Source organism: Castanea sativa, chromosome 6, assembly GCF_040712315.1.
Source record: "Castanea sativa cultivar Marrone di Chiusa Pesio chromosome 6, ASM4071231v1".
Classification (NCBI taxonomy): Eukaryota; Viridiplantae; Streptophyta; class Magnoliopsida; order Fagales; family Fagaceae; genus Castanea; species Castanea sativa.
Window position 1 is genome coordinate 12205978 of NC_134018.1, and position 72089 is coordinate 12278066.

Sequence of the window (72089 nt, forward strand, 5' to 3'; positions counted from 1 at the left end):
TCCCTTACATTAATCCATTTCTCTCTCCTTCCCCAGCCACACTTCCAAACCTTCACCAAAACCCTCTCCCCTCACCACTCTTCACAACAAACCACTCCTCCATCGCAACAGCAAAACCCAAGGTCACAAAACAATAAAAATTGCAAAAGTACAAAAACTTTTCCCTCAAATTTTCTTTGCAATTAAACAAAATCTCATGTTACCTCATTTTAGTTAATGTAGCTGTAAATTTCTTTCAATAAAATCGGGAATTCAAAAAATTTCATAATCCTTTTATATTTTTCAAAATTTTCTCACCAAGTATTGGAAAGATTTCAATTGAGCAATCAATATAATATATAGGAAAACCGCTTAACTTTTATCATTATTATTTAATATAGAACTTGACTCACACATGTATACCCAGTACTATCTCCTTCACGTATGAGTGATTGCCTCACTGTGAGCTTAGAGACCTCTCTGCAAGCCATGACTACCAAATCTTACTAGCTCTCTGATGTCTATGGGTTTTTTTCTTTACCAACATGTCATTTATGGGTCCAGTACCAACATGCACGTCCTTCACCAACATGTCATTTATTAGTATGCGAATCTTGAACGAGGAACAGATCTTACGTGTAAAGGGTCCAGTACCCATGCATGTCTCAAATATATCCTAGTCAGTCAAACTGCAGTGTAAAAAAGAGACTACATGAAGTGCATAAAGATGCTCAATTAATCTAACTGCCCTAAATTTTTATGTTTACATTAATCCTGTTTTTCAAACATAGCAGCTGTCAGCTGAACTCTGCTGACTGCTGAAGCCATTCCAGAATCTATAATCAATATTGTGCAACACGCACGAGAGTTATAGGTGTTAAAGTTCCATTTTACGTCATTCTCACACACCAGCAACACCTCAGTACCCTATCTACCAGTCTTAAAAAAAGTGGAAACTGTAATACTGCTAAAAAAAACAAAGCTCGAAACAAGCTGATCACCAACATAATCAAGCTGTGATATTCTTTCGATTTTTAGGTATCTTGTGTTTACTTAGAAGACCATGGATTTTGGTTATATGTTTGGAAGTGTGCTAGGCCTACATGCACTTGATTGTGCCAGGAGTTAGGGTTTGGCATCTGTACTAATTGATGTAGGATTTTATATGGAGTTAATTTGTATGTATAATCTAATTTTCGTAATTTAGAATTAAGAGTTTTATTTGTTTGGTTTTAAATGTTTCAAATACTACAACCATGCACTCTTGTATAATGACCACTCTACAAATATAAATTCTTGTAGAGTGGGTAAGTAAAAATCAGGGTTCAAGTTTCTAGAAGAGAACTTTATACATATCATTTTTAAAAATATATATATACTTAAATTATATTAAAGTATAATTTTTATCTCAAATTTATATTAAAAAAATGTTTTAAATACTTCATTAGTCAAATTAGAACCCCTTTACGCTATTCCAAATATTAGATCTAGTTTAGAAATATTTTTACTTGAAAAATAAGGATTCTTGAGCATTTTAAAATAATAAATATTTGTTCAATATATAAAACAAAAATACAAATTCTATTACTAATAATCAATTTAAGTTCTATCACCGTGAATTCCAAATTTCTTTCTTGTGAATTTAAGGTTATGTTTGATAACAGTTTTTGTTTTCTATTTTTAAAAACTTGTTTTTGGGGATATAAATAAAAAATAATTTTCTTGTATATTTGAAATCAAAAATATGTTTGGTTAGTTGAAATTAAAAAAAAAAAAATTTTGAAGAAAAAAATAGAAAATATTAAAATATTATGTTACTGGGATTTGAACTCTAATTCTAACTTATTAAATGATACAGATTCATTAAATTAAATACATATTTTCATTAAATTTTAAAATTAGAAACTGAAAATAGCATTTTGCATATTTTCAATTTCTTTCACAAATTCAGTTTTGAGAACAGTTTTTGTTTTCTGTTCACTTTGGGTTGCCAAACAAGTTTTTCGATCTCAAAAATAGAAAATTGTATTTGAAAATAAAAAATAAAGGAAAAAAACAATTACCAAACATACCCTAAGAAACCCCTTATAAATTTTGGAGTTTCCATTTAGCTAGAACAACATCTAACCTTACTGTGTTTCTATTCCCCCATCTAATATTATTATAGCTTGCTAGCATTCTTACTGTGTTTCCATTCCCCATCTATTATTATTATAGCTTGCTAGCGTTCTGATATGGTGAAAGACAATGACAAAGATAGTCAACTTATGACAACTATCATGGGGTGCAAGTCCTTAATTAGGATGGCTCGTGGATTCCACAAATTTCACAACATACTTATCAATTTGGATTTGAATGCCAAACATGCTCGTGAAAAAGGTGGGGATAATAATGCTAGAGATTGTGCTCATGGCTGGTCTATCAATCGACACATTTAATGAAATTACATGCTTTGATAATTAATGTCAAACCAATTTTTGAAGGAAGAATCAAAAATGTTGAATATGATGAAATCCTGTCACAAGTACAAATCAAAATTAAAGACAGAGATAATATTTTACAAGAGGCCATTGAAGAAGCTAAAGAGAAAAATATAGTTGATTAAGGAGAATAAGCTGGAAATTGTTAGAAATTTTGAGGAAGATTTTATTAAAGTTAAATATGAGGGTGAACTTATAATCCTCAAATCTCAAGATTCGATTGACATCGCATAAAGGTTCATTGATTTTCTGAGAGTAGAAAATTACAATTTTTTCTTCAATCCTTAATGGGTTAATTGTGCAAATCAACCGGAGAGTGAAAAGAATAAATTTTGGGTTATTCAAACTGGAAAAAATAGTTCCAAACAAGCTTTGAAGATTGTATTTGAAGTATCTTTTTATTTGGAGTTGAAGATATCGATTTCAAACCAAAACTCGAGGTCAAGTTTCATTTAAGTGAAAGGGTGTGACGTAAGACAAATTAAACATGGAGTTAATGTTTATCATTTGTTAATTTGGTATATTTAATGTAATTTTTGTAATTATAGGATTTAAGATTTTAGTAACTTGATTTGTTGTGTTTTTAAGGTTGTTTAGTCAAAATTAGAGTCCTATTATGATACTCTATAAACTAGAATATTTTTAGCAACATTTTTATTTGGAATTAAAATTATAGGTTGAATCTATAAAATGATAGATTTTTATTTTAGCAATATTTTTATTTTTATAAATTATAGAATCTATAAAATGAAAATAAGAAATCTATTAAGATGATAAATTTTCAATCAAATTATTTTAATTATTTTGTGGATTCTAGAGTTCTTTGTAGATTCAAGGAAAACCTTACAAATTTAAAAGTCTATATTTAGCTAGAACGATAGCCAGTCATATCATGCTTCCACTTTACATCACTAATGTTTGGATATTTTTCAATACTGAGAAAATACATCAGAAGCCCGAACCGCAATATATATTTCTCGAGTGTAAAACCCTAAAATTATGTAACAACATAGAAAACTTGATGAGTTTGGTATTCCTTAATGAACTTAAAGAACTTAAAGAACTTTTGAGAGTTAGTAATCCTTAATGAGTTTGGTAAAGTTCATCTTCCTCTCCTTTATGGATGCAAGAGCATGTTAAGCAAATATATTTTTATATGCTGTGTGTTTATTGGGTGGGTGTGTGTGGGTATGTTTTACTGTTTTTTTACTAGAATCCTTTGGTTAATATGCATAACACTTTCCAGTTTCAGCATCAATTTTTTGAGGCTTCTTCCATTAATCCAACTGGGAAAGACCGGTATTGGGAAGGTCATATGTCATTTTTAGGAGCCAGTAGTACAGCAACTTTTTATTTAAGTCTATATGAAAATTAAGGATAATTTTGAGCATATGCTTTATTTTTCGTTAGTATAGCATATTTAAATGTTAAGGTACAGGTTGGTATTAATAAAATTATAAAAAATAAAACTTTAATTAGGAGGAATACTTCATACTTGGGTAGGGTAGCCACTAGAAAATTCATTCTATATAGAGAACTATCCTCGCTTCATGATTAAGCAAATGAAATTCATGGGTAAACCCACATGCATATGCATTAATGATGTTATCACCTAACATTGAAATTTCGAGGGACGGTTTTGTCACGCTACCAAACTATCATCATCTTATAAATTAAGTCAAACTCATCATTTTCGTGCTTAACTAACTGGCGAATTTGAGAATTTGGTTTGAGGACTTGAAATACAAGTTGGTCAGTCTATATTCAACTTGAGGAGACTTTTGTGCATGTATATATAGAATTAAATGTGTGGGTTGGTATTTGATAAAGTCATGAAACCTCATGACCGGAGTTGGATATGTATATAGCCAGGTTCGACAAGATTGCATTTGAAAGTTTTCTAAAAGAGGAAAGTTCTTACTTAATTCACAAAGAAAATTAAGCTTCTCAAACCTTCATTAATTAATTCAGTGACACGCTACAATGACCATATCTAAAATTTACTGTACCACCTAACTTCAAAATTTAGGAAGTTAAAGCTTATCGCTTAATTTACTTAACTGGGATTCCATAATTAATGAAATGCTGGACTAACACAATCATCGTGATCTCATAAAGTCAAGCTCCAACTGCATGCTTAGCAAAGAGGTTCTACCAACTGTGATGAAAATTTCAATACTACTAATGCTAGCTTTGATTTGACGATTGAAACATTACTTTACTCGGTTGAAGTTCCAATTCGATTTGCCCATTTGTGTGTGTGTGTGTGTGGACTACTCAAGCATGTAATTTTCACGAATGATGAAACTACTAAATAGCGCTCACTTGGAGTGAAACAACACATATGCATGGCCTTGGGGTTCTTACCTTTTACGCGACTAGTTTTGTAAACCAATGTGCTAGGTTTTTTGCCAAGACCATTCACGCAGCTAGCTAGCTCACATTTTCAATCCCAAGTCCCTACATGTTACAAATAGTCGGCAATGCTCCCCCACATCAACAGCTTTTCGAGACAATTTGTATGTTTCAATGGGACAGTCTGCACATGGTAAAATGTCGATCACGCACAAATTAAGACATGGTAGACGACACATAGCAATCTGGATACACTTTGATTGATATAGAACGAACATATTTTCATGGCCCAATTTGAACTTTTGTGCCAACCTCTAGTGGCCACCAACACAAAGCAATCCAGCTAAAATCATTTAAAGAGTCCTTGACTCCTCATGACGTAAGATATATATTGTCCCTCTCAACACGCTGAACACATTCTTCAATAGGCTAGTCAAGGTTTAAACTTTTGGAAGAGGTTAAAATTCAGGGACAGACCTAGACCTAGACTTTAGATTTAGGGGGGCAAAAAATACGTTAAAAAAATTTCTGGTAACTAAATGAGATTATCTTATAAAATTAATGCTTCCATTACTTCGTTCCGTTATTTATTTAATTGATTTTCAAATCTTTCTTCAATTTCAAACCTTATAGCTCTACTGATTGAGAATTAAAAAAAAAAATATATATATATATATATATATATATATATATGTAAACAAAGAGAAGATATATAAGAAAAGCCCATACCTCAAACGTTTTCCAATAAAATAATAAAAATAAATAAAAAACCTCAAACATTTCAACTTTCAAGGTTAAACCAATTTAACTAGTTAACTATTAGAAGTATTTCCTTAAAATTTAATAGCCACACTCGTAGCCCACTAACTTAGCAAGTCAAATAGTTGTATTCCCTTAAAAATTAATAGCCACACACGTAGTCCTCTTAGTAACACACTCAATAGCTTATGGCCACACACAAAAAAGAGTTAAGAGTGAGCAGGAGTAGTCTAAGTACAAATCTTTCGTCTCTCTCAAATAAACATTCTAAACAAAGTAGAGTGAGTGACTTTCCAGATATTACTGGTAAATATTTTTGAGTTGCCTCCTCATTCCTCAAGAACAACACAAAACAAGATGCCAACGTGGTTTTTATTTTTATTTTATATATATATATATATATATATATATATATATATATATATATATATATATATATATCTCTTATAGTTCAAGGATTTGTTACTTGTTTTTGGGGAATTTGTTTGTTTGTCTGTGGAGAGGCCATTAACTAAAGTGGTGGACTTTATTTTTCATTTTAAAAAAAAATTATTTTGGTTGGGTTGTAGGGGCCAATTTGTAAATTGTTTGGAGAGGGGGGCCAAGAGTAATTATCTTGGACCTAAATGTTAAAAAAATTCAGAATATATATACTATTATGATTTTTTTTTTAAATCTAGGGGGGCCACTGCCCCCCCCCCCCCCCTAGTCAATGAATAGCTCCGTCCCTGGGTTAAATTAAGCCTAAATGTTGTGTATTTGAATGCATGAAAATGGTACATAAGAGATAATGAGGGATTTAAAACAATTTTCACAAAAATCACTCAAAAGTCAAAGGGTCCTTGATGTTGTCCCTCACATCATGTTAAACACATTCTTCACTAGACTCTTTGGGAGAGGTTAAATAAGCCAATCGAATTTCATGGATTTTGAATGCATGAAATTTGAAGAGAGAAGAAGGATTTGAAGTTTTTAAGTAAATAAATAAACTAAAATCACTCAAAAGTCAAAGAGTCCTTAATGTTGTCCCTCGCATCATGTTAAACACATTCTTCACTAGACTCTTTGGAGGAGGTTAAATAAGGCTGCTGAATTTTGTGGATTTTGAATACATGCGCATCCGAGGAATCGAACCCCGGTTAGTACCGTAGGAGGGTACTATGATACCACTACACCAGATGCGCACGTCGGTCGTTCTGTCTAAGTTTCTATTTCTCTACCACTATTGATTTTTTTGTTTTAAAGATAAATATAATATAAAAAATGCTTAAGCAAATTTTTTTTGTATACTAAAATTTTGGTCAATTATCTTAGAAGTAGTACTTTATGTTCCCTAATTTTTTTTTTTTAAAAATTATTGAATTAAATTGACCTTGAAAATGACTAATGTTTCTGTTTTATTGGTTAATGCACATATGTTAGAATTTAATTGAAAATCTAATATACTGCACCTAAGGTATCGTCTCAAAATTATATCTCACAAATTTTACTCAATAAAGTTTACAAACTAATGTAACAATTAATATGATTGATAGATTTCAATAATATAATAAATGAATTTCAATTTAGTTTTTCGTGATTAGTGATACATTAATTTGTAAAGTATATGTAATAAATTCATTGTATCCCTAGCATCAAAGATTCTACAAATTTAATTGACATAGAATGTTACCAATTGCCAACAAAGAATTTAAACATTTACTTAATAGGTGTTCAAAACCCACCAATCACACATATAACCACATCATGTAGTAAAATTTGTTAAGCCTTTAGCATTTTCCAATATAGGGTGTTGTTGGTTATAAGTTTTAGGATTAAAATTATTACATAGTTTACTACATGAAGTTTACAAACTAAACATGGCAATGAATATGATTTTCAAAAACCTAATATATAAATGAATTTTGAAATGTATATTTTGTTATTAATGACACATTAGCTTGTGAGCTCTATGTAGTGGGTAGTATCCTAACATCACTCTAAATTTTATTAGATGAGGCATACAAATTAAACTAGCATGTGACCAATCATAGAAAATTATTCAAACATTTTCTCCACAAAAAAAAAGTATTCAAACGTTCATTTTTTAGGTTGCTGAAGTTTGCCAATCACATGATTTACATTCATTACCACATCAATTTATGAACATGTAGTAAAATTTGTATCTAAATAACAAAAATGGAGAGTTTTAAACAAGAGGTGAGCTGGACCTGTGGGAATAAAAGGCCCAAGATGCGTTTTTGGGCTATGGGCTGTGTCCAAGGATGTTTACCTGTCCGAGGATAGATTGATAGTAATAAGGATGTCAAACTTAAAGGCCCACAAGCAAACTGTGGCGGAAGAAGTTAATGGAAGTAATCCTAGGAGTGGTATCTCCTCGACTAAGTAAGGTAAGGGTTAGATGGTATGTCATGTTGACTAGAATAGTCTTTTAGGAGGTCTTGTAGATGAAGATATGTCTCACAGGGCACAGAGAGTAGGAACAATTGGGAAATATCTTAGAGAAAGCTACTACCACCACATTGAATACTTTGTACCTAAGTCTCTAACCGCATTAATGAGGAAGTGATACTTGAACAGTGATTTTCAACCTTACAGTTATTACCTAAAAACTTAAGGAAGATGCTGATGGGACAACTATCCATGTTAGCAGTCTAGATCTACACGTGGAGAGCAAGAATGAAGGGGGTGAGGGAGTATAAGAAGGAAGGAGGTCTTGGAGAAGAGAGGATCGAAGAAGAAAAAGAGAAAACACTGTAGACTGATTATCTGTACTCATTCTTTAAGAGAGAAGAAATATAAGAACGCTTGAGTCTGAGGACAACTTTCTTTATACAAACTAACCCATCCTTATCATTTTGTAATTTTGGGCCACTGTTGTTACCATTGTAGCTTATTAGAAAGAAAGTTTTTGACTCATTCTCTATAAATTTATTGTTTTGGGCTCTTTAGGCCTATACCCTTCCTCTTGTTGGGCTTAGGTATGAATTGTGATCTTACAGGACCCTTTACAATCAATCATAAACCCTAATTAACTAAAAAAGTATAAGTAAGATAAATACATACTAAAGAAACTAATTTACATCTATTTTTAGTTTCGGAATTGACTTTAAGATTAATGGCTAGTATGGAGGAAGAGGAAAGTAGAGTTGGCTAAAAAATTGGCAACAATTTTCAGCCAACTCTACTCTTTACCCTCTCCTACTTTCTCCATCCAAACTGGCAATAAATTAGTTTTTGGGATAATAATCTACCCTCATTTTGTGATAATCTAATGAGCTAGTAAATTGATGAAGTTAATTTGTGACTTCTCGTTTACACACTATTCCTAAGGGTTTTTTTTCACATGGTATAGAACTTTGTGCAGATAAAAGTAGCTGTAAAAAATAAATAAAATAAAATAAAAAAGATCTCACAAATTTGCATGTTTATATAGGCTCGAAGGGCCTGAAATTACAAGCTAATTTGAAGATTATGAAACAGAAAGAACTACCAAATGGGGATGTAGCTCAAATGGTAGAGCGCTCGCTTTGCATGCGAGAGGCACGGGGTTCGATCCCCCGCATCTCCATCTGGTTACCCTTTTTCCTATGTTCCTTGTAGTTTTGAATGGGCTTTGGTAATTGTAGTTTTGAATGGGCTTTATTAGGAGTTATTGTAGTTTTGGGCTTTACTGCACTCAAAGATTTGTATCATATGCAAACTAATAGGTTGTTGCAAATGATTATAAAAAAATAAAAAAAGGTTGTTGCAAATTCCTGTTCTTCTAAGCAGACACAAGATTTATGAGTTTTGGAGCATTCCAAGCACCATTCTTGATTTAATTTTTGTTCTTTCTTTATATTTCATTTCCCTGATAGAGGTTGTAGTTCTTCAGGGTTGTTATTACTAGTCTCATTTTATTTTATTTATTAAAAAAATGAAAAATGAAGTAGCGACGAACATGGAAACGTGGTTGGACCATAATGCCCGGGCTGCCAAGATCTTAACCTGACTCTGATATTTGAGAAGCATCACTCACTTATTTATTTATTTATTTTCAATACAATGCTGTTTTCTTATTTGTGAATAATTGCTCAGTTTTGAGTGTTTAAAGTTTAAACCATTGGATATATGCTATGAGATATCTTCAAAAAGAATCATAAGCTGGTACATTGAAATTCCACTTTAATTAATAATTATTATCGTTCATACAATGCTTTTGTAAGCAAGACATTGAGCAATCTTTCAGCATTGTGGAGACTGGAAAATTGCACGGGTTAGAGGATTATTTTTTCTCTGGCATCTTTTCTAGCAATTCTGGTATCACTTCAAAAAGATCACCTACGAGTCCATAATCAGCAACCTGCAATTCAAATATATCATTAGGAGGGGAAAAATTAAAATGCAAGCAAAGCATGTGTTAACAGTGAGTAATAGCATTGAGCCACAGGCTACTGCATCATTCTATTGCATTTTAAAAGTGATAGAATGAACTAGCTTTACAAGCTAAAGTTGCTTAGGTTTTTAGCTGTCAAAGCAGAAAGGTAGTATAAAAAAAATGTCAATATTTTTTAAAATATAAGTCTCTTCCATGAGCAGTTTACTTGAGACTTTTGCTCATGTGGAATCTATGAATTTCAATTTATAAGTTTAACTGTTTTAGAGAAGTGAGAAGATCTGATGCCTCAAATGTAATTAGGACTTGGTGACCATGAAACGTAACAGGAAACTGAGGCATAGTATATTATTTACCATAAGATATGGAATTGCCAAGTTGATTTGAACACTTCGTTACCATTTGCCAGCATGAAGTGCATTATTTCATAGAGTACAAGAAACTGAAAAGTAACTTTATAGTTAAGATGCACAAATTTGACTAATCCATTTCAATTTAAGTTGGCTCTTGGCTTGAAAACGTGGTCCTTCCCCCCAACACCGCCCACCCCAAAATTTTAAGGGGAGGGGAAAAACAATTTTTTTTTTATTAGGTATCACTTACTTTCTAAGTTTTGCCTCACGATATAGGGAGATATAAAACGAATCACAATACGGACCTTAAAATCTGAATGGCCACAGTTACTAATGTGCTAAAATAACCTTGAAAATTGAGAAGAAAAGAAAGCATAAAAAGGTTAAGCCATCACCTGAAATATGGGAGCATCTGCATCTTTGTTCACAGCAACAATGACCTTGGAGTCTCTCATACCTGCCAAGTGCTGAATGGCTCCTGAAACACCAAAAGCCATATATAGTTCTGGGGCGACAATCTTTCCAGTTTGGCCAACCTGACACAAAAACCAGTCATAACTAAGACCAAGGGACGAAAACATTTATCAGACCCAACAATATCATGATGTCTAATCATAACACCTGTAATAGAAGTGAACCATCAAAATCTATTGGAGACATTTCAAAACCCCAAAAGAAAGCAAATGGATAAGTTCTCATTCCAACTTATATTCTCAAGCATCAGGTAAATATATCACCAATAAATACCAAAAGCTGAATGTAATTCTCACCAATAAATACCAAAAGCTGAACGAAATTCTAGAAGTCTTTTAAATGAAAGAAATCAGAAAGGGAACATCTACTGTCATGTAATTGCTTTGACTTAACCACATAGTCAAAATCATATTTTCTAGAATGAATTTTATTTTTTATTTTTTTCCCTTTTTTAGGGGGATTCCAAATTCAGAATTATCACAGCTATCATGTCAGAATGAACAGCTGAAGCACTTCTTCTCTTCTTGTTGCTAATGGCAAATGCAGAAATAAATATTATGGACAGGGAACTATAATAAAATGAATGAATTCTTTGATGATATTATATGTACAACGTTGTAGATATTATGGGTGTTACCTGGAGGTCATTAGGAACAAATCCCGCATCAACAGCAGCACGGGTAGCACCAACTAAGCAAAAAAGAAGAAAGAATCCCCAAATTACACTAAGTTGTGAAACAAAGAGACAGCATATTGGCAACAATGGTATTTGCCTATAGGTTTAAGATGCATAAACTGAAATTCTTTTACACATGAAAGTTACCAGCTGCACCAAGTTTCTCTGCAAGCTTCTCTATCATTTTGAAGTTCTCAGCACTTTTCAATGCACGCCCCCCAGTGACTACAACACGTGCATTCCCAAGATCTGGGCGTTCTGTTTCCTGAGAAGTGAGCTTTACATATCTTGATTTACCCACAGCATCTGTAATTAAGTACAAAATTCTATGTCAAGACATGCAGTTAGTAGTTACCAGACAACTCTATTCATTGAGAATCACACAAGATATTGTTGACTCTAGCATTTTAATTATTGAGAATCACACAAGACATATTCTCTTCATTTTATATGTTCAAGGCAGAGAGTAGCTGACAACAACCAAAATGCCAATGCATTAGAAAAAGTCAAACGGACCTTCACCAAAGGTTGAGAGATCAACCTGAGATATTGAAGCCTCAGATTTTGAATCAGCTGAGATCGGGGGCACTGGAAAAGATGTGGATCTAATGGTCAACATACATGGGTTGGCACCAGCATATCTAACTGTACAAAGTGCATTTCCAGCATATATTGGCCTGCCAAATGAAACTAAGATCTTAATTTCAGTTAAATGAATTTGGATAATACCAAAGAAGCAGCACAAATGCTTCAGTCTAGCACCTTTGCAGGACCCCAACAAGACACCACAATTGAGGTGTATTTCAGTTTTTGTTTGCTTTCAGTTTATGAATTGCAATGCCTCAGTGAGAATTCCAAATATAACACTTTTTTATTATTGCAAACTAGCTTGTAACCCCATGAATATGCATGGATACATTTAAAGATATACAATAAGATGCATATTATAATTCATATATAAATATATATATATATATAATTTAAATACTATTGATAGTCATTTTTATATTTTGTTTACTCCTATAGCTTGTAACCCTATGCATATGCATGGATACACTTAAAGACATATAATAAGATGCATAATATAATTCATATATATATATATATATAATTTAAATACTATTGACAGTCATTTTTATATTTTGTTAACTCTGTAAAAAAATTTGTACGAATATTATTACGTATAAATTGTAAATTGTTCATGTTATTTTAAAAAAAATATTGTGAAGCACTTTTTTTTTTTCGATTCATTTATTCTACACTCTTTGGTTTTTGTACTTAATAACTCACTTGGATGAATAATTTATGATGTGGTCTCACATTTGATTCTAAAATTAAGAAACAAAACTCTTTAAGAATAAATAATTTATGACACATAGCGCAAAATTAGAACTCTAATTTAGAATTCTAATTTGAGTTTCTCTCAGTTTCATCTTTTATTATTATATATAGATTTTCATGATACTTAGGAGTTTGTAAAACAGCCAATAAAATAGAGCCTAACAAAGTTTTTTGTCATATAATACAGTGTATAACACATCAAAGCCACATTGCTGAGGTTTTATGGCAAAGTAGATTCCTAAAAATCACTCATACTTTTCTTTACTGACGGCATGTGATGTGTGCGAACAATTCCATTGATGTTGATTGACTGACTTCCTAGAATTTAATGATTCTTCTTTTTGCAAGCTATGCACCATATTTTAAATTTTTTGGTAAATGTAATGGATAATGAAACCTGTAGATTGTGTGTAGGTCTTTTCTGTTTGATTATTCACAAGGTAGATTTAGGGATCATGCTTTCTATAAGATGATAATTTCCCTTGTGTTAGAAAACTTTTGTTTTTCAGCATTTTTTATTTTTCAACTCATTCAATTTGGCTTGAGCTGATCCAACAACTATTCATGTTACAATTGCCTTATTTTGTCTTTTTTTATGGGTAAACGTAACTCATGCATAATACAGGTTTGAACCTGGGACTTCACCCTCCAATTTATGTTGTGAGGAGATGCCTTTTATCCAATGACCATTAGCAAGCTATAGTTACGTCTTTCACCCTGTTTTATAGGTGAGTCTGTGTGTGTGCAGCACAAAATTGTTAACTTCTCACCACAAGAGCAGCCAATAATCCTAAATAGTTATTTACCAATCTAGGTGGAAATACATTCTATTTGGCACCATCAAACCCATAGAAAAACAGATTTTAGGACCATTATAGAACAAAAGCAATAGCAACTCATGTAATGCCTGTTTTTGCCCCACCCTCACAGACATAAAGAGAAAAGCATAGAGTGAAGAATGGATACAAGAACCATTGATATTAAAACAACCAAAGTTTAGTGTGCCATGGCTCGTTCTTTGGAGACAGAGGCATAGAGTATTCAAACATGTAATACTTTTATTCTGGATAACTGTCAACTATGAGATCCACATTTAACTATATGCAAGATAGCCGTAGCATCGAAATGCACATAGGTTGCATTTTTTCTTGAAAATGCTATAGCATCTTGCTAGCCATACAAGAATTCAAGGTCCAAGGAAGCCAAAAGAATGGCAGTCTGCCATTATTCACTTCAACATAGTTTTCTAGTAAAGAGCTCGCTCAAGGCCTGATGGAGTAACTTGTCAACATTCAGACAACCAATGACACAAAATCAATAGATATGCATCAATTAAGATGCTCGAAGTGCCTGATACTTGATAGAGGTTTCATTGTAATATGTATATTATATATGTGAAGTGCTTAACTACAAAAGGAAAAGCACCAAAAACTAAACTATTAATCAACAGATAACATATGAGAAAGAATCAACATATCCCAAGGGTCCAATCAACAGAATTTACCTCACAAAGAGATTAGATTCAGAAATTTCAATAACATCGGTAATCGGAGAAACATCTAGAAGGGCAGCGGCACGTGGTAGAATGTTTTTCCCAAACGAACCTGAAGGTGCAATTATATGTGAGTATCCACCCTTCTGCTGAACCAAATGGACTAGTTTAGCCCAAGGTTCTGCTAAAGGATGTGAAAATTTATCTGAATCAGCTACCAGCACCTGTGTAAGAAATAGCATCTGCCAACTTTCAGAATCACATGATATTATTTCATTGAACTGTGTTATAAAGACATATACTATAAGGTAACAGAATTGTTAAAAGTTTTGACACATTCTTTTCTTCCTCCTTATTAACTGTGAGAAAATTGAGCACGCTAAAATCTTATCAATCTTTTGGGTTTTGGCAAGGAGAAAATCGCTTGCCAGTCAAAACATGTAACTCTTGAAAAATATGGCAATTCTTTGGGTTGCTAAACTAGATATTTGGACTTAATTGGCTCTTTAAAGAAATAGAAGCGACACTGAACATGACATTCATTAAACCTTATTCTGTCTTCTTCTTAAAGAACATGCTAACCCAATTTCAATAAATTTTCCAAAAGCACCTTAAAGTTTATATCCAACTACATGAACAAGCACAAGTGCATTTTCTAATGACAAACAAAATGATTACAGGGGTAACCTGAGATACAGAAGGATGGCATGAGGCAGCATGTGCAGCAGCTTCTTGAAGGGAAGGACCCGACCCAGCCAATAGCATGGAAATGGAATTGTCCTTGCTTAAAGAACTTGCAGCTGCTACTGCACTCACAGATGGTGCCTTTATAGAACCGCCTTCATGTTCAGCAAGAACCAATGTGCTAACCTATATAGAAAAAGAAAACAATAATAACAAAATCAAAGCCTCAGAAATAAAAATTGTAAACCTTGAGTGACCCATTCAGGAAACTCATACAATATCGTACTTTGATAGTATATTCTGGCCACTTTCCCCTAATCTCCCTCCATTGCTACATCCCCACAATGAATTTAGCAATATCTTATAATTGCAGCTGCTTTTGGGATCACTTATCAAAAGCACGACAAGCAACATTTTTGCATTTTGGCTCTCTTGATTTTAAAGCAAAGCAAAAGTGTAAAGCCATGTTACTTTCCTCCAACACGAAAATAATACAGTTACTATATTTAAATAAATAAATACATAAATCCAACACTTAGAAATGACCCGGATTAAGATTCTCTACAGTTCTTAGGATAACTCCATCATAGAATCCTTAAACTAACGGTTTAGATATTTCCAATTGGTCAGTATTTTAAACAAAAATCGACTAACATTATTTCGGCTTCTATTTAAATTATTGACAAGTTTAACCAAGAAGGATATTGGACCCATTGGTAAGGATTGTAAGAACTCTATGGTACAATTACCCATGAAACTCTTTAAGAATCTCAATCTATAGTGAACCTTTCTAGAGTTCATCCTGCAAAATAAAAGAACCCCACATGGGCTAATAACATATTGATATATTCTAAATTCTAAAAGTCTTAAAAAGATTTTAATTTGATTGAAATTTGCATCATGTAAATTGAGCTAAACCCGTAACATAGTTCCAGATATGCATACATATCTAAGCTTAGATTCTACAAAAGCAGTTCAGATATCAGTCATATATGAATTTTCAATTGCATAGATACATGGATGAGGTGAGAGAGAGAGAGAGAGAGAGCTTACGGAACGAGAAATGGAGGAGAGGAAGAGAGATTGGGAAGTGAGGAACGGAACGGTGCGTTTCGTGAAAGCTCTGTGGATCCCGCGAGTTGCCATTACGTCTCTTAGCTTCTCTCTGTTCTGTACCAGAGACAGACAGATAAATAAGGACAGAGGGTGATTTGATTGATTGGAGTTGGACACACAATTCGATTTGTTTAATGAGTAAAATCCATACGACGTAGTATACTGTTTTTGGAGTTTTTAATGATTTGATGAAGACACTGCGTTTCAATTCATACTTGCGTGTGTAGCCGTGTGCATTCAACCCATCAAACCAATGAATTGGACCCAATTCAATCCAACCCGAGTCCCAAGTCCCAACACACCTTTGATCGGTTTTTCATGGGTTGGGGAAAAAAAAAAAAAAAACACTTGGGTTGAGTTAGGTTCGAGTTCATATTATAACGTTCAATTGCCTTCAAAAAAAAAAAAAAAAAACGTTCAATTCAAATAATCAGTCCAATCTACCCCTTTAATAGTTAAAATATATTTAAGTTTGATTTATTTTGAGTTTTTTTCTTTAAGGGATTTTTTTTTTAATTTTTTTTATACAAGATAGAATTTCTACTCTAACCTAATCTAAGTGTATATGCGTGTGAAGCTTCCTCTTGATGCTTGCGGTGGTTAAGAGATTCATTTTGATAGTTTAAGACTTGGTTTGAAATATGCATCTTTAAAGTCTGGGTGTCTTTGAATAGTACACCATGAGGTTTTGAAATTTAAATTTCATCTTCTGAAAATTATATTCAGTTTGCATCAATACACTATTTTTCTTTATTTTCTGTTGATTTCCACGTAAACTTTGCACATGTATTTAGTTCGTCAAATAAGATGATGTTATAGGTTTGATGAAAATGACGTGACATTATTTTATTAGACAAACTAAACATGTGTGAGTAATTTATATGGTACTTAACAGAAAATATAAACAAAGTAGCTGCTGATGCAAATAAATTATAACTTCGAAAGTAAAATTAAAATTTATGAATTTTCATGGTTTAAATCCAAAGGGCCCAACTTTAAGAGTGTAGTTTGGACTTTTGTCTATTAAAAAAAAATCTCTTATTTGGAATATGTCATTCCTACTCAAGTTTTGATTAAGTAACGTTTGAAATAAAAACCATTAAAACAACTATAGATAAAATAATTATGCAGTTAAGTTTAATAATTAAATATTTGTGAGTTCATTCAAACAACATATTTGTACACTAAATTATATTATAATCACTAAATTAAATTAATTAAATAATTCACATTTCTCCCTTTTTAATGTCATTTAATATAACTAATTCTTTTTCCATAAAAAAATATATAACTAATTCTTTAATATAATACTATCTAGCTACTAATAAGCATTATACATGGACTCTAAAGATCAATTTTACAAGATTTTTTCATATGAACTTATAATGTACTTGGGCATCATGTGAATTGTCTGTTAGTATATATAGAACCAAAAATATTTGACTTTTGGTGAGTTCTAGTTAACTCAACAAATAAAGTCTATAATGATTGAACAAGAAATCTACGATTCAATCCCTGTCTACACAAAAAATCGGTCGGTATCTTGATTAAATGATGAAAAGCTATTATTAAAAGCGGACATCATAGGTTGAAACTCTCTCTCTCTCTCTCTCTCAAAAAAAAGATTTGACTTATAATTTACCTCTTCATAATTCATATTGTACCATATAAACTATAGAAACCTCACAATTTTACCTATGATTATGCTATACTAAGAGGACGTTTGGATAGCGCGTTTGCGCGTCCACGTCCACGTCTGGCCCCCTTTTTCTTTTTTTCTTTTTCCAAGCGCATATGTCACTGTTCATTGGCCATGAACAGTAATTTTATGCCAATGAACAGTACTTTGTGGCATGAACAGTACTTTTTACACATTAAAAAATTATTTTGCTACAGTGTTTTCAGTTTTCAGCAATAAGTTCTATCCAAACAGACCCTAATTTATACTTTCCAATTAATTTTAAAGTATATTTTATATTTAAACTTTATACTAGAATCTTACCATATCAATTTTTTTAAAATTAAATTTATATATAGTTCAATATGCAAACCCAATATATTTTTTAATTGAGTTTAAAGTCTATTATACATCTAAATTCTCCATTAAACTTTTTTCCAAATCCTATATTCTTTAAATTGTATAATATATAGTTACATATACAAACATAATATAATTTTTAAAATTGAGTTTAAATTTAATTTTATATTTAAACCCTCCATTAAACTTACCACATCATATATTTTTCTTCAAATGGTGGACTAGATATTTTCATATATAAACAAAATCATAACAAATTTCTACTAACTACCACAATTATCAAATTTTATATTTTGAAAAAAAAAATTAGTATAAAAGTACTTTCTTCGTTGAATTTTAAGATTAAAGTAAGGAACTAGATGGCTTTTACTGGAAATAGATGAAAATTGTAGGTGAATGTATGAGAATTTACTTAATTCTAGGTAATCACCATTCATAGAAAAAATAATCCATAGAGATATATCAACAGAGAGGAAATCTGGAAATGAAGTAAGGAAGTGATTTATTCTTTAGATATCCAAATAACGGTTACATGCAACTATTTATAAAACTTATTAACGCATTTGATTATAGTATTACAAGTGCCAGCAGTTCTAATTAACTTTGTTCCAATCCTATCACTTTTTACCAACTAATTGAGAGGATAGAATTACAAGAAATATTAAGATATTAGAATATCACAAGTTTACAACTAATAAGGTGTTTCTAATACTTTAGACAAATAATTACGCCGATCTATCCCAATTAGAATGGAATCATGGCTAGATAAATTGGGTAGTTTTGAAACGAGTTTGGGATGAAATTCTCAAAATTCAATAGAGTTTGAAATACAAAATATTGGTTAAATTGCCTATTTCAACTTTGGAACTTGTATTAAAATTGTCCTTAGAGCATTCTTATCAAGAATGCTAAATATTTTAGCATATACCACTTCAAAATCTAACTTTATCAATTTTAACATTCCATTTTACAATCCACCAACCATCAAGCATTCTATTTTTTTTTACAACTTCATTTAAATAATATTAATTTTATTTTACAACTTTCTCTCTTTCCACTCCCTTTCTTCTCAATCCAAGCAACCCCAGTCAGCCACTATCAGCCACCACCACCATAAACCATCAACATTCAACAGCAAACCCATACCCATGGCCAACCCACTGCCACTACAATCAGCATCCATCCAAAAATCGACCCCATAGCAAAGAAAAAAAAAACTAAACTAAACTTGAGAGAGAGAAGCCTCACCGTGAGAGGAAGAGAGGGAGGTGGAGGATAGAGCAGCGAAAAAAATCCACAAACCCAAGACCCACGGCGTCCACGACAAGCAAAACCCATCAAACCCAAGACCCACGGCTAGCCACTGCCAGCCATCACCACCCAAACCCACATCCTCATACCACCATTAATCAGAAAAACAAAAACAACCCAGAGATCCACGCCTCAACCACAGCAACCCGCCTCTCAGCCACAGCAACCCACCTCAGTCACCACCCACCCACCTCGTTCTCAACCCTAACCAAAACCCACCACCCCAATCTCAACCCCGATCACGTCGGTGATCCACGAACGCAGACCCATGAACCCAGACCCACAAACCCAGACCCATGAACTTAGACCCACAAAATCGTCGGAGCACATCAAGGAGAGAAGAGTGGGTTCGGTCAGGGAGAGAAGAGTGGGTTCAATATGGGTTCACTCAGAGGAAGAAGAGGTTGTTTGTGATGGTGGTTCGGTTAGAGGGAGTAGTGATTAGGAGATGGGTTTGGCGGCGTGGATTGAGGGAAGGGAAGAACGGCTTGGATTGAGGGAGTACAAAAAAAAAAGGAAAAGGGGCAGAGGTGTAGGCGTGGGAGAAAGAGTGCACTAGAAAAAAAAATGAGGGAAAACTAGTGGATAGGCACGAAAGGGAAGCGGGTGGGACACTAGTGATTAAACAATTTTTTTTTTTTTTTACAATCTTGCTACAGTAGGCTGCTAGAGATAGCAGTCCACTGTAGCCGGATTCTCTAGCAGCCCACTATAGCTGGATTGCAAATTTTATAGGATTTAAAAGTTTTGATAGAGGATACTTTTTAAGGTTTATAGCATTTAGCATGCTAAAATTTAGCATTTATACCATTTAGCATTCTTAATGAGAATGCTCTTATAATTTTAAATTAATGTTTTATTTTAGGGTTCGTTCAGGAATAACTTATTTAACTGAATCTGAAAACTTTTTGCTGATAGTACTTAAAAAAAAAAAACTAAAAGCTAGTTGAATAGTACAATGAGACCCATGAATAATACCAAAAAGTGTAATGGGATCCATTAAAAATAGTAAAAAGAAGCTAAAAACTCAAATATGCTGAAACTTGCATTGCATCCTAAACAAATCCTTAGACCCTTAGTCCGTATTTCTGAGCCATTTGATCTCCTTGATTATGAGTTGTGTGTCCACTACTTCAATCTCTATTCTCTTTAACGGGGGATGATGGAAATATGCATATACACAACGGAAAAATAATGGATCTACTTCATTCTTAAATGTTAACATGCACTATATAAGTTTCAGAATTTGAGAACAAGAGACTGTACCTTGGAGCGGTGAATTTCAAAACCGAATATCAGAAGCACTTGGGAACACTTTCAATCTTCACTCTAATTCCACTAACGCCCAAGATGTGTGGTCTCTCAATCATTTTTCAAATGAAGAATGTCAAAGTGTTTAACACTTGCATATACATCACTTCACAATGATGTTCTTGCAATTCTCTACAGAAAATTCTGTATGTTTCTCTCTTTGTATCTAACTGATTATCTAATTAGGCTAGCCTTTTGAGCCTTTCCAATTGGGCTTAAGTGTGTAGCTTGGAGTAGGACCAAAAGGGACCAATAAGACACTAGCTTCAATGGGCCTTGAACTTTTCTGTCAACTCTTGACAAATTCAAAGTTACCATTAATTATATTTAATACCACTATATAAATATAGTTGCACTCTAGGCCTTATTTATAAATTATATCCCAAGACTTTATTGTACATGCAACCCCTTCGTAAAATATTCTAAGTAACACAAAGTCATGAATGTAGACTGCCACTTTGAAAATTACTACATCTTATCCTTGAATACCTGGTTTAATTTTAAGTTATTCATCATATATTTATGAAATCCAATTTCATATATATATACTTTAGTAACTATTTACTAAAGTAGTTAGGCCTAACATTCTAAATAACAAACCCATTAAACTTATCTCAAGGGAATATTTTGTATCTCCGTTAAGAGATTATGAATTCTATCTTGAAAATATAAGTTCCATCAACGCTAAATGTGGTTGCTCAACATATTGAGGTTTTGACCGTAACTTTAAATCACATTCCTGATATATCAAAGCAACCTACACTTCATGATCAGGTCCATTATCCTCTCAAGATTTAGAGCTCATGTAAATATAAGTTGTGAGTTTATTATTCATTTGACAATCGTTAGGAGAATAATAAATCTCACACTGGTTTAGTTTAATATGTTTTAATTCTTAAAACATATCAACATATCAACTAGAAATCTTCATTTTCATGATCAAGATAAATCATCTTAGTTGATATGTTATAGTTTTTGCAGATGAAATGCCCAATTTCATCACCAACTACGAACTATAATTATGAGTTTACAAAGAACTTGTGATTTATATCTTCTGTGACTTTTTACATAAATCACATACTATGCACCCCATAGACAATATAATAATATCTAAATATTCATGTTACCATTATTTTAAATAATAATAAAACAACTTTATTAATCACAACATTAAGTTATACATAATATCATACATAATAACATACATAGCATCATACAATAGGATTTAAGGGTACTAATCCTAACAATCTCTCACTTGCCCTAAAGACTATTGTGCACTAATCTAACTCTCATCTCCTCCAAATGTGATTCGAAAGTCCTTCGGGGCAAGGCTTTGGTCAAGGGATCTGCTAGATTCTTTACACTATCAATCTTTGCTACAACCACATCTCTACGAGCAACAATGTCTTGAATGATGTGGTACTTTCTCTCAATGTGCTTTCCTTTCTTGTGATTCCTTGGATCCTTAGATTGTGCAACCGCTCCACTATTGTCGCAGAACAATGTAATAGGAACTTGCTCAATTCTCACAACACCAAGATTCGAAAGGAATTTCTTGAGCCAAACAGCCTCCTTTGCTACTTCAAAAGCAGTAACATATTCAACTTCCATGGTGGAGTCGGCAATTCAAGATTGCTTAACACTCCTCCAACTTATGGCTCCACCTCCCAAGGTGAAAACACAACCCGACGTGGATTTTCTGAAATCTAGATCCGACTAAAAATCTGAATTTGTATAACCAATGGGAATCAAATCCTCACAACGGTAAACAAATATATAATCTCTCGTTCTCCATAGATACTTGAGAATATGCTTTATAGCTTGCCAATATTTAGGTCTTGGATTTAATTGATATAGGTTGACCATGTCAACTGAATAACAAAAATCCGGTCTAGTACAAAGCATGGCATACATGAGACTTCCCACAGCAGAAGCATAGGGAACTTGTCTCATCATATTTTCTTCCTCTTGAGTCTTAGGCATTTGGTCATCAGATAGAAGAACTCAATGTCTAAAAGTAAGTAATCCTTTCTTGGAGTTTTGCATGCTAAACCATTCTAAAACCTTATCTATATATCCAGCTTATGACAAACCTAACATCCTATTCTTTCAATCTTGCCAAAGCTTGATCTCTAGAATATAGTTAACTTCGCCCAAGTTCTTCATATCAAATTGGCTTGACAACCAAACTTTTACCGATGACATTACCCCTACATCATTTTCAATGAGTAGAATATCATCAACATAAAGCACTAGGAACATTACTACTTTATCTTTATGTTTTTTGTACACACATGGTTCATCAAGATTTTGTTCAAAACCAAATGATTTGATTACTTGATCTGATGTTCCATGACCTAGATGCTTGCTTAAGTCCATAAATGGACATTTTCAACTTGCATACTATATGCTCTTAGTTCTTTACTATGAAACCTTCCAGCTGCAATATATAGATTTCTTCTTCAAGATTGCCATTAAGAAATGCAGTCTTGACATCCATTTGCCAAATCTTATAATCATAATGAGTAGCAATGAATAAGAGATTTCTGATAGATTTAAGCATGGCTACTAGCGAAAAAGTTTCATCATAGTCATGCCTTCTTTTTGTGTATACCCTTTCGCCACTAGTCTTACTTTAAAGGTTTCAACATTTCCATCTATCCCTTTATTCCTCTTGTAAACTCATTTGCAACCAACAGGTTTAATGCGATTAGGCGCCTTTACAAGATCTTATACATGATTGGAATACATAGAATTCAATTCATCTTTCATAGCTTGGACCCAATGATGTGCATCTATATCATTTATTGTCTCCTCATAAGTGTAGGGATCCGATTCAGCCTCTTCTGAGATAGCTTCATAAATTTCTCCCAAACCTATAAATCTCACAGGAGGCCGAACAATTCTCCCACTACGACGAGGCACCTATGTACTAGACATTTTATGAGTAGTATCATTAGTGGTGTATCTAATACAACCACATCATCCCTAGTTTCATACATTGATTTTTTAACTACAAGTTCATTCATTTCAGCCAACACAACTCTACTTCTAGGAGTAAAATTATCCATATAGTCATTTTGCAAGAATTTGGCATTTGTACTAACAAACACTTTATTATCCTTATGACTATAGAATAAACCTTCAACTATTCCTTTAGGATACCCTACAAAGAAAACCACTTCTGTTTTAAAACTGTAACTTATTAGACTTTCCTTTTAACACATGTGCTAAACAACCCCAAATATGGAGATGTCTTATATTAGGCTTACGCCCATTCCACAACTCTACTGGTGTTTTAGGAACAGACTTCAAATGTACTAAATTCAGAAGATACATTGCAGTACTTAAGGTATATCCCCAAAAGGAAATTGGTAGAGTCGAATAACTCATCATGAATCTAACCATATCTAAAAGAGTCTTATTTTTTCTTTCTGCTACACCATTCTATTGTGGAGTTCCAGGTGCAATCAACTGCGATATAATCCCATTTTCAGTCAAGTAATCCTTGAAATTTTCAAGAATGAATTCGCCACCTCGATCAAATCGAATGGCTTTTATGTGTCTACCCAATTGATTTTCAACTTCAACCCTAAACTCTTTGAACTTTTCAAAAATTTCGGACTTCCGTTTCATTAGGTACATATAACTAAATATAGAGTAATCATCAATGAAAATAATGAAATAATCATAACCACCTCTTGTTTGGATTGACATAGGACCACATACATCTGAATGTACTAGTTCTAGCAAATCTTGGGCTCTTCTACCTTTTGCATTAAAAGGTCGTTTGGTCATTTTACCTTCCAAACAAGATTCACAAACTGAAAATTCATCAAAGTCCATGAGCCATAAGAGTCCATCTTTGGTAAGTCTTTGAACTCTGTTTGAATTAATATGACCCAAACAGAAGTGCCAAAGATATGTTTCACTAGTAGAAGGAAAATTTATCTTTAATGAGAATTATAATCTAATTCAGAATTATATAATTCATATTTATCAGGAGTTAAAATATAAAGACCATCAACAATATTTTCAGAACAAATAAATACTTTACCTTTCTTTATTACAACGTTGTCTTTAAGGATAATACAATATCCATCTTTACCTAAATAAGTTGCAAAAATTAAATTCCTACGAACATTAGGTACAAATAGACAATCTTTCAATATTAAAACCCTAGACTCAAAGCACAAATTAACAACACCAACAACTACAACCGAAATCCTGCTCCCATCAGCTAAAGTAAGAAACAATTCTTCTTCATTCAGCTTTCTAGTCTCCTGAAACTCCTGCAAAGAATTGCAGATATGATTAGTACAACTTGAATACACACACCAGGAATCCATGGGATTCTGTACCAAACATATTTCAAGAAGAAAGGAACTTTTCATACCCTTGTTCTTGGCAGTTTTAAATTTTGGACAATTCCTCTTCCAATGTCCTTTCTCACCACAATGGAAATACTTTCCTTTGGTTTTCTTTCCTTTGTTAGGAACCCCTAAGGCAATTTGCTTACCCTCTTGCTTAGTGAAACCCTTTTTCTTCTTCTTCTTCTTACCCTTATCTTTCGACTTAGGTTAAGAAGTAGAAGCTTCACCCACATTGGCTTCAACACTAGAAGTACCAAGGATGCCTTCCGTCGCTATCAATTCATTCTTCAATTCAGACAAAGAATAAACCTTTTTGTTCATGTTATAATTAAGTCTGAATTCCTTGAATGATTCCGATAATGACTGGAGTATCATATCCACTTGGAATTCTCCATCAATGTCAGCACCCAAAACTTCCAATGTATTCATATTAGAGATCATTGTAAGACAATGCTCTCTCACTGAACTACCTTCAGCCATTTTGGTATTATAAATTTGTCTCATGGTTTCTTGTCTTGCTGAACGACCTTACTCACCAAACATCTCTTTTAGACTTTGCATAATGTCCGAAGCTAGTTCTACATTTTGCATTTGATGCTATAGAACATTTGAGATAGATACTAGGATATAGCACTTGGCCATCTCATTAGATTTCTGCCAACGATCATATCGTTGTTTTTTCTCAGAAGGAGCATCTAATGAAGGTAAGCTAGGAAATGGTTGAATAAGCACATATTTGTGCTTTTCAGCAGTTAAAACAATGTCCAAATTTCTTTTTCAGTCAACATAATTGGATCCAGTCAGTTTGTTTTGATTAAGAATAGCAACAAGTGGGCTATATGATGACATGATAAAATCTGAAAACAATAAACATAAATATAATAAGTAAATTGGACATTATCAATTTAGCATATAAACATATAGTATGGAATCTTAATAAAATCATAACATAATATATGCAACGACAACCTAATCACATATTCAACATCCCTGAGCATAGAGTGAACATTAAATACTATGATTGATTGAGAACTATTCTCATTATTAGTGCTATCATGATAACTCCTATCAAACACTAATAATATGTCGTTTTACATTTCGCCTCTAAGTAATAATAGTAAGAACTTAGCATAGAGGATACTATAATACTTAGTCTAGTGTATACCATTGTCTAAAATCATGTGTAGCCACATTTCATCTGTTTAACAGGCTTATTTTGTAGTACTATGATACAAACACCCTCCGCATGGAATGCAAAGCTTGAAACTAAGACAAGGTGTTTGATCAAACCACTATAAACCAGGAAATTTAATCTTATAGGACCATGAAATAAATACTCTCCGCATGGAATGTTAAGTTTGAGGTAAAGACAAAGTATATATTTCACACTACTATGAACCAACAATGGAGGCCGTGAGATCCAACCTTTGTATCTCTCTCCCACTAGATGTTTTAAAATAAAGGTTTTTAATTTAAAACATGCATAAACAAATTACACATAACCTTGCTCTTTATATATGTAAAAACACTTAGAAAAAATTCTGAATCCACAGTCCTCGATCGATTGAGGATGTACCTCGATCGATCGAGAAAAGTTCTGGCTACTCGATCGATCGAGAAAAATTCCACGAAGCTCGATTGATGCTCGACAAATTCTCGATCGATCGAGAAAATTTCTGTCAGCTCGATCGATGGTTGACAGATGCTCGATCACTCGAGCATCGCAAATTTCGAATTTTCCATAATTTTTCTAAGACAGTTTTTTTAACATTTTCATGAACAAAACAATCATCATATGGACATAATAGACAGAAATTGATATCAAAACTGAATTTCATTGATGCTATAGCTTTAAAGTTTAGTTTAACATACTTAAACTAAAAATTAAATAACATCATAACATCAATATCAGTTTTTATCAAACAATAATTTCAACAACTATGCAGAAAACTAATTTCTAACAACATGAACTATTGTCAACAATTCCAAAACTCAAAACATGTTAAACAGATACAAAATGAAGACCGCTCTGATACCATTTGATGGAAATATGCATATATGCAGCGGAAAAATAACGGATCTACTTCATTCTTAAATATTAAAATGCATTATGTAAGTTTCAGAATTTGAGAACAAGAGAGTGTACCTTGGAGCGATGAATTTCAAAACCGAAGATCAGAAGTACTTGGGAATACTTTCAATCTTTACTCCAATTTCACTAATGCCAAAGATGTGTGGTCTCTTAATCAGTTTTCAAAGGGAGAATGTCAAAGTCTCTAATACTTATATACACATCACTTCACAGTGATGTTCTTGCAATTCTCTTTCAATTCTTTACAGAAAATTCTATATGTTTCTCTCTTTGTATCTAATTGATTATCTAATTGGGCTAGCTTTTTGGACCTTTCCGATTGGGCTTAAGTGTGTGGCTTGGAGTGGGACCAAAGGGACCAACAAGACACTAGCTCTAATGGGTCTTGGACTTTTCTGTCAACTCTTGACAAGTCCAAAGTTACAATTAACTATATTTAATACCACTATATAAATATAGTTGCACTATAGGTCTTATTTATAAATTATATCCCAAGATTTTATTGTACATGCAACCCTTTCATAAAATATTCGTAATAACACAAAATCATGAATGTAGACTGCCACTTTGTAAATTACTACATCTTATCTTTGAATACCCGGTTTAATCCGTTAAGTTATTTATCATATATTTATGAAATTCGATTTCATAAATATATACTCTAGTAACTATTTACTAAAGTATTTAGGCCTAACATTTTGAGTAACAAACTCATTAAACTTATCTTAAGGGAACATTTTGTATCTCCGTTAAGAGATTATGAATTTCATCTTGAGAATATAAGTTTCATCAACACTAAATGTGGTTGCCCAACATACTGAGGTTTTGACCGTAATTTTAGATCTCACTCCTGATATATCAAAGCAACCTACACTTCATGATTAGGTCCATTATCCTCTTAGGATTTAGAGCTTATGTAAATATAAGTCGTGAGTTTATTATTCATTTTGCAATCATTAGGAGAATAATAAATCTCACATCGGTCCAGTTCAATATGTTTTAACTCTTAAAACATATCAACTAGAAATCTCGATTTTCATGATCAAGACAAATCATCTTAGTTGATATGTTATAATTTTCGCAGATGAAATGCTTAATTTATCACCGATTACGAACTACAATTATGAGTTTACAAAGAACTTTTGATTTATATCTTCTGTGACTTTTCACATAAATCACATATTATGCATCTCATGGACAATATGATAATGTCCCAATAGTCATGTTACCATTATTTTATATAATAATAAAACAATTTTATTAATTACAACATTAAGTCATACATAATGTCATACATAATAACATACATAGCATCATACAATAGGATTTAAGGGCACTAATCCTAACAGGGGAGCCTTTGAGGCTTTTCAACCTTCAAGAGGTATCTGTCAGGGCGACCCCCTATCACCTTACTTGTTCATCCTTTGTATGGAAGTTCTTGGGGCTTTAATTAAGGATAAAGCTGTGAGCAACTTTGTAATCCCATAAAGCTTCTCGGACTGGCCCAACTATCTCGCATATTTTTTTTGCCGATGATTTCATGCTTTTTGCCAAAGCTGATTAGAAAAATTGTGTTACCATTAAAGAAGTTCTGGAATCTTTCTGTGACCTTTCTAGGGAAAAAATCAGCAATGAGAAGTCTCGTGTCTACTTCTCCCCCAATGTGGACCAAGATTCTCAAGAAGTTTTGTGTGAAATTTTGGCATTCAATTCCACTTCTTTTCTTGGAAAGTACCTGGGTTTTCCCATCAAGCATAAGGGAACTCCTCAGGATTTTGGTTTTATTCTGGATCGAATGAAAAGTAAGATGGCTAGGTGGAAGTCCAATCTTCTATCTCTTGCGGGTAAGATTGTGCTTACCCAATCAGTCACCTCCACCATTCCTAGCAATGTGATGCAGTACACAACTCTTCCCCTAAAAATCCTCCAAGGGATAGATAAATTAAACAAAAATTTCATTTGGGGCACTTCAGAAACTAGGAAAAAGGTTTATCTTATTGGCTAGAACAAGATTACAAAGGCAAAGGAAGAGGGTGGTTTGGGTATCTATGCAGCCAAACCAAAAAATACTGTGTTACTTGCCAAGCTGAATTGGAGATTTCACACAGAAAAATCCTCTCTTTGGGTGAGAGTTTTGTCTAATAACTATAAAGGACAACGGGGAAGATCTAAGAATTCGGCTTGCCCCCCCACCAGCTCTCCCGCTTGGATTGGTCTCAAGAAAGGTGAACCTATTTTCTTAAAGGGGTCCAAGTGGATTGCAGGTAGAAACAGCTCTCTTTCGCTCTGGTTTAACAAATGGATGAACAAGGGTACTTTAAGAAGTTAGATTGAAGGTCCTTTGAATAATGGTAAGGAAAATCTTACTTTGAGGGATATATCTAATTACTCGGGTTGGAATTGGGAAAGCCTGTCATTTGCTTTTCCCAAGCCTATTGCTCTTGAAATGAAAGCAACTCCTCTCCCCTTCTCTAATCAAGGAGAGGATCGGCTATCCGGGTTTTCATCTCCTAATGGAGACTTTAAACTAAAAGAAGCTTATAGATTGGCAAATTGGGTTGAAAATAACACGGTAAGGCAGCAATTTAAGGGTGATTGGGTTTGGAAAGTTGCTACCCTCCCAAAGATCAAGTGTTTTCTCTGGCAATGTTGCCATCAAAGCATCCTGGTTCGAACCATTTTAGCTAAAAGAGGTATGGATATTCCTTTCCTTTGCCCTATATACAACATTGAGCTAGAAATAATTATCCACGCATTAAGAGACTGCCTTAAGGCACAATTTGTGTGGAATCCCCTCTCTCCGCCCTTCCAAGGTAACCTTTTTTATGGTTTGCAATTGGTGGATTGGCTGGATCTAAATTGTAAGACCCACAAGACTAGTCATTCTTCGAACATAAGTTGGAGTATTTTATTCCCATTTGCTGTGTGGACTATTTGGCTGCACCGAAACTCTATTGCTTTTGATAATTCAAATCGGCACAAGGACTTGAAGATAGAGACTATGGCCAAGGCCTCAGAATTTTTGTACCTTGGGTTGAATGGGAAGCAAAACTGGGTTAAGGTTAAAATCCAAGTTCAATGGCTGCCACCTCCTTCCAATTGGTTCAAGCTGAATTCAGATGAATCTTCAATGGGGAATCCCGACCTGGCAGGTGGAGGAAGTTTAATTAGAAATGAGAGGGCTGAGTGGATTAAGGGGTATGCAAAAGCAATTGGAATTACCACGAGTGTAGCAGCTGAACTTTGGGCTCTCAGAGATGGAATCCGCTTGTGTGCAGCACTCAAACTTCCAGCAGTAATCATTGAACTAGATTCCAAGTTGGCTATGGAGTTGATGAAAAATGAGCTGGATAATCCCAATGGAATAGATGTTTTGGTCATTGATTGTAGGGAAAATATGAAAGCCATTCCTTATGTGAGAATTCAACATTGTTATAGGGAGGCTAATAAATGTGCAAATGCCCTTGCTAGAAGGGGTGCACTGCTAAGCCAAGATTTTCCTATTTTTTTAGACCCCCCCCTCCCCATGGATGTAGCTTTTCTCCTTGGCCTTGATTTGGCTGGAGCATTGTATGGTTGTTTTGTTCTCTTTGTTTTAGAGGCTGGCTAGTGGTTAATTAAAGTATCCTTTTAACCAAAAAATTGGCAAAAAAAGTCAACTAAGTCATATGAGTGAAATGATGTGGAGCCTAATTGATGACCTATGTTAAAAACTTATACACCTGGAAACTATGTCAACCGATTTTACAGCTTCTGGATGATGCCATCACGGAGAAGTACCATCACTTTCCCCAGCACACGAGACCACCACATACTCACAAAAAATGCACTATAAATCACACCCACAAGTCCACAACAGAACGAAGGTGCAAATTTAACTTGAAATGTTTTAAGGATTTAAATATGTACATAACCCAATATGTTTGTCATTTGATTAATCTATAAGCACGATGTAAATCTTGGCCATATGTCATTTTATTAAGTTTTTATTAGAATGATATTTTGTGAATTTTACCATTATATTATATATTATTTTCGTTCTTAACAAGCACACTAAATTTGATATTAAACAAAGGGCCATGTTAACATTTCTCTTAAACAAATGTTATTTACTATATAATCTATATAGACTCATATTTTATACATAATTTTTAATTAAAAAATAGTATACATTATCCAAACTCCACAAGTGGTGATTTATGGCCTATTTGGTTTGAGTAAAAAAGTAGCGTATTTTGTATTTATTTTCAATTTTTTGTGGGACCCAGTACTCAAAAACTTGTTTCACTTTGTATTTGTATTCAATTTTCATTTTTATAAAAAAAAGGATTTGAATACAAAAATTAATTATAACTTTTTGGTGTTTTTATTTTCTTGAAAATGAATACAGTAGTATTTTCATAAAAAAATCAATTCTATAGGTCCTACTATCACTAACTTGTCACATCAAAAAACACACACTCTCTCTCTCTCTCTCTCTCTCTCTCTCTCTCTCTCTATATATATATATATATATATTTGTTGGTGGTTGTCATAAAAAAAAAGTGAAGGGGAAGACAAAACAAAAAATGATATCAAATAGAAAAATAGATGAAAACAAAAAATAAGTACAATATTTGAGTATAGAAAATGAGTATAAAAAATGAAAATAGAAAATAAATACAACCTTAACACGAACCAAACAAGCCCTAAAGCCACCATATATGAATCTAAGGGCTTATATAGGTTGAAATTCGTATTTGTGTGTCTTGTCGACTTATAAATATTCAATTATGTAGGTTGACACAAACACTCACGTTTATTAATTGTATTGGGATCTTTTAACTCTAACGCGATTTGTTTATTAAACATATTTACATAACACAACTCGCATAGACCATTTAATAATATTTTTTGTGCTTCTCTGTTGTGGAAATACAAGTCTTGTTAAGTTTGACATGACCCATTTGATAAATAGGGTCATGCAGTTAGGTTAATACATTTTTTTTTACAAATGACTTTTAGCAATTTTCGTATTTTATAGAATGTGTATCTACTATCTACTCTAGGAATACAACTAGATTCCAAACAAAGCCACCAACAAATATAATATAATTATAAAAATATATTTTGAAGGAAAAATGAATAAAAGTGACATTAAGTTAATTTTTTTTTGCTGCTGAATGTGACATTTAAGTTAAATTGCTAACATTAGAAAGTACCAACTAATTAAAAAATAAAAAAGAATTATAAAGGCTCTTCACCTTAACCGTTACTTTTCTATAATGTTTATATTATATATATATATATATATATTTTTTGATATAAGATAGAATTCTACTCTAACCTAATCTAAGTATATATGTGTGTGAAGCTCTTTCTTAGAGACTTGAACCCGGCATTTGTCCCACACTCTACAAACACTTAAACTTATAGAGTGACCATCTTACTAAAAATATGTAATAATATATTATATTATATTTTTGAGTCGTGTTAGATATTGCCGCGGAAGCACTTATGAATTATGATCCTCTTGCGTTATGATTAAAAATAAAATGGTTGAGAGGCAACGTTGAGTGAGATAGTGTCCTTCCAAAATCAGAAAAAAGCTGCACTGACCCACAACAACTACAGACTTGCTATACAGATCATCATTTTTTGCCACTTTCTATAAAGGCAACATACACTTCCCACATTCCTTGGGTCCATAAAATTTTTGTTTGTTCTGTTTTTATATATATATATATATATAAAATGAAAAAAAAATCTGGAAAAAATAAAAGTCAGGGCGCGGAGCTCTTAATGTAGAATTAGATAGAAAATCAAAGACAAAAACATATTGCAAAAGCAAACGAACCTCATTCGCTCCCCGAAGGCCCAAGCCCCAATCCCGGTAGATAGATCTATCTATCTATCAATCCATATTATATCTTTGGATTTATTCTTCATATCTCTCTCTGAGTCTGAAATTTAAAATCCAAAATTCGCAACCATGTTTTCCAGCAGCAAGATCAAATCCGTCGATTTTTACAGGTCCGTCAGATCTCTCTCTCTCTCTCTCTCCCCACATTTCTCTCTCTTTTTGTTGTATTTGTAGCTTTATACGTATCCGCATACGTATCTTTGATGCGAATTGGATCGGATGTGATACCGGTTATTTTTTTTTGTAGATTGAGATTGATTCGGTTTTGGTTTTTGTGAATGAGCTTGAATGTGTGATTCTATAGATAGGTTATGGAATTTAAATCAAATTGATTGCTGGAGTTTTGTGAAGAACAATTTGAAGAGGGTAAATTTGAATACACATTTAACTCAGAGTGAGATTTTAGCTCAAAATTGGTATCTAGATCATCATCCTCTAGTGAGATCAAGGTTGAGGGTAAGGTCGTGTGTTCAAGACTATGTAACTTATATTCAAAAAAAGGAGTCACAAAGCTCTCATTTCTGCGGGGTTTGTGTGAGGCGATTCGTAGGGAGCCTTACCCCCAAACTGTTTCCCAAATTCAAACCTGCAACACACGGTCAGCCAATCCATCACACCGAGCCCGACCTCTTAATTTAACACCCCCCAAAAGATAGAACTTATAATGCATTATGAGAAGAAGAAGAAGAAGTGGTACTGTATTGGAGAATTAGGTACATTTTGGTGGTTATATGAAAAAATGGTGATGTGGAGAGGAAATAAGAAGATGGGTATGACATAAAAAGTTCATATAAAGAGTGGGGCTGTAGTTTTTTTTTTTTTCTTCCTCCTTTATAAGTAATAGATTTCACTCGAAAAAGAATTATACGAGGGATCATTCCACCGGGTTGTAGCATTTTTGTTTTGGAGTAAATGAGATAGGAAGTATTATCATAACAGCATGAGAAATATACAGGGTCTAGGAAGTCAGTAAAGTCTAGAATTTGGAAGTATATTTCCCATTGCTACAGATCAATTTTATAATTTTGTATGGGCACTGAAGATCTTTTCCATTTTTTACTTTGGGGGGCAGGGGGTTGCAGAAGTCAGTGACGTCCAGAGTTTGGGCACTGAATAATTTTTTTTTTTTTTTTTTGGGTGGGGGAGGAGTGGGGGAATAGGGAAGGAGTACATCATCTTAGCGAACTAAGCAAGTAAATTTATACAAATGTAACAAATATAGAATAGAGATGGAGATTAATTAAAACATTTCTCTTTAAAGTTTTCCTATTGGTATCAGAAAATAGATCTAGATGAAAAGATGAAGAATGAGACCATTGGAAAAAACTATCCCCTACTTTCTATTTATCAAAAGAAATGAGAAGATGAGCGCAACTCCTGGCTCTTTTTTTCCTTCTCTTTTTTCTTATGTTTGATAAACTGCAGCAAAGAAAATGTTTGGTATATGCTATTTCCTGTGTGAATAATAATGGTATATTTATGGATGTATTATGCCACTTATTCTTTTTCGTCTGCAGGAAAATCCCAAGAGATTTGACAGAGGCATCATTATCAGGTGCAGGATTATCCATAGTAGCGGCGCTGGCCATGATGTTTTTATTTGGAATGGTAGGTACCTTTTTACCTTCTTATCTGGTTATTCAAAACTTGATATGGAGATAATTTATTATCCTTTGCATTTTAAGGTTGATAATTTGTCCTATTTTATTTGGATGTATCAAGCTATTGGTCTTAATAAATGGAGAGATTTTTGAAAGTTTTTTTCATCTTCATTTTTTTCTAAAGATTTTAATTTTAAATTTTACCACTTCTATACATTCTTGGGATTCATTAACTTCCTAGATGGTAGTACACCTATGTTTGCCATTTTTTTTTTTTTGCTTTTAGTGCTAACTTTTGTTTCTTGATGTGAATCACAATGTTCATTTTACAGGAATTGAATAACTATTTGACTTTCAGCACATCTACGACTGTTATTGTTGACAAGAGTTCTGATGGGGACTTCTTACGCATTGATTTTAATATCAGGTAGAGTCTATGGCACTAGTTGATGTTTTTTAGTTGGCAGGTTGAGTTTTGTGGCATTAGTTGGTTGTGAAATTGTTTCAAGTCATCTTTGAGATTATAGATATGTGCATGTATATTTTACAAACACATACACTGTAATTCTGATGTTGGCATTATAAATTTTTTTTTTTTTTTTTTTCCTGAGTCTATTGCTGAAAAATGACACATCCTTTTGCATGAGTGTCTAGTTTAATCCTATGGTTGGGACTCAGGATTAATTGGCTAGTGCTAACAGTGTGATTTAGTTTATTCCTTGATTTGTTGGATTGTTGTTGATGACAATATAGGGTTCATGCGAGCAAGTTTTTCAAAACAAAAGAAGGCATTTTTTTACCTCTTTTTTTTTTTTTGCTTAAAAGAATGCATTTCTTACTTGGATGTGAACATTGAGTTATCTGTTGATTGCTAGAAGATGATTATACATAAATATGTGTATTCCTATGTATGTATGTATGTATGTATATGTACACGTACATGTCTTAACCAAAGTAGTCAAAGGTGAAAGGTGACCTTAAGGTGCCAAGGCCTTGTATAGCCCAAGGCATGAGGCGGCAAAAAGGCACTAACCATGACTGAAGTGAGGTGCCACATGCTAAATATAGTGATTATACTTTAAATCATATGTATCTAATGTATTGAAATATTATAATCTGTGTTGCATAAAACATTAGGTCCATTAATTGATTTCAAAATAGGCTTAACACAGTTTAGGCTCTATTAATAATTCTTTTTTTTTTTAAAGGAAAAAAGAATTTAAAAAAAAAGCTACTGTAAATTAATTTAACATGGTCTGTTAATATTAATAATCAAATAGTCTATTAATAATTCTAACGAGTCTTACAACAAGCTTTTGTAAATTAGTTAATTTCATAATAGGTTTTGTAGCAAGCTTCTACATAAAAAAAAGAAAAAAAAGAGAAGAGAACTATCAAAGCTAAAAGCCCAAAAGACTATTTGATTGAAATTAAAAAAAAAAAAAAAAAACTGATGAGGAAATAAAGAGGTAAAATAGAGAAAGGAAGAGGGAGGGGGGGGGGGGGGAGATGAAATAGAGCTACCCGAGAGGAGAGGGAAAAAATAAAGACATTAGCACCCCTCACCTCGCCCGGGCACCTAGGAGAGTACCCGTCTCGCCTTTTACTACCATGGTCTTAACTCAGTGTTGGTAAAAGTGCGCTTAAGCGCAAAGCCCCCAAGGCTCCAACGTTTTTTCTCTCTAAAGTGAGGCGCATTCAAAGAAGTGCACTTTAAAGCGCACTTGTTTGCACTTTTTCAAAAAGCTCAAAGCGCATTTTTTTTTTGCATTTTTTTATTTATTTATATTTTCAAAAAAAAAAAAAAAAACAAAACTGAATTAAAACTAATGCTCACAGTGCTTTAGTCAACTCAGCCTAATATAGCATTTAGGTTGGGCGGCTTTATTTGGTAGGTTGACAAAGGCAAGATCTGTCACTGATGCTGTTGATTCAACCTGCAATTGTTTTTGTGGTCGTCAGTGACAGAGAGTTTGAGTAGTGTAGTCTCTGGTGACAGGGAGTTTCCAGTGGTGAAATTGGAAGGTGGCCAGAATACCAATACTAATGCTCACATTGCTTTGATACCATAGGAACTCAAAAATTGCGGATATGTTTACTAAACCCTTATGTAAAACTAGATTGGATTTATTATGTAACAAGTTTGGATTATATGATATGTATAATCTAGCTTGAGGGGGAGTGTCATGAGTAGTATTTACATGTTAAGGGTAGATTAATGATTATGTACTCAAGTCTTTAGTATAAATACTAATAATGTGTGTTTGGGTAAATTACTTAACCCTAAGCACACTAACCGACGCTCACAACAATATATATATATATATATATATATATATATATATATAGAGAGAGAGAGAGAGAGAGAGAGAGATAGAGAGAGAGAGAGAGAGAGAGTATTGATATTATAAGTGCATGTGCCATGAATTTAAAGATGTCTAAGTCACATAGAAAAAATAAAAATAATAAAGATGTCTAAGTATTGACAGGTGAGGCTAAGGTAGTTGTTGGTGATATTTCTGCAATTGATCGAGTTTTTAATCACTAATCAATAGAAGGTTCCTGTTATTTGCTGCAAATGATGTTATTGTATCTCTTGTCTTTCATTTAGTCTTTTGGTGCTTCATTCTTCGATATATACACCTACATATATGAGTAATCTTTCTCACATATTTACTTGGTTGACTAATTTCTTCTCAGTTATCTTGTAGTTTTCCTGCCCTCTCATGTGAATTTGCATCCGTAGACCTGAGTGATATCTTGGGAACAGTAAGTTTCTATTTTCCAAATTGTTTCATAGATTACTTTTACAAAACGAAAGTCATTGCTTATGGTTGAGAATTGGTTTTTAATAATCTAATCAAGATGTGATTGTCACTCTATCTTGTTATCATTCAACTTTTTTCTCTTCAATCTTTTAATACACATTTGTATACCTTGGACATTCTGTATGTGTAATCCTTTTGGAAAAGAAAGCAGGCATTTTTCTTATTTCACCAAGCAAAAAGTATGAAGAAATTTGAGTATGTAATTATTATTCATATGAAAAACTGATGTAGGGGCATTATATGTTGTTAGCACCAATTCTGTATTGAAGTAATGAAGAATTTTGAAAGTTGACACAAGTATGAGGAAAGTTGTCAAGGACAGGAGCTTAGCACTCTTCATAGTACTTGTCTATTTCTAGTTGCAATAGGGGATTACAAAAATGCTGTTCCCTACTCAACATCAGCTAACTTGAATCAAAATAAAGTAATGAGTATTGCACCAAATTGATTTCACCTCTGGTTCCAAATATAGTTTCACTTTAAACCTTCCTTTTTTTGGGGGGTGGGGGTGTTAAAGGTTGGTGGTGCTTGATGTTTAAAATCATGTATACTCCATGCGTAATTCTCTTTTCAGGGATGTCTCCTGTTTCCTTGGGTTACATTACACCCTTTTTGTGTTATTGCTCCTTTTGGGTACTGATTGATTCTTTTAAGAATATTTGCCACCCTTCACTCATTTATGTGCTCAATTGTTATTTTTATTTATTCTTTCATTTTTCAAATTATAGTTTGGTCTGATTATGTGATATTTTACTTTCAGAACAGGTTGAATATAACAAAGACAATTCGCAAATTTTCTATAGACCATAATTTAAAACCCACAGGCTCTGAGTTTCACTCAGGACCAATTCCACATGACATTAAGCACGGGGAGGAATTTGATGAAGAACCTGTTGAAGGTTCTGTTGATCTGACAGCTCAAAATTTTGATAGATATTCTCATATGTAAGTGGATCATTTCTGACTTTCAGACCTGTAGTTTATTGTTTTTTTAATTCTGATTATTGAAGATTTTCCTTGTAATGTAATAACTATGGTGGTGCCTTCACTTGGTTTGTGCTAAACATCTTTGCAGGCATCCAATTTTGGTTGTCAATTTTTTTGCTCCTTGGTGCTACTGGAGCAATCGCCTGGTAAGTTTATTATCGTCATTAATTTATCATTGGACATCTTGGCAATTTTTTGTTATGACTTCACTGGTGCTTAATTCAGCAGTTTCTGCCTAATTGGTTCTACTTTGTAGACTCCAATCCATCACTGAGAATTTTTGTTGCGGAGATGAATTTTCTGATCAATCATCTTGTAAAGTAGTCCATATATTTTGTATGATATACATCAATTTGAAATGATGAATTATCACTGCATTACACATCTTTGAAAAAGAATATGTCTATGATGCATTGCCAAGGAATCTAGAGCTCAATTCATGTTGCATTTAGTAAACTAGTCGCAATATTAATGGTGGAGCCATGGAGGACTGGGAATCCCATTTCTTTTAGCAGTTCGTTTTGAAGGACTGATTCCTCAAATTGTTTGCTTTGTGTAAACCATATTCCCTTTTTTTGATAAGTGGGTGTGTGGCCCCAAGGGGAGGGGTAGGAGAGATTCAATCTATTAAGCTCAGCTTCATGAGGCGTAGGTGGGGTTACCATATTCCCTATGATTTTGGCAAACAAAAGGTCACAGAGAGTCCATTCTAGGTAATTAGCTGACATCTGTTTAAGAGCGGTGGTGTGAAAAAATTTCACCCTTTCTTACATCCAATCTTACAGTACTGCTTACAAAGGACTGACTTACATCAGATATACTTTAGCAGTCACTAAAATATTTGATTTGTAGGTGACAGGCTGAAGGAATAGGAAAAACTGAAAAAGAGGGGCCGAACTTTATTCAGCTCCCCCAACTAACTTCTATGAGGCAACATAAAATGATTATAAATTTCCAGCTACCTCTCTATTTGAATAATTGCTTTGTGTATGTCAACTTTGGATGAGTTCAAGCAATAAAGAGGGGAAGAACATTTGCAACTTGCCAGTTTCTGTAAATAATGGTTTACATATATCAGACTTTTTGGACACTTGTTAGTTGTATGTTGTTTCTGGATTACTTTCACCTTAAATTTCCCCATAGAAGCTTGTCTTGCTCTCATTTGCTATGTTGATCTCTCTGGAGTCTGGACGCATGGGTCGGCATTTTTGTACTTGGCATTATTATGTTATAAAAGGTTCAAAATCCTTCTCAAATGTGAACAATGTCATTTGTCATATGAATTTTTTAATTCTTGGGTTTATTTTCATTGAAATTTCAATTTTTCAAAAAAAATCATTTGTGGTGTGTCAATCTTCTTCTTGCTGTCTACTAGTTGAATAACTAAATGGTTAGAATTGATTAATATATTTATATTAATTCTTGCTATCTTTAATAGATGCTTGTCTTTTATTTTCTCTTTCTGTTCAGAAACCAGCATGGGATAAGGCGGCCAAAATAATCAGAGAAAGGTAAATCACTTTCCAGCTTATATTTTTCCTGTGCTTGTAATGAATTTTGTGTCTAATGTACTTTATCATATCATCTGTGACATTGATGTGTAGCCTTATTTTCACTCTGCAACTCAGAATCTCACATGAATACTTGTTTATTTAGATATGACCCAGAGTTGGATGGGCGGATTCTTTTGGGAAAGGTAGATTGCACTCAAGAACCTGACTTGTGTAGAAGGTACTTCCTAGATTTATGTTTTATTGTTTCCAGGTTTCATTGCTGTTGTGGATCTAATTTCAGGTTCAATTTTCTATTAATCTCTTTGCCCCATATGTTTCATTAATTTTATGTAAAAATCTAAAATTCATATATGACCCCAGTTTCTCAGACCAATAAAACAGGGGATTTATTTGAATGATTGGATACTGATCCTTACAGAATCAGTTTTAATTCGCATGTTGGTGATCATTCAGAGTGGAGAAGAAAATCTGAAAGGAAGATGTCCCACTACAAAGAGATTCACTTAGGCAACAGTTTGATAAAATTTATATTTGAATGAGAAGTTTGCTGGATGGGGCTGCATACTATTATGAGCATAACATTTGATAGCTTTGCTACCAAATTTTAAGTTTTTTTATTAATAACAAGGCTTCTAGGAATAATTATTTCAGTATTCTTCTTTTGAAAATACTTGTGATGGTTTTATGAATAGAGTTGTATGGTCTGATAGAAAAAATAGTGGTGACTTTCACATAACTTGTGTTCTAGTATTATGTTGGATTACCTCTTGGCAGAAAAAAAATAAAAGAAAAATAAAAACAAAAGAACCTTATTTCCTTCAGTTAGTTTCTTGCTATTTTTTCCTTTTCCTAACTTCACCTTCATTATTCAGGAATCACATACAAGGTTATCCATCTATTCGCATTTTTCGTAAAGGAAGTGATCTTAGGTAAATAATTTATCTTTTGTTTATGCATACCATCCTTGTCAACAGATGTTGAGTATTTTTATAGCTTGCATAACTTTGGACATGTAATCTTTGTGCTTTAAACTATTGAACATATTTTTATCATATGCTTTATATTTACATTCATTTTGCATTCGATCCATAAAATGTTCATCATTTTTATCTTCATCTAATTGCCTCTGCATGTCTATGTGGTTCTATGGAAGATCAATTGTAATTGTTATGTATGCTATTAAGAATCAGCTGGTTCTAATTTATAATTCTAATGCCTCAGTCTTGCTTTGCATTGTTCACCAGCATATTTTACTTATTCCACAAGTGTATGTGGTCTATATGTTATATAGTAGTACCGTCAAAGTTTAAAAGTTTTCAACATGATGTTTGAGAGTTCTTAAAAGAATGGAATGGAAAATATAGAATGAATAAATATCATAAAGAATGAACAGGAAAGGAAGGGGAAGGAAAGGAATATGGTGTATTTTTACTAGTGTGTTTGGGAGTGTATAAAAGAAGGAATGGATTGGAAAGGAATATATAGATTTACGATTATTCTCTTCACTTTTTACTTGTCTTTTCTCAGTTGAGGAAAATTGATATTTCACCAACATTTCATGGAAGGAATGTGTTTTTCCCACTTTTGGGAGGAATACTTAGGAGGGGGTGGAATATCCCTAAAAATTGATACCATTCCCTTACCCACTCCCAAACAAGTTGTAAGGATGTTTGTGGTATGATTATTGACACAACTGGTTGTATACCATTAAGGGGTTTGCAGTGTTTGCTTTCCCTTTTGAGTAAATGTTTTTTCTCATAAAAACAGGTCCACTGTTTCTGTTGCCTAGTTCATTTATTTATTTCTTTAAACTATTGTCACTGTTGCATCATTTTGATTCTTGTATGAGGTCTCATATGGAAACAACTTTTTTCCTTCTAAAAAAGATAAATGCTCCAATCTTCCTGTCCTCTGCAGTTCAATCTTTCTTATTATTTGTCTTTTGTCTGTATCAGGAATGACCATGGACACCATGACCATGAATCTTACTATGGAGATCGAGATGTAGATAGCTTGGTTAAGGTATAGAAGCAATTAAGTTGCTATAGGATCACATGCATCCAAGTTTAAGTTTGACATTTCTAGTGAATAACCATTAAGAGTACAACATGGCCTGATTTTAAGTTTCTGCCCTTGGCAGACAATGGAAGACTTGGTTGCACCCATTCCTGTGGAATCTCATAAGATGGCTTTGGATGATAAGTCAAATATGACACAAAATACCAAAAGACCGGCACCATCAACAGGAGGCTGTAGAATCGAGGGATACGTGCGGGTGAAGAAGGTAATATCCTATCCTCCAAAAAAAAAAAAAAAGAAAAAAAAAAAGAAGGTAACTTCCTATAAAAATGAAAATATATGGAAGTATTGCTTTGATATTTTAGGTGACCATTAGGGAACTGTTATTGCCAAAGAGCCATTTAGTTGCTTAGTTTTCAGATGTGAGCTTGCTTTTAGTTTTAGATGCTTGACATTCTTTAATTTGTGCTACAAACAACTACATAACTTTGGCAATAATAATGCAGCAGTTATAGCTTAAGCAGTTATAGTTATTATCTTTTTGTTCTCACAATATTTCGGCCTTTAGACCCTGCAAATTGAACCCAAAGGGAAACACACTTTTTATTTGGGTGTTCAGTTTCAAACAAAAGCTGTCTTGTTCTCTGCAGGTTCCAGGAAACCTTATCTTCTCAGCTCGTTCAGGAGCCCATTCTTTCGATTCTACTCAAATGAATATGTCACATGTCATATCCCATCTTTCATTTGGTCGGAAGATTGCACCTAGGGCGATGTCTGATGTGAAGCGCTTGATACCTTATATTGGTGGAAGCCATGACAGGTTAAATGGGCGATCATTTATTAATCACCGGGATTTAGGTGGAAATGTTACAGTAAGTTTGTAAAGTTTATGTGATCTTTACTACTTTATTTAATTTAATTTCTCTTCTCTAATGTTCTTCACATGCCCAGTCATCTGAATGTAATTGTTTTAATTAACTGCTTATGTGAAAGAAATCAGCATTGTTTGGTTCTAGGATTTTTTCAAGGACCAGAACCAGATTGAATCCATTTGTCCCGTATATTTTGTCAGAAATACTGAAATACTCATTATAGTTAATTCTTGCTGAATGAGGTAGATAATATTTGACTTGGGCTCCCCTCATCTAGCAGAAATTAGATCACAAGAGATTCATTCCTGTCAGTAACCACAAGGCCCCAAACTACTCTTTTTAATTGGCCTCCTGAGTGAATGAGAATTAAATGAGCTGTGGGATTTTGAATGTGAATAATGTTTTGATGTTTGAGCACTATATATAGACATGCATGAATCAGATTATTTCACTTGCAGATAGAGCATTATGTTCAAATTGTTAAAACGGAGGTGATGGTAAAAGGGCCTCATAAGTTAGTTGAGGAGTATGAGTACACAGCCCACAGCAGTTTGGCGGAAAGCGTATACATACCTGTTGCAAAATTCCATTTTGAGCTTTCTCCGATGCAGGTTTAGTAACAAACTACATAGTATTCATTTATTAATTATTTATCCCCCAGTTCTCATCTTCCATATATATGTATTTTGTCTTCTTCTTTGTCAGGTTTTAATAACTGAGAATCCGAAGTCATTTTCACATTTTCTCACAAATGTCTGTGCTATTATTGGAGGTGTTTTCACGGTTGGTATCTTACTCTCTCTCTCTCTATATATATATATATATTTTTTTTTTTTTCAACTTTTAAGATCTTATTGCTTGCTATTGTTAACTACTGTTCATTTGCGTGTTTCAGGTTGCTGGAATTTTGGATTCCATTCTGCACAACACTTTTAGACTGATGAAGAAAGTAGAATTAGGAAAAATTTTTTGATAGATAGGTGAAATCTTTAAGCCTATAAAAAATTCTTATTTTCTCAGACTACCATTTACTAGTGAGGATTCTTTGCAATCTATTATATTATAAATATATGTAATGAAGAAAGAAACTCTTTAATTGTTCGCCATTATAGTTACTATTAGAGGAAATTATTTGGAAAAAGAAATCTGAGGTTTCTGGTTGTAATGTTTTGCCTCCATTTTATTTGTCCTTTTGATTAAATAAATTATTGGATAGTAGGATTGTTAAATGAGCTATAGACGTGGAAATTGAAAAAAAAAAATTATCTCATGAGATTGTCTCATAAATGAGGTGTTGTATATCCTTATGTTACAAAATACCATCTCATGATAATGATCTTATGAATTATGATACCATTTTATGAGATACCCTCGTAGAATTGGGGGATGATCATTATCATGTCACCCGAAGAAAAAAAGAGAGGATATGTTAAATTCCACCTGCATATTATTTTCCTCTATTGAAAATGAACATAAAAAAACAGAAATTTTGGATAGATTTTGTGGGTGGACATAATAGCACAAAAAAAATTGCACTAATATGTGTTGAGTGGGTGTGTAAACCTAGGTTAAATGACTAGGTAGACCTTTATTAGGTATGTACTAGGTAGACCTAGGTTAAATGACTTAACTAGTGGAGTGGGGGTGTACGTGGTGTGGTGCGATCGGTGTAGTAGTGAGGTGCACAGAGAGGACCCCAACGGAATGGTGCGATCGTTGTAGTCAGATGCCCAGAGAGGACCTCAAAGGAATGAAGATCAATTGTAAAACCTAATCACATCAAACTTGAATGAATTTCAATCAACATGACCAGTCGACCACACCATGATAGCCATAGGGAAAGTGGATATGGGATCTCATAGGGAAAGTGGATATGGGATCTCATATACAACGAAAGTTATTGTTTAAACATCATAATACGTATTTTTACATATTTTTTCACTTACACGTATTTGCATAAAACTTAAACAACGTTACTAAAAATCTCTTATCAAATGAGTCCCTAGAATCCCGAAAACTCAACCACATCATACCCAAGCAAGCTTCGATTGACACTACTAGTGCACACGGTGGTTTGCAATACCTCATTGCCCAACCCCACAGTCTATCATCAGGCTCTCATGAAGGCTTAGTCCCCACCATCAGGCCTTACCAACAATTGAAATTGAAGCTACCTTGAAGATGAAGCAAGAAGAGAATGAGAAGATGTGAGAGGAAGAAAGAGAGAAATGGTATTTTGATTGATCCGAGATAAGAATGGAGAAATAAGTTACAGATATATACCTTTTGTGCAATGTAGTTTTTATCGAAATTCTGAAACTGCTCTGGTCGACCTGCAGTTATCTTAAAAATCACCAATCATCAACCTGTGCACACCAGCTCGGCTCAAGTCAAGATCATCGGTTTGAACAACCCTATTAACTAGCCATTTTGGGATATAGTGTAGATGAGAGTAGCACTTGGAATCTTGGATAATGATAAATGATATCTTTGTGCTTTAATCACTTTATATATACGGTTTCAAATGAAGTCTTTTTTTTTTTCTTCCATCGATAAAAAGCCCCAGAATCAGAGAAAGAGACAAAAAACAAGAACAATTAACACGAAATTCGTGTATCCACACAGTATAAAAATTCATTTATTCCTTATTTACGAACATCAATAATGGTGAAATTACAAGCACCCCAAATAGCATATCATTGGCAGCTTGCTTATTTCAACTGTATAACAAACCATTCCACCTTTGAAAACCCAGTTGAAACCTACTGAGTTCAAGGTACGAAAAACAATGGGGGTAAAAAAATAAAAGAAAGAAAAAAAGAAAAGAAAAAGAAAACCAACTCAATCATTCAAACATTATACTTTAGAGTTAAGAAATAAAGAGATGAAGCAGTGAATGCTCCAAGGGTAGTGACAGAACTAATGAAGATTGAAGAAGCTCCACTTGGAGGAGGAGGAGGAGGAGTTTCACTGACAGGAGCTGGAGTCTCCTCACCGGTAGGTGGTGGTGACGGAGACTCCTCACCGGCAGGTGCTGGAGATGGTATTATATCTGTTGAGCCTGAAGGTGGAGGAGATGTGGTTGTGTTAGTATCCTGAGAGCGGTTGCTTCTATCTGCCAATACAATAACCACCATCTTTTCATTTTTTTGACAGTTGTCTTTGTTGCCACTTATGAAGTAGAAAGGCCCAGATTGAGGCAACTGGACAACAGTGTGGCCATCAGTGTATTTTTGCTGATATGAGTCAGTGTTGCAATTGGTGTAGCTGTCCTGGTTTACTTGAAGCACCGAGTCTTGGTCGGGTTGGTAGTTAAAAACTGCAAGTGTGACAGAGTTGTACTTAAAAGTTAATTCAAGTAATTTAAAATAATATATCATTTGCTAATTAATTCAATACTTAGATTCCATTTGTTTTGATAGGGAAAAAAAGAAATCCAAGATTGATCATATATCCTTGATTCATGCCTAATCAAGAACCTCATAGGTCAAATTTTCTTGTATTTGTATATAAAAATATTGTACAGACATTTTTGTACTGAGAAAATGGTGCATTGAACAAGCAATAATTTATGTTAAAATGAAGACAGCTTGGGAATGATAACAACTTACGAAGAGAGTCTCCGATTTGAAATCGGTTATTTTCTGCCCATTGGTTGAAGTGCACATCATTGGGACTTGGAGTAGCCCAGCCCTTTGAGCCTCCAACAGTGAACTGAGTTGCAGCTCCCTTCTGCACCAACAGCATGAGACAAAATAGCCCCACTGCATACAATACTTTGTTTTGAGGATTGAGTCTAAAAATAGTGTTAGCCATTGTAAAGGAACAAATGGGTGATTAGATGTGGAAAAGGTTTTTATTTCAGCCAAAAACTGAGATCTCAAATTCAGGTGGAGCTAAAGGTGTGGCAAGAATGGTGTCAGGGTCGAGGTTTTTGTAGGCCAAGCTGCGTAGAACTTTACAAGCTGTGGCATTGAAGCTTTTGCAACTTTTTCTTATTCTCACTTCTTTGGATGACTTAACTCCTAGTGCAAAGCATTTGTGCGACTTTATAATAAGAGCTAGGTTGTTCTCTTCACTTTCGGAGCTTTTGTATAACTTGGCTTGTGGGTTTATACTTTGCTTGAACATTATCAAGAATATTCATGTCTTGTGCTCTCGGTTAATCTAATGACATCTTATGAACATCCATGCAAGCTATGCCTGTCTTCACATGACATGAATAGTTTCCATCTTGAGCTTCTTTTCTTTCTTCTCACAAAGATGTTTAAAAAGTTTAAACTTTAAAGTTGTGGCAGATCCAATTTGCAGCATAAATGGATCAAAGTAATTTTACGAGAAGGCTGACTTGTAGGGAATAATATGCAGATAACTTTTTTGTTGTTGTTAATAATATGCAGATAACTTTAGCAATGTCATTCCTCTTGTTTTGTATCAATCTAAGTTATATTAGTGATTTTGATGAGCCCTATTTACAACTAATCTTTTTAGCTAATTGTTAGTGGACACATATTGTTGCACACAATACACATAAATTATTTTTTGAATTGAAATCATGACTAAATTGTGTGTACACTGCCCAATCCTTTTTAAGGAATAGTGCAAATCTGCCTAACACTTTCCTCATGTTGTCACGCTTTAACCTTTTGGAATTTATTTTTGGGACTTGGATTAATGGGTTTCAGGGGTTGAGTTAATAGACCAAATTTTGGACCTAATTAAAAGGCCTATATGCTAGCTCTTTAATCGTAGAATGTTAAAAATTTTATTTTGATAAGGTTATTGCTATAGGTGTGGACGTGTGGTTGTATTTTCTCAGTGTTTAAATAGTGTCTTCTTCCTTTTTTTTTTTTTTTTAGAGAGTTGTTTTCTTCATTATTAATGGTGGGTTTAGCAACTAAAAGCTTTGGGGTTAGTAACTTAAGGTTTAGGTTTAACAATTTGAGCTACTGGAGCTGCATCAATCTTAACATTGAGAGTAATTGGAGTTCTTTGGTTTAGGGCCTGTTGAGGAGTTCTAAGATAGAAGAATAGGTTGTTCAAACTGTGTTTTGGTGTGATAGCTGGTGAGGTAAGTGACATATATGTAATTGATATATACTTTTTTTTTTCTTGCGCGCGCGCGCGCACACACACATATATATATATATATATATTGTTTTATTGCTCAAGAATTATTTGAAACTAACGGCTAATCCATGTGATACAAAATTTTATTTTTGGAACAAATGTTAAAATGTCTAGATTTAATTTCTCAATTTAAAATTTTATAAGCTGAATTATTCTACATATTTGGTAACAGGTGCACTTTAAAGAATGCTCATTTAAAAAAACAAATTGTTTATATATTGGTTATACATGGAAATAGTTATGTGTCAGTGTAACTCTTGTGATATTTTATTTTATATAGTTACATATGTTTGACTCATAGGTCAAATGAGGAATAAGACCAAATGATAGTGCATTCAATTATTCAAATATTTTTACAGACAATTGATGTACACATAAGACATGTAACAATATCTTGACATAAAAATAGGCTATTGTTTTTTTTTTTTTATTTTAAATTCTTTTGAGAGATAATTATATTATGCTATTAACTCCTAATCCAATTACAAGACCCTTGATTTCTCAAAAATAAAAAGTTACAAGGCCCTTGAAAAGCATTTATATTATAAATTCAATGATAAAATACTATTTTGGTCCCTAAATTTTATCAAAAGTTTTTCTTTTCATCCTCAAAATTTTTGAAAAGTTCTTCTTCCATCCTTAAACTTTGAAAATAGCATTTTTTAACATTTAAAGACAAAAAAAAGATGAAAAAAAAAAGTTTTTTCAATATTTTAGAGATGAAAAAGAACATTTTTAAAGTTTAAGGATGAAAGTAAAACATTTTCAATAGTTTAGGCGTAAAAAACAAATTGTTCTATAGTTTAGAGATAGAAATTAATAAATCTACTTTAAACTTAACCTCTTGCCACTTGTTTTACTATTAAGACTGATGGAAAATATATGCATGTACAACAAACAAGAAAGTGGACTCCTACTGTCCTACGCTTAAAGTTAAAAGACAAAGGTGACCCTACTTCATATTTTTTTTTGTTTCCTGCGAAAATCTAATGGCCAAACCCAGGACCAAAAAAACAAATCTCAAAACAAATCGCATTTCGAACAAAAGCCAAAAAAAAAAAAAAAAATCACATACGCATCAATGAAAGCATAAAAAAAAGAAGAAAAAAAAGCCAAGAATCCAAGGGCACATACATATATATTTTTTCCACTAAAAGAAGAATGGAATGAACACCTTTGAGTGAAGGCACGCCTTAAATAATCAATCGGAACAACATCTACCACAGTCAAAAGGGTTGATCCACGCGCATTAGATAGCGAAATTAAATTTGAAGGCCAAAAATATGACTTTTATAGCTAGGTTTATATTGTACTAAAAATGTAAATTTACATTATAGACACACAAAATATGTATAATGTTATACATATTTACAAAAAAAGTACAATATAGGTAAACTTTACATATACTGTAGGGTTTTCTCTTCCATTGGTGATCATTAGCCTCCATACATACAATGTTTGGAATTTGGATTCTGATGATGCAAGAAAAATCAGTAGACCGGATGTTTTGGGCTTCAAAGGGCTAGCGATTGATTAGAAGACCTGAAAAAAGAAAACACGATCAAAGGCGATCGGGGTAGACCGGCCGAGGATCCTCCGATGCTAAAGTTAGTTTCTTTCTTTTATTCTAGAATTTCAACTTTTCAGGAGATATTTCTGAATGGGTGTTTATATAGTGTGCTCTCGAAACGATTATTTGATTTGTAACTTCCCTCGTATTTGAGGAGGTCAGAGGGTTTAAGGATAATTTCCACAACCATTATGGGAGTTATATTTCATCTTTATCTTCTATAACTATCATTGAAAGTTAAGTACTCAGTTGGAGGATACAATGATGAACCGAGGTCTTACTCATGCCTTGGAATGATAACACATGGTTCAATTTACTAGTTCGTGTGAATAACTTCCTTGGAATTTTCCCAAGTGTTGGGAGGTCGTCCATGTGCCTTCCTTATGGACGACCCACTTGTTCATGGACTACCGTCTCGCAAGGTATAGTCATTCTTGCCTTTTAGCCTTGGACGACTCCCATGGACGAATTGGAGTTGCTCCGTTTTCAGTTCACCACCAGATTCTATGCAAAATAATATCTCATGAGTGCTGTTTGACATTCCTTTCATACCATTCAAATAAACATTCCGCAAGGCTAATGATATTCTTTTATGTTTGAAGTTGCATCTGGTAAAGCCTCTTCTAACCTTGTTGAACTCTGGGAACTCAAAATGCGTAATGTGGCAGTGTTGATAAACAGCATTAATACAATTTGAAAATAGTTCACGATCCACATTTTTTAGCATTTCCACACAACTTTCAAACTGTCTTGAAACGCAACTAGAAAACTTTTCATGAACAGTATCGAGATTAGAGTGAAGAGGAATGAAAAGGGGTAGACTTTAACCAAAATAATAAGGATAATTACATCCATCATCTCCACCGTATGTTTTCTCATAATTTTCTACCCAACGATTTTCTCCGACCTCAGTTATTTTGAAGTTAAATTCGAAACAACAATTAAACAGGATTTGAATCCTTATATAGAATTGAATTATTAAAAAAAAAATTGAAAGAAATATTACTTGAATTATAAATTATTTTATTTAAATAAGTATTGTTCAAGAATGTGATTTTTTGGAAGTATGAACATTTATGTTAAGTGGTACGTAGATTGTCTTTTGGTTTGGGTTATAAGGTTTCGTAATGGTAGTTTTTATATTAGCATATCATTTTTCATAAATGTCAGGTATACTTGTAATAGTACAATTAGATTCAATTAATTTTTTTTTTGAGAAACAGTTTCAATTAACATTTGATAAGGAATGATCCAATAGTCACAATATATTAAATCAAAACAACTCATTTTAAAAGTTTTGAAAGAAGATATTGGTTTGAAAATTGTGAAAACAAGTAATTTTAGAGTACATGAAGTTCAAATCATCCTATTATTCATTAAATGAAAAGACAATATATATATAAAGCCAAATTATATGCCAAAGTTACTACACAAAAATTGTGTTTATTGAGCATTACTTATATTAAAAAATATATTGTTGCAAATTATGATAAGTCATTTAATTTGAATCTAATATAATAAATAAACTTGATATTGTTAAGATTAAAAAATGACTTCGAATGGAAGTAATTGCATTGATTTAATGCTTCAGAAAGGCAGGAGGCTATGTGATAATACACTTCCCTAAACAATGTATTATTCAAATAGAGAGATATTTAAAAATGGTGACTTTGATGAGGGTAAATTGCACCGATTCTCCCTAGAAAAAAAGTGCCGGGATAGGTAGTTTGGGCCTATTCCAACGCTTTCTAAGACTATCCCAACGGTTTTGCAAATGCTGGGATAGCCCCATTTTTTTGTAGTGTCCACTTTCCTTTTACTTTGGAATAATACACTCACTTTCCCTAAAATGAAAATTGTTTACTGCAATCTCCCAAGATGAATGAAAGTATAAATAAGTTGAACATCCAATATTCTAACTGTGGGGAGTAAAAGAACCCAAGTGAGCATATGGGCCATTGGGCTGCAACATAGAGGGCCGACCTGCTCTAGGATTAAGCTCTACGATTTGGCCCATACGCCGAGGGTCCGGGGATATAGCCGAGGACTAGATTCTCCTCGGACAAGCCCTAGAGAATTCAAAGTTTCATTATGAAGGTTAAAGCACAACTCTAGAAAGACCAGTGGTTAAAAGGGGACATTCTGAATCTTCTAGATGCACCAATATTAAAGAAAATATCAAGAGTAAAGGCTGCCACCTCCGCATTAAAGGCTCTGCACCTACCTCCCTGGCCGCATTAATGGGGAGGTAACTCCTGAACAGTGAGGTGGAAACTTCTAGTCACTGTTAAAAATGTATCAGGGAAGGAAGTATAAAAGGGGGGTAAAGGCTAAAGAAAAAAGGGGAATCTGAAAAACTAAGAGAGAAATTAAGAAATTGTAATCTTAAAGCAAGAAAGAGAAATACTAAAGAAGTAGTCCTCGGCTTGAGTCCGAGAAGATTCATTGCAATTATTGTTCGTTATTTACTTGTATTTGTTTATAAAAGCCTATTATCGAGCTCCCAGTACTTCTAACCTAGGTTTCAAGCCCACACTCTACAAATTTTATTGTCTAAGGCTCATTGGGCCTGAGCCCGTGATTGTCTTTGGGTCTAGGTGCAATTGTGCACTTACAATTGGCGCCGTCTGTGGGAAACCTAGTCTAGAAGAGGTAGGGATACTATGGCAGGCTTAGGTGCTCACCATGCAGAGTCACAGGGATCACAACCGGAGGATCATTTCGAGCGTCTTGAACGTCGAAGGGATCGTGAGGGAAGCGTCCACACAGAATACCCAGGGGCTAGCCATACTTATGGTGGGGGTAGCACTACCCACGAGGAGGGTTCTGAGTCCATGCAGAGGGAAATCAATCGTTTGAAGAGGAAGTTGCGCCGTGCTAAACGTAGGCTTTCACCGTCCTCGTCTAATTCTTCCTTGGAGGAGGATAGGGGAGGTGGCTACAGCTCAAGGTCGCGCTCCCCCACCAGTGCAACGTCCTCCGATAAGGAGGACGACCAGTCAACCCGCAGACGTAAAAAGCTTCGTTCTAGGGGCTTGGGCAACGATGCTATGAGTAGGGCGTTGCACCAACTCTCCAAATCTCCGTTTACACGAAGGATTGAGAAAGGAAGGCTTCCCAGAAGGTTTACCCAGCCCACTTTTACCATCTACAATGGCCGGACTGATCCGGTGGAGCACGTGAGTCACTTTAACCAGAGGATGGCGGTGCACTCTCACAACGAGACCCTGATGTGTAAATTTTTCCCCTCTAGCTTGGGACCTGTTGCTATGAGGTGGTTCAACGGCCTTAAATTGGGGTCCATAGGTTCGTTTGGGGAGCTTACTAGAGCATTCGCTTCGCGGTTCATTACGTGTAGCAGAGTACCTCGGCCATTGGACTCGCTGTTATCCATGACCATGAGGGAAGGGGAGACATTGAAAGCATACTCCGACCGTTATTGGGAGATGTTTAATGAAATAGATGGTGACTTTGATGAGGTGGCGCTTAATACCTTCAAGATAGGCCTTCCTACTGATCACGACTTGAGAAAGTCTTTGACTAAAAAGCCCGTCCGCAGTGTACGTCGCCTTATGGACCGTATTGACGAGTATAAGAGAGTGGAGGAAGACCAACAGCAAGGAAAGGGTAAGGAGAAGGTTATCCCGCAGGAGAGAAGGGATTTCAGGTCGGACAGGTACCACAATAACAGGCCGAGGAGAGATTACGTCGGGCAGTCCGCCTCGGCAAAGACTAAAGCCGTGAACACCGTGTTCCGAGAACCGGTACATCAGCTGCGGAGAAAGTTCGTAAGGAACCCTTCTTCAAATGGCCTCGATAAGATGGCAGGAGACTGCGAAGAGGAATCGAACCTCTTTTGCCGCACTATCGAGGATGTGGGCCACACTCATCGAGAACCGTCGAACCCTTTGGAACCACTCTCGAGCGGCTTGTCGGTGAAGGAAAATCAGCAAGACTCGCCAACCCGGCGGGCAAGGGGCCGATCCGGTTCAAACAATCAGAGGAATAATTCACCTCGGCCGGCTTTAGGAACAATTAATGTTATTTTTGCTGCGCCTGGCAGGACCGGTTCGGCTCCCACTAGGGTAATGGCAGTTTCCCATTCCCAGGCCGAGGATACAGGCTGCAGGCCGAAGAGGTTGAAGCTCAATTTGCCTGTCTTGGGATTTTCTGAGGAGGATAAGGTAGGGACTATCCAACCCCATGACGATGCTCTTGTAGTTACGCTCAGGATAGGGAACTATGATGTGAGGAGGGTGATGATAGACCAGGGCAGCAGTGCAGATATCATGTACCCTGATCTATTTAAGGGATTGAGATTGAAGCTGGAAGATCTCACTCCTTATGATTCGCCGCTTATAAGCTTTGAAGGGAGAGCCGTTGTGCCGAAGGGACAGATCCGTTTGCACGTTCAATCCGGCTCAGAAACGGTTGAAGTGGACTTCATCGTGGTTGACGCGTACTCTCCATACACGGCCATCCTCGCCAGGCCTTGGCTGCACGCTCTGGGAGCTGTCTCCTCTACTTTGCATGCTAAAGTTAAATTCCCCTCGGGGGAATATGTTGAGGAAGTTCTCGGCAGCCAATCGGTGGCCAGGCAATGCATATCGGCTGCAGTATTGCATCAGACAGAAGCCGAGTCTTCGGCTTTAATCACCAAGGACTTATAGCAGTTAACAGCTCCTGGTTCATCCGGGATGGTGGCAGGAGATGAGACGTATTGTGAGGAGTTAGAGAAGTTTCCAGTAGCCGATAACCCGGAGAGGTTCTTCCAAGTTGGCACACTTTTGCCACACCAAGAGAAGATCGAATTGTTAGAATTTCTGAAGGACAATATTGATGTTTTTGCGTGGGATCCTTACGAAGCTCCAGGAGTCGATCCGAGCTTCATTTGTCATCATTTAAATGTCAACCCAGCTATTGTTCCGAGAAGGCAACCACCTCGGCGCTCTTCCAGAGAACATTCCGAGGCTGTGAAGGAAGAGGTGCTTAAACTCAGTAAGGGGCTATCAAAGAAGTTTTCTACCCCGAGTGGTTGGCCCATACAGTTGTTGTTAAAAAGAAGAATGGAACGTGGAGGGTATGTGTGGACTTTACTGAACTGAACAGGGCCTGTCCCAAAGATTCGTTCCCCATGCCGCGTATTGATCAACTGGTGGATGCCACTGTCGGACATCCTCGGATGAGTTTTTTGGACGCCTTCCAGGGTTACCACCAGATTCCCTTGGCATTGGAGGATCAAGAGAAGACTGCCTTCATTACTCCGACAGGGAATTATCATTATAAGGTCATGCCATTTGGTTTGAAAAATGCTGGGGCTACTTACCAAAGAATGATGACCAGGATGTTCGAACAGCAATTGGGGAAGACCATTGAGGTGTATGTAGATGACATGGTGGTGAAGAGCAAAATGATACCTTCACACGTCAAAGATCTAGCCGACACCTTCCAAGTGCTAAGAAGATATAAGCTGCGCCTTAACGCTTCAAAATGCTCTTTTGGAGTAGGGTCCGGAAAGTTTTTGGGGTACATGGTCACTCATAGAGGCATAGAGGTAAACCCAGCACAGGTGAAGGCTATTCAGGACTTGCAGCCTCCTCGCAACCCAAAAGAAATCCAGAAATTGACCGGGATGATTGCCGCATTGAATAGGTTTATCTCTTGGTCAGCTGACCGGTGCCGTCCTTTCTTCCAATTGTTGAATAAGTAGAAAAGGTTTCAATGGACCGAGGACTGCGTGTTAGCTTTCCAGCAGCTTAAACAATATCTTTCTCGGCCACCCATTCTGTCTCGCCCCGAGGCGGACGAGGTCTTGTTTGCTTATCTGGCAGTGGCCGTACACGCGGTCAGCTCTGTCCTTATCGGGAATGAAAGCGGGATTCAAAGACCGGTCTACTATGTTAGTAAGTCTTTGAATGAGGCCGAGGTGCGCTATCCGCCCTGGAAAAGCGCTTCGGCCGTAGTCCACGCCACGCGCAAACTTCCTCATTATTTCCAAGCCTCACACTCGTGTGGTTCGACCCAATTGCCTCTCAAAGCAAGCAGTGCGCAGCCTGATTACTCGGTAGTAGGGTGGCAAAGTGGGGAACCATTTTAGGAGCTTTTGACGTTAAGTACAAGCCTCGCACCTCGGTGAAAGGTCAGGTCCTCGCTGACTTGGTGGCAGAGTTTACTGAATCATTGTTAGAAGAAACTCTAAGAGAAGCACACATGGATGAAAAATCAGTTGGAGTGATCACGGCCGCGGTGCCCTCGGCATGGAAAGTGTATGTGGATGGGGCTGCTAATCAGAGAGGGTCTGGTGTCGGACTTGTTCTAATGTCTCCTGAAGGAATTGTCTTCGAAAAATATTTAAGGTTGGCCTTTTCGGCTACTAATAATGAGGCCGAATACGAAGCAGTCTTGGTAGGCATGAAAATGGTACGTAGAATGGGAGGGAAGGAAATCCATGTGTTCTCGGACTCTCAACTGGTGGTTGGCCAGGTCACGGGGACCATGGAGGCTAGAGATCCAAGGATGCAGGAATATTTGGCCCAGGCCGGCCAGGACTGAGTTTGACTCCTTCGTCTTAACTCATATCTCTCGGAGCGGAAACACCCATGCAGACTCCTTAGCCACGCTGGCAACGTCTTCGGCTCAAGGTTTACCTAGGGTTATCCTCGTTGAGGATTTGCTAGAACCCTCTCTTATCGTTGTCAACGCGCCTCGCAATCATTTGATAAGGCCTGGTCCTAGCTGGATGGACTCTGTTGTGTCTTTTCTTAAGAATGACATCCTTCCCGAGGACAAATCTGAAGCGGATAAGATACGTTGAAAGGCGCCACGCTTTTGGGTATCCGAGGATCAGAAACTGTACAAACGATCCTTCTCAGGACCGTACTTATTGTGCGTGCACCCTGAATCAACGGAAGCACTTCTTGAAGAACTGCATGAAGGGATTTGTGGAAGCCACACTGGGGGAAGGTCCTTAGTACATAGGGCCCTGACTCAGGGTTATTGGTGGCCCAACATGCAGAGGGAGGCTCAGGACTATGCCAAAAAGTGTGATCAATGCCAGAGGTTCGCCCCTAATATTCATCAGCCTGGAGGGGTTCTTAACCCTCTCTCCAGTTTGTGGCCTTTTGCGCAATGGGGATTGGACATAGTGGGGCCATTTTCGAGAGCAGCAGGGAATAAAAGATGGCTTCTTGTGAGAACAGACTATTTCACCAAGTGGGTTGAGGCCGAGCCCTTAGCAAATATCAGAGATATTGATTCCAAGAAGTTTGTGTGGAAGAACATCGTCACTAGATTTGGAATACCACATACACTTATTTCAGATAATGGTGTCCAATTTGACAGCAAAGCTTTCAGGAAGTATTGCGGTGACATGGGTATCATAAATAGGTACTCCACCCCATCTTATCCTCAGGGAAATGGACAAGCCGAGGCCGTTAACAAGGTCATAGTCAACGGGCTCAAGAAGAGGTTGGACGATGCGAAAGGCAGATGGGTAGAAGAGCTCCCTCATGTTCTGTGGACGTATCGGACCACACCGCGCAGGTCCACTGGAGAAACGCCATTCTCTATGACTTATGGTGCCGAGGCGGTGATACCTCTGGAATCTGGTTTCCCCACCCTAAAGACAAGTTCTTTTAGCCCGGAGAATAACAATGGACTCCTGGAGAAAGGTCTTGATTTACTTAAGGAACGGCGCGAGGCAGCTATGGTCCAAATGGCTTATTATCAACAGAAGCTAAAACGGGGATATGATGCCCATGTGAAGCTAAGGCCACTTGCACCTGGTGATCTTGTACTCAGAAAATTTGTAGGGACTTCTAAGAACCCAGCTTGGGGTAAGCTAGGACCCAACTGGGAAGGCCCCTATCGTATTGTTTCAGTAGTAGGCATAGGGTCATATCGGCTAGCTGATCTAGATGAAAGAATTGTACTACGTCCATGGAATGTAAATAATCTTAGAAGGTATTATTATTAATAAAATGGGTTTTTGTCAGTTAATGTTTCAAAGTTATGAGTACCTCTGACACCTGCATCTACTGTTCTTAAGAATCAAACAGAAACTTGGTTAAGTGCAGTCCTCGGACCACAAACCTTGTGGAAATTGATGTCTTGTCATTTGTTAAACAAAACCTTAGTTATGCCGGGTCCTCGGACCTCCTACTTTGGGGAAATTAACATTTGAAGCTATTGTTCTTAAGAATCAAACAAAAACTTGGTTAAGTGCAGTCCTCGGACCACAAACCTTGTGGAAATTTATGTCTTGTCATTTGTTAAACAGAACCTTAGTTATGCCGGGTCCTCGGACCTCCTACTTTGGGGAAATTAACATTTGAAGCTACTGTTCTTAAGAATCGAACAGAAACTTGGTTAAGTGCAGTCCTCGGACCACAAACCTTGTGGAAATTGATGTCTTGTCATTTGTTAAACAGAACCTTAGTTATGCCGGGTCCTCGGACCTCCTACTTTGGGGAAATTAACATTTGAAGTTACTGATCTAAATAATCAAACAGCAACTTGGTTAAGTCTTGTTCTCGAACCGCAAACTTGATTAAAGTTAATTTCTTATTGCGTCTGGAAATTGGTGCCTTACTGTTTGTTAGATCGGATCTTAAAGTTCTATATCTTTAAGTGTTAAACGAATCTATGTAAGGAATGGTCCTTGGATCTTACATCCTACTAAAAACAAAACCACACATTATAAGGGTTTAACTGTTATATGAGGTCTTTTTTTTTACCAAGGCATTGTTCAAAATATCTCAACCATGTCATCTGCTGTTAAGTTTTTAATACTAAAACATGCGAATGACTGCGTGGAGGTTATGATTGTGTAATACTTGGAGTTAGATTTGTTTGTTCTGTCCCTTTTTGACTATGTACTAATGGCAATCTTTATGACAATACAAAAAGAATAAAGTAAAATGGATGCAACATAGTTGACAATCAAATGAAATTGTTCTTCATTAATCATTCAAATATACATTACATATTTAATTCAAATATGGAAAAAGAGAAGTCCTAAGCTAGGTCCTAAGCTTTTGGAGGGGGTCTTCTTTGAGAAGTGCCGGTGGCCTCCTGCCTTTCTCAACTCCACCAAAAGGAGACAACACTTGCTTTCCTTTGTCTGCTACCTTTGTTGGAGGGACGTTGGACTTCACATTCTGGCTCAGGTCCTTCTCGGCATCCCCGTCTCCTTCCTTTTCTTTATTGGAACCCGAAGGTTCTGTAGGATCTGGAATTAGCTTTGGGACCATGGGAGGAAGAGCAGGGGAAGAGTTGTTTCGGGGGTAGGAGTAGCGAGCAGAGCCTCTTCAATCTCCTCGTATCTCCAGGGGAAGACGAACATTCTCGAACTTCCTCAGATCCGAGGATAGAGTAACTCCTGCTACGTTCATAGATTCCCCACAGACCTTTTGACAGTACTCCCGGCACAAGGCCGCAAAGGCTTCTGTCAATTGCTCCTCGGTGACCGCTACCCCTTCCTCATAACTCGCCTGCTTGGCGGCTTCTAGAGAACGATGGAATGCGCCGGCTTCCTCCTTCATTCGCGCAAGTTCCTTCTCCAAATCCGAGCGCTCCTTTTGGGTTTGGGAGAGCTCGTCATCTTTTTCACGAAGAAGCTTGCGCTGCCCTTCTATCTGGGTCTTCAGGTTCGCCTCGGCCCCATTTTTCTCTCTCTTCAGCTCAGCCACCTCCGAAGTAAGCTTCTCATTTTCAGCAAGGGCTGTGCCCAAGGACTTCTCAGTCTCTAGCCTGACTTCAAACTCAGTTCTAGCCTTCTTCCGAGTGTCTTCTATAAATTTCTCGGCTACGAAGACTTCTTGAATGGCCTCAAGATAAGAAAGTGCGAGGAAGTCGGATATAGCAAGGCATTTATGAATAATCCGATATTGTTAAAAGTGGAATCTTCCTAAAAGTGGTTAAACTTACCGCGCTAAAATCCCTTTTTAAAGAGAGGAATAGTTGTGGCGGCTCATTTTTTCCAAGGTTTCCATATCCCCGGGTAGCGAAGGGCGCTCCAACACTTCGGCCAAGTGGTGGGCATGGCCTTGTTCGAACCGCCCTTATACCGGATTGGCAGGAGATGGGTGCACCGTCCAGCCTTAAGTCGTGGGACCGGGTGGCCTGGTGCTCGGCGCACTTCGGCCTCGTCCCCCGATCTCCCGCTTTCAACTGAATGGGCCCTGCCTTTGCCTTTATCCAGCTTCTGCTGCTGAACGGCTGGCGGTTGTTGTCGCGGTTTCTTTGGTTCCTTGCCGCCTGTCCCCTCGGCCTCCCCCTTTCTTTTCTTTTTAGGATCCTCGGCTGGAAGTTTTGGCTCAGCTGGAGGAGGGGGAGGTGGCAAGGATGAAAGAGCTTGGGACCCCCCCGTCTTTCTCGCAACAACCTTCGCAGCTCTATTGGTTAGGAGACCCTTCATCCTGTCCATATCCTCTTCGGATTCGTCCTCTGGTTGGGCAACGACTAACCCTGCAATTCCAGAAGCCTCAGTGGCTTCTTCTTCCTCGTCAGAGAGTACGGCGAACTGATTCCCTCGAGGTCTTTCGGTGTCTTCAAGTTGGAACTGATCTATCTCCTCGTCTAGCGTGTGTGAAGAAGACACCTGCTCTTCTGGAACAATGGTTGCCTGAGAGTGCACGGCGAGGGGAATTGCCGCTATGGGCTGTGTGTACAAAATGGTGTGAGGGGCGTCAGGGAGATCGTGGTCGTCCAAAAAGTGGGGCCGGGCTACGTTTATCTTCCTTCGCCTTCGGTCACCAGCGACTATGGCGTTTTCTATCTCCTGGAAGTCCGAAGAAATGGGAGTGTACCCCAGAATCAGATGAGCAGCCCTGAGTTGTAGGTCCTCGCTGACAAACACCTCGGAGCGCAGTACTTGGTTGAGATCTGCAATGTTGCAGTGGCTTAAGCGTGGGCGCACGTGTTGCTTATTTGTAAAAGAAGACACCAAATCAAACGAACATGGTCAGATTCATACAACATATAATAAATCTAAATAAGCATGAATACATGTGAATACGCATTTTCGTGAATGTTAGAGGAGTTTGTGCGGGGGGGAGGTTAATCCTAAGATGTCGCACCTGGATCTCCCCACTCAACTAGGCAGTGGAGGCCGTCGTGCCAGTTCCCAGAGACGATCAGGTAGTCATCCTTCATGCCTTTGTTGGATTTGGGCAGACAGGAGATTAGCCTAACGACACTGGAGCGGGATTTAATGTAGTAACCTACTTTGGAGAGTTTATGGGACTCGTACAGAAAGACGACGTCGTGCCAGGTGAGGTTTAGACCCATTTGCTTGTTTAGAGCATCGACGTTACCCAAAACTCTAAAAACGTTTGGGAGGCACTGATCGGGACACAACCGATGGTTGCGAAGGTACTCCCTGGTCACAGGCTTCATTGGGAGGGTCATCCCACCCTCTATAAAGGCTATCATCGGGATGATAACCTCTCCCTCCTTTCTAGAGCCGGCCACGGCTTCCGCCGGGCAATATTTTAAACCTACATCGCCGGGAATGTGATACTTGGCTCTGAAGCCTTCCATTCCAACGGCGGTATCAACTAGACACTTAAATTTTTCCATCAGAGAGGGACGAAAGATTAAACTCTAAAAGTGAAAAAGTCTACAAGTATAGCCGAGGACAATTTCCGAGGAGAAAAGGTTAAGAAAAGGAGAATAAAAAACTTACGAATCTTAAGTTGTGCAGAGTTCCACGGTTTTCTGCGGGTCAAGTATTTTTACTGATGTTTTGATGGGATTAGTCCCTGATGAATTAAATGAAGGCGCAAGTTCCCGAAGCGTCATGGTGTGCGGAAAGTGGCCTCGAAATTATATTTGTCCCGCCCAATTTTTCGTGAAATAACGAGAACCGTTGGATGCCCATCTCACCGTTGAACGTGGAGGACAAGGTGTAACTCATGGTAATAAATGCGCGCGTTTCTGAAAATAAAACCGCCAAGTGGCGTCTTCTGGAATGCGAAACGGTTTCCACACGTGCAATCATTCACATAGTTTTCAGAGTTAGTTCTCATCGGATCAAAACCCTAATTTTCTCCTCGGATGTTGGAAATTAGAGTTTTGAGGGGCTATTGTGGGGAGTAAAAGAACCCAAGTGAGCATATGGGCCATTGGGCTGCAACATAGAGGGCCGACCTGCTCTAGGATTAAGCTCTACGATTTGGCCCATACGCCGAGGGTCCGGGGATATAGCCGAGGACTAGATTCTCCTCGGACAAGCCCTAGAGAATTCAAAGTTTCATTATGAAGGTCAAAGCACAACTCTGGAAAGACCAGTGGTTAAAAGGGGACATCCTGAATCTTCTAGATGCACCAATATTAAAGAAAATATCAAGAGTAAAGGCTGCCACCTCCGCATTAAAGGCTCTGCACCTACCTCCCTGGCCGCATTAATGGGGAGGTGACTCCTAAACAGTGAGGTGGAAACTTCTAGTCACTGTTAAAAATGTATCAGGGAAGGAAGTATAAAAGGGGGGGTAAAGGCTAAAGAAAAAAGGGGGATCAGAAAAACTAAGAGAGAAATTAAGAAATTGTAATCTTAAAGCAAGAAAGAGAAATACTAAAGTAGTCCTTGGCTTGAGTCCGAGAAGATCCATTACAATTATTGTTCGTTATTTACTTGTATTTGTTTATAAAAGCCTATTATTGAGCTCCCAGTACTTCTAACCTAGGTTTCAAGCCCACACTCTACAAATTTTATTGTCTAAGGCTCATTGGGCCTGAGCCCGTGATTGTCTTTGGGTCCAGGTGCAATTGTGCACTTACACTAACCTTCAATGAATGTTCATAATTTTGTATATTAAACATATACAACTTTTCAAAAAATGAATACAATTTTGTATATTTAGCATATATAAATTTTCAAAGAATTTTTATAATTCTGTATTTTTAATATACATAATTTTGTATATTCAATGTACATCATTACATGCTAAATGCCTTGTAGCTGAATTGACACCTCTTCATGCACAAGATGCTTGGGGGTCTAGGAGGGAGAGGGTTCGAGTTACGGGGTTAGCAGCATATTGTAATTATTTCTCAAAAAATAAATGTACATCATTATGTATATTTAACATATACAAATTTTCAAAGAATGTTAAGAATTATATAAATTGAGGTGTACAAAAAATGTACACAATTTTGTATATTCAACATACACAACTTCTCAAAGAATGTACATAATTATGTTCATTCAATGTACACGTTTTTCAAATAATATACCTAATTTTCCAAAAAATGTACCCAATTAGGAATATTCAATAAATAAAAATCTTCAAAATATGTACACAATTTTGAACATTAAATATACAAATGCTTTTAAAGAACGTACACAATTATGTATCTTCAATGTATTTGTTTTTCACACAATTTCAAAGAATGTACTAAATTATATATTCAACATACCCATTTTTCTAATAATGTACACACTTCTAAACATTCAACGCACACATTTATCCAAAGAATTAATACAATTTAACGTACAAATTTTTTCAAAAAATGTACCTAATTATATACATTCAGCAAAACAAAATTTTACAAAGAATATACAATTCTATATTTTCAATGAACACATCTTTCAAACAATTTCAAAAAATATACCAAATTCTATACAGTCAAATTACATAATTTTTGAAAGAATGTACAAAATTTTGTATATTTAAAGTAAATTTTTTTTCAAATAATGTATATGTAAGTGCACAATTGCACCTAGACCCAAAGAAGATTATGAGCTCAGGCCCAACGAGCCTTAAACAATAAAATTTGTAGAGTGTGGGCTTGAAATCTAGGTTAGAGGTACTGAGAACTTGACAACAGCCTGAGAGTTACAAACACTTATGAATAACAATTGTTAATTGCAAATAGGCCTCCTCGGATGTAAGCCGAGGACCAACTCTGTGTTATTTCTCTTTCTTTCTTACAGGTTACAATCCTTAATTTCTTTTCTTTTTCTTTAGAGAGAGAGAGTGAGCGAGAGAGCGATCCCCCTCTCTTTTGCATTCGTCCCCCTTAAATACCCCTTTTTCTGATGCCTTTTGGGGTCCTAACTAGAAGTTTCTGCCCTACTGTTCAGGGGTCACTTCCTCATTAATGCGGCCAGGAAGGTAGATGCAGAGTCTTTAATGCGGAGGTGGCAGCCTTTACTCTTGATATTTTCTTTAATACTGGTGCATCGAGAAGGTTCAGGGTTTCCCCCTTTAACCATTAGTCTTTCTAGAGTTGTGCTTTGACCTTCATAATGAAGCTTTGAATTCTCTTGGGCTTGTCCGAGGAGAAGCTCGTCCTCGGCTGAACCCTCGGACCCTCGGCGTATGGGCCAATTCGTAAAGTTCAATTCTGGAGCAGGTCGATCCTCCATGTTACAGTCCAAAGGCCCATATGCCCATTTGGGTCCTTTTACTCCTCACAGTATATATATTCAACATACACATTTCTCAAAGAATACACAAATTTTGTATATTCAATGTACACAATTTGTATATTTAACGTAATTTTTTTTTGGAAAGAAAATACACAATTTTGTATACTCAACAAACACAAATTTAAAAGAATTTTCAAAATTATATATATTCAATTTACACATTTTTTAACGAATGTATAAGATTTTTAATATTTAATGAAACAAATTTTTAAAGAGAGTACACAATTCTATATATTCAATGTCCAAATTTCTCAAAGAATTTATACAATTATGTACATTCAACATATACAATTTTTCAAAAAATGTATCAAATTATTTACTTCAATGTAGACATCTTTCAAAGAATATACACAATTCTACACATTCAATGTGCACAATTTTACAAAGAATGTATACAATTTTGAATCTTCAATACACAATTTTTCAAAAATGCTCCAAATTCTGTACATACAATGCACTCATGTTTCATGGGGAAGGGAAATAGGGAATTTGAATTTTGAATATCTTTGTTGGAAATATTAAAAAAAACTAGTTAAGCTACAAGATTCTTGACTAGAGAATTCCAATTTAGTCCATTGAAGTATTTTTCGTTTAATTCTCTCTAAATAAATACAAAAGTGCGGGTGTGGCCTAACTTATTTTGCAGTTTTTTGGTGGTAAAAGGTAGTTAAAATAGAGACATGAGGTGTTTATATATATATGATTCGATAGTTACCCTGGGGAAGAGAAGGATTTGAACTCTAAAAATATTTGTTGAAACTGCTAGGAAGTAGGAAGTGTTAGTTGAGGTACAGGAGTCCTGGCAATCACATAAAGGTTAAAAAAGTTGTACTTTACTGAAAAATAAAAACTTGGAATAATTAGAACAAGAAGTTTTGGGCTTTAAAAAGCAGAACCTTTAAAATAAATGCAGATTGTAAAAAAACTTGTGCCAAATCTTTTTTTTTTTTTTTTTTTGAGAAACAAAACAAAATCACAGCATGCCGAATTCACCTTAAATAAAACTAAAACGCAGGAAATATGCAATTATGCACCTTACACTTGCAAGCTGGGAAGAAATGGCAAAACGTGTGTAACCTGTAACATATGCTTCATGTCTACCTATATTACTTTTTAACATTTTTTTTGAATTTTTTTAACAAGAATGAGGGACATATAAAAGGAAAACAAATGTGGCAAGCACATGCAACAAAAGCATAGAGAATCTAAAAAAAAGTTTTCAGCTCTGTTGGGAATAATATTGAACTCATGGCCTCAAACTTGATTTGGATTTGTAATTTAACAATTAACATTATCAGTAAAGTCGGTGATCCTTGTTAAAAATATGTGGGAGAATTTAGGATGAGAAAGATGAGGGGCTTTGAATCAAAAGTTGTTGTGGGCTAATTTAGTTGGACTCTTCATCATTGATGGGCTTAGCATAGGTGAGATAGTAAGGGCTGTTTGGTTTAGAGGAGTTTTGAGTGATATGATTCAAAACTCATAACTGAGTTATTGAAACACATAGGACTCACACAAATTTTTTTGTTTGGCTTGGTTTTCAACCCTTGATTTCATCACTCAATTCTCTGATTTTTGAGTGATGAGTTATGGAAACTGAAAACGTATTTTCAGTTTAGGTGTTTTCAGTTTCCAAAACACAATTTTCAATGGCATTTTCGTAATTAAACTCAAGTTTTAGCCTTAATATTTGACTTTTGGGGTTGTTTTTTGAGACAAAGCCCAGCTACATATCTTGACTTTTTAGGTTTTTTTTTTTTGTTTGAAACAAAGTAACTGCATAATTGAGTGATGAGTGCCAACGGATGGGGTTTGGAAAATTGGGGTATTTTAAATGATGAGTGATGAATAATAAAAATTGAATGATAAAAAATTACAAACCAAACGGGCCCTAAGACTCAGACAGACTTAAATATTTGCAAGTCATTCTCATGCTGGAAAATGTACCTCTCATATCAAGGCCCCTTGTGCCCATTTAATTTTAAACCCAAACAACCCCCACTGAGTTAAAAAGAAAACATTGACAAAACAAAACAAAAGCCACCTAAATTCCATGCCTATTTTGTTCTTCCCAAATCCCAATTTCGGTGTTCTGGCCCTTCTGCCTACATATAAAAGAAAAGAAAAGAAAAGAGAAGGCCGGCCCAAAACCAAGTCCAAACTATCCAATCAAATTTAAGTACTAAAATCTCTCAAAAAAAAAATTAAGTACTAAAATCTCTAATACAAATAAAACCCATTAGGAAAAAATAAAAAAATAAAACCTACTTGACCTACCCAAGGAAAGTAGTATAACTTCATAAAACTTAAAACTTAAAACAGGAAAGAAATCCAATCCTACATTGTAAATTAAAAGTGCAAAACTTATATAAAGTTTCTTATGTACAAGATAATAAAGTTTGCCATTTTTTTTTTTGAGAAGAAAGTTTGCCAATTAAATTAAAATACATGATTATATTGACTAAGAAAATATAGATAGTGCTATTTTTTTAAACAACAATTAAATTTAATACAGTTATATGTTTTAATCTAATTGGGACTAGGAACTATCTCATGGATCTTTCCTTTTGTTTCCTTTGACAGAGTAATCCACCATTACCATGGCTATAAAACAATTACCAACTCACCAACAACCATATGTTTTGAACACCACATGTTTTGGGAGGATTACACATCTTATGTAATTGGATAATTTTAGAATTTCAGTTTCTTAGATTTTATTTCATATAATTTTTAGATTGGAATTAGTTTTTAGATTACTGTTAGTTGAGAGTTTTATGGGACATAATTTTCTATTCCTAAAAAGAGTGGTTTTATTTTAAAGAAGTGATATGTCCACAATATTTTTATAACATTTTTACAACAAATCATAAGTGATTAATTATTATTGGTTTAAATTTAAATTTAGTACTGAAATTACTTTTTTAACTAGACTGTTAGACTTTGATGAACGAAATTTGAGATTAGAAATATTCAAAAAGAGACGGTTAACCTTATAGCTCAACGGATTGATACTTTCTAGTGTTTTTAAAAGAGACATCAAATCCTCAATCTTCCACCCATAAATTAAATATAAAAAAATCCTCTATCTTCCAAATATCGAATTATTTTTTAAAATAAATTTTTTTTAAAAATTAATAAAATGAAATGTAATAAAAAGAAGAACAAGAACAAAAACAAAGACACAGTAACCAGACAAGAAATGATATACTTTGTCTATACATTGAGTTATTTTATTTACTTGGTTATTATTTGGGTCAATACTTTATCTGCCGCTGGGGACCCCTTTGAAACATCCTCAAAGGCATCTGAGACAAATCATTTTCTGGGATTTTATTCATCTTTCAATGGATTCCAGCACCTGGGTGTTTTTCTTTTGTTCTTTTTTTTTGGGTTTGAAAGCAAAGAAATTATTTTGAGCTTCTGTGTTTTTGGTTATGTGGAGAGACCCTAGAACTCTTGCTGATTCTTTCTACCAGATCCACCTGCAAGTGCACTTGTGTTCCAAAGACCCGCTTCAAGTCAAGGTATTTTTTTTATAGATATTTTTATTTTGAAACATATATATATATATATATATATATATATATATATATATATATATATATATTTGGATTTTTAGATACCCTTTTGAATTTTTTGGATACCCATTATCTTATTTAGTCATAAATCTAGTGTGCCGTAGTCTGCTACGGTGTCACTACCAGTCACTCATCAGATTACACATTTCTAAAATAGTTACATTAACAAAGTGCATTTGTAAATTCATTAGGATAGGCAATAATATTGTATTTGACATATGAGCAGAAGTTGAAAAGAACAAAGAAGTCTCTATATGTACAAATTTTCAATAAAAAATGTTATTGAATTTTCTAGTCATTCTACTCAATGATCTTATCGATCTTGTCATCTGACCATTCAGTCAATAAAATTTCTATAACATCTGCAGATCTGCTCCATAACATATCTGATTGATTTTCTATAAAATTTCTATAATATATTTTTATTTTTATTTATTTTTATGTGTCTTAGACATCTTTAAATTCATGGCACATGCACTTATAATATCAATACTATATATGTGTGTGTATATATGCATTCTTCGCTATGTCATAAATGACAATGCTCCTTTCCTGAGTTGCAGCTAAAACCTATGTCATTTATAAATTAACCACCCTTGCCTTGAGATAGATCATAGATGGTATAAATATGAGCTCAATTTAATTAGTTTTTTTGCATGAACGAATTCCGGAATACATAATCCCTTAAGGGTCTCAATAAAGTTTTTGAATCAATTTTATGGAAGTCTTACATAAAAGAACACCCTACCTTTCTCCTAGCATTAACACTATATTTAGTTATAAGAGCGTGTTTATACTCAAAGATTTATTTGTTGAAGCCTTGATGACCTTTTCTGGTTGGCCTATTATCAATCTCAGGTCTAGATATGGTTCGGACTGATAGGACATTGGTGCCTTACGTCGAGAAGCAGGAAAATATGTCAAAAATTTGGGATATTCTTGCCGTTTATGCCTGGATATATAGATAGAAATGTTGGCAGTTGGCTATATTGTCAAGGTGGGTGATTCAAAGGGATGTCTAATCTAATGTGTCGTTAAGGGCTTGTTCACATTATTTGCGAATTGCAGGGATCCATTTTCCAGTGGGTCTTGATAATATGTTTCTACATTCTCATGGCATTCCCATGACATGAAGTTAGCCGTGGTTAGGTCCAGGACGCTCCTTTGATCCCTCCTCCTCGAGTACTAGGTAGAGAGAATTGTCCAAACAGCCAATTTTTTCATTAATTTCTTTTCCATTGTATCTAAATTCTAAATCAATGGTTCCATTTCATTCTAATTCAAGGTTTATATGTGGGTTCCAATAAAATAAATAAATAAATATATATATATATATATATATATATATATATATATATATATATATATATATATGGGTTACAGTTTGTTTAATTGGTAAAATTTTTTGTCTTTTGAATAAGAGATTTGAGTTTTGAACTCTTATCTACACAAAAAACAATTGGTATCTTATAAGCTTCATGATAAAGAACAATATTCATGGAGCGGATGTTATAGATCTAAATTTTATCCTTTTTTTTTTTTTTTTTTTTAACTTCTAATTAAGTATGCTCATGCTATGAGCTATTGTGAATCATTATGCGATTTTTTTTTTTTTTTTTTTGAGAATGAATCATTAAGCTATTTGATTTATGTAATTGTTTATATACATTTTCAACTTCTTACTTATCAAAAATAACATTTTGATGGTTTTTTATTTTTTTATTTTTTTTTATAAGATAGAATTTCTACTCTAACTTAATCTAAGTGTATAGGTGTGTGAAGCTAGCTTCCTCCTGGAGACTTAAACCCCGACACTTGCCTCCCACACCCCATAAACATTTATACTTGTGGAGCGACTACCGCACCAAGAGTGTGCGGTGTAGTTATGATTATGAACTTTTACAGCTGCGCCTAAAATCGCGACATTCTCCCTCAAATTGTCATACAATATGCATTGATTTTTTTTGGAGGGGGTAATCATACAATGCATTGATTGCATCTACCTCATTGTGTAGTTAATGCAAGCAACTCTAAAGTGCATGTTGGCCTTCAAAGAATTACCAACTCATGGATCTTTCCTTTGAGTCTTTGACAGAGTAATCCACCATAATAAAACAATTACCAACTCATCACCAACCACTATATGTTGCGAACACCACTTCTTAGGGGATTGCACATCTTATTTAATTGGATTAGTTTAGAATTTCAGTTTCTTGGATTTGATTTCATCTATTTTTAGATTACTGTCAGTTGGGAGTTTTATGGAACACTGTCTTTTATTCCTAAAATGGTGGTTTTATTTGGCTAGATAGTTAGACTTTGATAAATGAAATTTATCCTTGTGATACATAAAAAAAAAAGAATAAAAAATTAAATGTAAAATAAATAGTGCTAGCATAAATTTTACACCGTTGGGCTTAGTTTGCTAAAATGAATTTCATGGCAAATTCTTATGGCATGATGTGGATGAGTGTTGGGCTTAGTTTACTAAAATATGGTAATTTTTCTATTATACCAGGAGTAATGATATTGCTCTTATGTTATCTACTTGGTTATTATATGGGGAAAAAGCTTATCTCTAATTCAGTTTGGAGAGAAAAAACTTTTCAAACTCCTCCTATAGTTACTTGTGAATTTTGAAAATCTAACTATTGAATTACATGTCTTTATTATACCCTCGATGCTTACAAAATTTCAAAAAGATCAAAGATCAACAGTTATGTCATCAATCAAATGTTTAAATTTCAAGTTTTTTGTAGTATAAAATTATGCATAAAAAATAAGTGTATTGATAGAATAATAAATAACATCCAATTTGAACAAAATTTGACATACATGTCAAGAACATACGGAACATGTAATTCAACAATTAAAATTTTAAAATTCACATCCAACAAAAAAAATATGAAAAGAGTTTGATGGGTTTGGAGATTTTGGAGAGAAATCTTATCTATTATCTTTTATTTGGACCAGTACTTGTCCCACTGCTTGTGAATTGGGACCCCTTTGAAACATCTTCTGAGGCATCTAAGACAATTCTTTTTATTGGGATTCTGTTCATTTTTCAAGGAATTCCAGCTCCTGTGTGTGTGTGTGTGTGTTTTTTTTTTTTTTTTTTTTGAGTTTTGAAAGCAAATAAGTTGCTTTCAGATTATGTGTTCAATATGGTATTATTAGGAAATTTCCTAGTCATTCCACTAATTATCTCATCGATCTTGTCTAGGCCAGTCTACATTTATCATCTGACATTCAGTCTATAAAATTTCCTAGTCATTCATATAATTAATCACCAGCTTGAGGTAGATGGTATAAAGTAAATATGAGCTCAATCGCTTTGTAAAATCTATAATTTTTCTTGCATGAATTTAATACGTAATTCTTTAAGGGTCTCAATAAAGTTTTTGAATCAATTTTGTGGAAATCTTGCATGAACGAACGCAGTCTCTTCTAGGATTGCTATATTTAGTTATAAGGGCATGTTTATATTCAAAGATTTATTTGTTGATTTCTTAATGACCTTTTCTGGTTGGCTTATTATTAATGTCAGGTCGAAATGTGGTTCGGACTGATAGGATCATGGTGGTTTACAAGAAGCAGGAAATTAAACTAGCCAAAACTTTGGGATATTCTTGTTGTTTATGCCTGGATAGATACAGGTGTCGACTATATTGTCAAGGTGGGTGATTGAAAGAGATGTCTAATGTGTCGTTAAGGGCTTGTTCAAATGATGAATCATTGCTTAATTAATCCATTATATCTACTTTGTTATTATTTAGTTTTTAGTTTTGTTCAATAAGGGATTGTACATTGAAGCTTAAATTGTCATGGATTGAGTAGATATGATGTTTGCACCAAAAAAAGAGAGAAAAAGACTGGACATGGATATTGTTTATTACATGCTTGAAATGTTATGATATAAGCATTCAACATGTAAGAGTTGGGCTTTAAAAATGTTAGATAACATCAAGAATTCAGGGTTTAAAAAGTTGTATAGTACTTAAAAAATAATAGTATAAGTAAATAGAATAAGAGTTGGGCTTCAAAAGAGCAGCAACCCTATAATAAATGCAGACTAGAAAAAAGTTGGGCCAAATTCACATTAAGTATCCATTTGGATACGATGAAAGCTTCCACGTCCAGCAAGTAGCGGAGCCAAGAATTTAGGTCGGGGGGCAAGATTAAAAGTAAAAAAATTAATCTAAAAAAAATTAATCAATATTAATAACAAAATAAATAAGCAACTATATGCTAATGTAATTGTCATATAGAATCTAATATAAAATGTAAACTTTAATTTGGCTTTTCACACCTAGCTTAATTTACTCAATTGCCTTCGACGATTTTTTATATTTTGAAACCGCTGCATGATTTTTTCACACTCAATAGTCTTAAATATATCTTTCTAAACAATCATTCATCTATTGATCTCTCATTCAATT

General features: G+C 35.0%; 3 protein-coding genes and 2 non-coding genes across 5 annotated transcripts; 2 read left to right on the forward strand and 3 right to left on the reverse strand.

Annotated features, from left to right (window-relative positions):
- Positions 1 to 6686: 6686 nt before the first annotated feature.
- On the reverse strand, positions 6687 to 6757 carry TRNAR-CCU (transfer RNA arginine (anticodon CCU)). The gene has a single exon. It is a non-coding gene; the product is annotated as a tRNA-Arg (tRNA).
- A 2314-nt stretch (positions 6758 to 9071) lies between these two features.
- Positions 9072 to 9144, forward strand: TRNAA-UGC (transfer RNA alanine (anticodon UGC)). Its single transcript has one exon. It is a non-coding gene; the product is annotated as a tRNA-Ala (tRNA).
- Positions 9145 to 9720: 576 nt separating this feature from the next.
- Positions 9721 to 16216, reverse strand: LOC142641315 (electron transfer flavoprotein subunit alpha, mitochondrial). Its single transcript, XM_075815723.1, has 8 exons — positions 16025 to 16216; positions 14975 to 15157; positions 14300 to 14511; positions 11971 to 12131; positions 11602 to 11760; positions 11416 to 11468; positions 10700 to 10840; positions 9721 to 9918 (listed from the first exon to the last, which is right to left on the reverse strand). Exons 1-8 carry the CDS (start codon positions 16115 to 16117, stop codon positions 9841 to 9843), a joined length of 1080 nt encoding a protein of 359 aa, XP_075671838.1. The 5' UTR covers positions 16118 to 16216; the 3' UTR covers positions 9721 to 9840.
- A 16734-nt stretch (positions 16217 to 32950) lies between these two features.
- Positions 32951 to 44100, forward strand: LOC142640809 (protein disulfide-isomerase 5-4-like). Its single transcript, XM_075815081.1, has 15 exons — positions 32951 to 33224; positions 34632 to 34722; positions 35048 to 35142; positions 37427 to 37484; positions 38304 to 38488; positions 38619 to 38676; positions 40001 to 40041; positions 40187 to 40261; positions 40917 to 40973; positions 42000 to 42066; positions 42185 to 42328; positions 42714 to 42935; positions 43394 to 43546; positions 43641 to 43718; positions 43831 to 44100. Exons 1-15 carry the CDS (start codon positions 33184 to 33186, stop codon positions 43906 to 43908), a joined length of 1443 nt encoding a protein of 480 aa, XP_075671196.1. The 5' UTR covers positions 32951 to 33183; the 3' UTR covers positions 43909 to 44100.
- A 1432-nt stretch (positions 44101 to 45532) lies between these two features.
- LOC142637928 (early nodulin-like protein 9) lies at positions 45533 to 46853 on the reverse strand. Its single transcript, XM_075811906.1, has 2 exons — positions 46547 to 46853; positions 45533 to 46254 (listed from the first exon to the last, which is right to left on the reverse strand). The coding sequence occupies exons 1-2, from the start codon at positions 46749 to 46751 to the stop codon at positions 45785 to 45787; spliced, it is 675 nt and encodes a 224-aa protein (XP_075668021.1). The 5' UTR covers positions 46752 to 46853; the 3' UTR covers positions 45533 to 45784.
- Positions 46854 to 72089: the final 25236 nt, after the last annotated feature.

Bases quoted from the DNA above. Each gene is read 5' to 3' on its own strand.
- LOC142640809 (XM_075815081.1), top strand. From the start codon at position 33,184: ATGTTTTCCAGCAGCAAGATCAAATCCGTCGATTTTTACAG. The intron at 34,723-35,047 runs GTAGGTACCTTT...TTCATTTTACAG, and splicing joins TGATGTTTTTATTTGGAATG to GAATTGAATAACTATTTGAC. The intron at 42,067-42,184 runs GTATAGAAGCAA...TGCCCTTGGCAG, and splicing joins ATGTAGATAGCTTGGTTAAG to ACAATGGAAGACTTGGTTGC.
- LOC142641315 (XM_075815723.1), bottom strand. From the start codon at position 16,117: ATGGCAACTCGCGGGATCCACAGAGCTTTCACGAAACGCACCGTTCCG. The intron at 12,132-14,299 runs GTAAATTCTGTT...TTCATTTGGCAG, and splicing joins GAATCTAATCTCTTTGTGAG to GCCAATATATGCTGGAAATG. The intron at 10,841-11,415 runs GTAACACCCATA...TTTTTGTGTCAG, and splicing joins TTGTTCCTAATGACCTCCAG to GTTGGCCAAACTGGAAAGAT.
- LOC142637928 (XM_075811906.1), bottom strand. From the start codon at position 46,751: ATGGCTAACACTATTTTTAGACTCAATCCTCAAAACAAAGTATTGTAT. The intron at 46,255-46,546 runs GTAAGTTGTTAT...TCACACTTGCAG, and splicing joins TCAAATCGGAGACTCTCTTC to TTTTTAACTACCAACCCGAC.